The sequence below is a fragment of the Poecile atricapillus genome, chromosome 3 (assembly GCF_030490865.1).
Source record: "Poecile atricapillus isolate bPoeAtr1 chromosome 3, bPoeAtr1.hap1, whole genome shotgun sequence".
NCBI lineage: Eukaryota > Metazoa > Chordata > Aves > Passeriformes > Paridae > Poecile > Poecile atricapillus.
This window is the reverse complement of record NC_081251.1, coordinates 107,056,988-107,128,100: the sequence shown is the minus strand read 5'-3', so window position 1 is coordinate 107,128,100 and position 71,113 is coordinate 107,056,988. Positions and strand designations below refer to the sequence as shown.

Here is a 71,113-nt window from a genome sequence, read left to right as displayed (position 1 = left end):
GCCATCTGGCCAGCTGTGGATACAGGCATGATGCAGAGATGCTGACCCAGGCACCAAACTCCAGCATGGTAGAAACTCCTGGTAGCAAAGCCTTGGAGCTGGCTGAGGACTGCAGGTACCGAGGCAGTTTCCATAAAATATCCCAAAACCAACCAACCACAAGAGCCCTCACCAGTCCCTTTGAGAGCTGCTGGCTCTCCAAGGCACCACAGCTACCATGGGATTGGGGATTTGCTAGTGATCACACTGAAATGGAGAGCCGTGGTGGTTTTTCCTCTGCTTGGAGACAACCTTGAGGCAGAGTGAATCTGAAGACATGGTGAAAATATCTTTCTGGATCAGATGTTTTCTGGGCTGCTGGGGCTGTGCACCCCCTTCTCACACACAGGCAAGCATGTGGAAATCTGCTCTTGTGCCAAGACTTATTTTGATCGCAGTGAACTTTGCTCCCTCTTGATTTCCTCCGCAGGAAGCAAAGTCCCTCAGGTCAAAAGGTCTCCCTGTTTTACGCAGGGGAAGTCTTATGGCAGCACAGATCTACAGCCTTGCCATGCAGGCTCAACTGTTTTTTTTCTAGGAAAAAATGATTGATATTTAAATTACATCATGTTTTGAATCAGAAGTAGGAGTTTTGCGTTAGCAGCTGAGCCTGCTCTCAAGTTTTTAAGGGCATGACGAATCTCACCAGTCAGTGATGACTGAAGGCAAAGGCTGCTCATCCCTTTAGGTTGGGCGTTTTCTGCATCTGCTCATGGAGATGCCTATTTGAAGCCAGGTAACTGCAGAAGTGTCTGTCATGTTACAAAACAGCAAAAGACACACTTGATTTTTCTTTCAGACTGGACTAATTGGTTTCTGCATCCCAGAGGGTGACAGGAATCTGCTGAGATGGCAATAAGTGCATTTTGAGGAAGTTGGAAAGCAGCATTTTCTCATTTTCCTAGTTGACAAAACTTTGATATGTACTGGGTATATGACCTTACCTCTGCTCCTCATCCCAAGCTGCCCCCCCACACCTGGGGCAGGTTTATGGGGTGCCACCACAGCAGCCTTTCCCCAGCCTCTGTCTTGGTCAGTCTTTCCACCACATTAAATAGGCTTCTCTCAACATTTTCCTTGATTTTAGGCAGAATTGCAAAGGCAGCAGGTTTCACCCCATTCCTAGGCTTCATCCCCCAGAACCTCCTGTGGCAGACGGGACTCCCGTGCAAGCCTTTCAGGAGAGGTTAGGCTGGAACGTGATGGTCAAAGAAGAGTTTAGGACTCTTTAGACTGACTCATTTCTTTTATCTTCCCCTTCATGAATCAGTTTTGCTTCTTTTTGCTGCGGTGCCTGAAGCTGCTGTGGGCTGAGCTTGGTGCAGAGAGCTGAGCACGCGAGCACTTGTCCTGGAACTGGGGGGAGCTCGGTGCCTCCCTGGGTGGCTGCCTCCTGCACGGCACCTTGGGCCACACCAGTGGTGCTGTTTTGTGTCATCTAATTTTAACACACCACCAAGAGACTCTTCTGGCTGTGTGCAGTGGAGACTGGAGGCAAAGGCAGGCTGGGTTATGCCAGAGGAGTGTTGCTTCCCACAGGGGCAGGTCAGTGCAAGGCTCTGGTGCAGCCTCGAGGTGCCAGAGCACCATGGCTTAGCAGTCTCCCCTCAATTACTGCACTGCTTCAGGGAGAGGAGCCTGCCCCTTCACCTCTTTTGCCTGTAATCCTCCTTTTGTGAACATCTATGGAGTCTAGACAGGGCTGGGACCCACACAGAGAACTTCCCCTCTTTTTTAGCTGTCTGGGTGAAAGTCGTGAGTGCTCCATGACTTACCCTGCTCCCTTGCACAAGGAGGAAACTTTCCTTTATTGCTTCCCTCTGTGATAACTTCATGTAAAAGAAGTCCTGCTGGAATGTACCAAATCCCTGTTCCCGGAGATTTGCTGCGTGGTGCATCTTGCAAACACCCCTTTTCCTTTTTTTTGTTCCTGTTGCATCTGCACAGCATCTCTGTTCCACAGGAATACCTGGAGGACATGCAGTGGTTCCAGTGTGGCTGGAGTTTGGTTTGCATCTGAAAGAGAAGTCGGCTGTGGGAGTAACAATGAAGAAGAAGATGAAGAAAAAGGAGGAGGAGAAGAACAGCAACAAAAATGAGAAGGAGAAGAACACAAGAGAAGGACCTGGAGTGAAACAGTGAAGGAACACGGCACACTTGGGTGAAGTTGTGTTTTAACCCCTCTCTATTTATCCTCCATAATTTTAATTACTCATCTTGGAAAGAAAACAGAGGAGAAGTGTGAATCTGGATTTGAGATGCTTTACAGGAGTGACCTGCTCAGTGTACCTGAAAGCCTGGTTTTCATCACCTCTCTCATGTGGATTCTCTGATGTCTGATATGGGATGGGGTAACCCACAGCCAGAGCCATCAGCAGGGTTATTTTTTAATTTTGTAACCACTCACCATTCTTTGTGAAAAAACTGTGGATGCAGTGTCTTGCTGATATCAGGCAAGAAGTGTCCCTAGTCAATGCAGGACTGTGCCAGATGGTACACACCAATAAACAAATCTTAGAAATGTCACAGTCCTTCTTAGGAAAAGTAGAATAAAAGAGTTCAAAACTTTAGGGGTTTTGGGGCAGAAGTGGTTTCAGCAGCATGCTGAAATATTCATTACAACTTTAAATCAGTGCTTTAAAAATAGGTCCTGTGATGATGAAACATGCTGTCAGGAAATGTCACTCACCTTGTGACGTGGCAGATGGAGATTTATACGGTAACACCTAATGATTTTAATGGGTTCTGCCTAAAATGGGACTTGGAGCTAAAAATCAAATTGTACAAGGTTACAGCCTGTGCTGGGCTACTGCTGGCAGAGCCTTGCAAATAGAGGAAATTCTGTGGTGAGCACTTGGCGACAGCACTGAGACATTGCAGCAGTAAAACCTCAAAGCACATCTCCAAAATGCAGTGTGGGACTATGCATGAAAGACTTCAGGGCTGTCCTGGGCAGGACAAGCCTGTGGCACCCTGAGGGTCTGGCATGAGGACACGTATGGATCCCATTCCTCGAGTGATGTTGCAAAGAAAGGATTAAGAAAAGACTTATTTTGGTTGCAGACAAACCACTAGCAACTGAAAATAAACAGGCAAGACATCAGCTCCAACCGAGCTTTGAATAAAATACAGGATTTGAAAAGAATAGCTGTTTGTTTCAAGCACAACTTCAAGGAAGGCAGAAAAACCTTTGATCTCCTGAGCCCCTCTACAGTGCAGCTTTCAGTTTTAGATGTGTGTCTTGTTGGGTGCAGATCTTAATATATATATCATTATCTCATATGCTTGATGAAAAAAAAATAAGCTTGCTGGTCATGGCTTTGGTGCAAGACATCTGGGTGGCAGAGAGCTTGGGACAATGACTGATGGAGACAATGGCCCAGCAGCACCCAGGAAGTTTTCCTCTGTGGCATCTTGCTTCACCCCTACCTACCCTCTCTGCTGTTCCCAATGCCTTGGGAAGCTGGATCCTCCAAGGAAAGGGAGCCCTGCTACGCCCAAAGACTGATTTTCAGAGGAGGGACAAGAGGGATGGAATTTTTTGTTTTTTTCAAAAAAACTTTTGGTTCAAAACGATGCCACTGAGCAATGGAGTGATTTTGAGCTCAGTTTTCTCTGCCTCCTCCTGATCCTCTGATTCCAAAGCCTTTGTTTTTCCCTTTAAACAGACATAGATTGCTTTAAAGACAGAGCAGTGTTCTCCTGCTTGGCTAATTAAAGCCCCCAAATTTGTGTTCGTGCAATGGGCCTGTCTGGTCCTCAGTGAGCACAGAGATAACTCTGTTGTAGCACTTTGATCGTGCCTGGACACGACTGCACCTGCTCCTGCTGCCCTGGCACCACTCCAGGCATGGAGAGAAGGCACCCAGGGAGGGAGAGAACCTCTGGCACATTAAAGGGATCCCACCTTGGATAAAAGGTGTGGGGAGTGCAATTCCTGCATGATTGGTTGGTGGTAACCAGCTCTGGGTGAATAAAAGGGAGCTGGGGGAAAGCTCTGCTTTGGTGGATGGAGGAGCAGATGATCCCAGCTGGAATGCCACCGGTCCAAGGCTGCACCACTTCTATTCCCCTTCACTTCCTACCATATCATCTGTGCATGATTCCTGCAATTTCTACTCTCAAACATGCCTCCTGTCTCTCTAACTTGTGATTTTTTGGGGGTGACACCCTTGGGAAAAGGGTTCAGGGTGTGTAGGAATACCACAGCACCCATATGCTGAGAGCACGCTGTTCTTTACCCAGCAGGGTAGGAGACTTCAGCAGATCTGTCTTAGCTGAAGGGATAATTCCTTCGGCCACAAAGAAGTTGTGCATGCCCAAGGGGACGTGGGATCTGTGGGACCTCAGGCACAGCTCATAACCATAAGTAGGAGGAGGAGATGTGGATGTAATGGGAGCAAGGAAGAGGGAGGGCAGCAGTGACAAGTTTTAGGGACCTGGGTGGTTGATGCTGCAGGTAGAGTGAGCTCTGTTCAGGTATTGATCCTGTATCAGTCCTGTGTTTGGGTTGATGTCACAAGCACCATTCATCAGACAGCCACCTGCAGTGTGAGACCATGGCACCAGGGCTTTTTGGACAGGAGGTTTTACTGGGAAAAAGAGGAACATGTAAGAGGAAGAAGGAGAGTAAAAAAATGTTGCATGAAAAGAAACGAATGGCGATAAATTCAATATGACCTGCAGAAATCACTGGAAACATTGTCTGTGGGAGGTTTGAGGGTGGAAGGAGAGAACCCATCACTGCTAAAGGCAGTGCTCCAGAGGAGCTGGCAGCACTTGGGGGAAGCAAGACTTTGGCTTAGCTCTCTGCAAAATCACATTGCACCAGGACTGGCCCTGACTGGCTGTGCAGAGGCTCCTGGTGTCCAGAGAGCTGCCTGGATCAACAGGACAAGCAAGGTCCATGGACACCTCTCTTTTCCTGCTGCTCCTTGTGCCCACAGCATTGTCCCAGTTTCCAGCCCCCAGTGGTCCATTCATGAGCCTCTGGTGGGTAATTCATTTGTCAGCCCTCAAGGCTTCTCCCCTGCCTGAGCCCACCTCAGTGGCAGCAAGCAGAGCACAGCTCCACATCACCTCCTCCAGCTTTTCCTGCTCCAACCCAATCTGGTTTGCATTGATGCAAGAAAAGAGTTGCACGAAGTTGCTCAGAAACAGGCCCCTCCGGTTATTTCCAGCTACTCCAAAACTCTTTGAAACCCAACACCAAGACCTCCCAGTGCTGCTGTTTCCTATTGCTCCTATTCTTTTGTCCTTGCCTCCACCTCGGTGGCTGAGGTTTCCCCAGCACACAGCCACACACCCAGAGCTGCTGGAAGGAGGCAGCAACCACTGCAGCCCCAAATTCCCACCCAGTACCCTCTCAGCCAGGCTGCAGCACAGGAAGCCAAACCCTGTAGCAGTAGTGGCAGCAGGGAGGCAGCAGCAGCAGCAGCAGCTGTACCTTCAAGAAAAATCAGCAAATTCTCTGCTGAAATGGAGAATTAGCTCCTTAGCTCCCCCTTCTTGAATGCTTCTGTCAGCTATAATAATAACAACATATTATTAATATTTATGATTACTATTAAGCCCAAGAATGATGCCACTTCATCTCACTACCTGTTGCTTCACAGCATCTTGGTGTTGTAGGCACCTCTCACCCCTCTCCTGTGGAGCACATCTGCCACAGCTGATGGATCCTGGGAGCTGTTTTTGGGGTGTCTAAGCTAAGAGCTGGCAGTGCTATGAGCAGGGCTTGCTGGGCATGGCTGCTGCTGTGGAGGACAAGCTGCTGCCTCCAGGGTCCCCATGGAGTGATGTATGTGCATTTGGGCTGGGGTTGAAGATGCTCCAGTGACCCCAGCATCAGCAAGGCTTCCAGAAGAACGCTTCACCACTGGTTTTGGATTTGCCTCTGGATGTCTTTCACCTCCCATCCTGCCACTGGGTCTGAAAACTCAGCTAAGATAGTTGTAGTTGTCCACTAGTGCTTGTGACTCAGTGCTTGGCAAATTTGGGCACTGGTCAAACAGTGCCAAGGGACCTGCTTGTCTTTTGAGGGGTCCCAGAACCTCTGAGTGGGGAAATCTGTAATCCCATGTACTAAGGGGTCTCCTTGCCTCATTGAACAGTAGGAAAACACTCATAAAAAACATATATCTGATATAGGCATAAATTGTACAGATGCTTTGTGCTCCCTCTTTCTCAAGCCCCTTTATTCTGGAGGTTAAGAAATACTGTGTTTTTATCTTCTCTGCTGTCTTTTCTCCCTCCCTCTTGGCCTCAAGCCTCAGACCAGTAGCCTGCTCTAATAAATAATGTAACATCTGTCCGGGCAGTTTGTGGTCTGATCTTATCTGATGGATGGTGTCAGTGGAAGGGCTGAGCCAAACCTGCTCCACTCTCATCCACATAGGAGATCTATTCCAGTGTCCTCTGGGAGAGGTTCTCTGTTCAGGTATTGATCCTGTACCACAGCTATCAGCAGGCTGAAGCCACGTTTTCCCTCTCTGCGCACGAGCATCCCGGCTCGGCATGCGGAGAAAGCCAACGCGGCTCAAGGGAATAAAACCTCAGGGATTTAAGTATAGGCCTAAGGTTTTACAAGTGCCTGAGTGTGTTTCTGAGCTGGGGCCTGAGGGAGAGGTGTTATTGTTTTACCCAGCCTTTATGGGATTGCCATGGTCTGGTGGGAGCAGCCAGGCAACCGTGGAGATTTCCTGGGGCACTGGGCACACGGCCCGTCTGAATTCCCTTCAGTATTCGTTGGGTTGGGTTGGTCTCTCAGGACAAAGAAAGCACAAGGAAGCCTGCACTGGAGATGTTTTCATTGCCAAAACTGTATTGCATGAGTCAAAATCTTGCCTTTTTTCCCAATGCTCCATGGTCTGGGGGAAAGGGACTCGCACCTGCATCAGAGCAACAAAAAGCATCTTTTTGGGGCTGTGTGTGAGGAGATGCAAAGCTGACCCTCTGGCAAAGGTGTATTTTCATACATGTGGGACTCCTTCAACAGGAATCTTTATGTACAAATTCCCTGTGAATGCTGAGACCTCCCCCTAATCCCAGCCAAAAGGACATCAGGGCCAGGTCATAGGATTCAGTCCTAAATTTCAGAAATGCTTGCTACAAATACATCTTTCTCACCATGAGGAAGCAGTGAAGTGATGTACCACGTCCACATGGGCACATACCCCCTGTAGGAGAGGAAAAAGCCATCTGGGATCAGTGGGCTGGAGGAGCAGGGGAAACCCCACACTGAGCAGGCCCCTCTTGCGCAGGACTCCCCAAAACCTCTGCATTCCTCATCCTGTCATTGGTGCCACACAGGCACAGCAGCCTTCTTTCCAATGCTACATAACTTATACTGATAATTTCCATAATAAAATGATTTTGGGAAAAAAAACAACCCCAAATTATCAAAATAAAAACATTTCTAAACAGTTGAAACATGAAAAAATATTTCTAAATAACTTTGCTTTTGAAACTATCTTTGCTTTTAAAAATTACTTCAGTCCTAAGTGAAAGTTGATTTTCAGGAGTTAAATGACTTGGAAGCAGAGTGAAATAACTTTGCTTTGAGTTGTCAGGCACACAACTGCCTGAGCTGAAACAAAAAAAAAATAAAAACGGAGGGGGAAGGGATTGCATCCTAAAAATGAAAATCAGCCTGAGATGGGAGCTGTGAGTTCTTTTCCTGCAGCACCAGAGGAAGAGGAGGAAGAAGAGGCTCTGAGCACCCTGAGTTTTTCTGCAGACAGGGAGTTTTCACCCAGCCACAGGTGGCTGCTTTCCAGTGCAATAAACTACAGTGGCTGCAAACTCAACTCCAATCGCCTTTTAAGTGTTTTATCTGTTGTCTTGACATGCATCTTTTATTGCCAGAGCTCTTGTAAAAGTGTTTTGAAGCCTATCCTGCTGAGCAGATCCCCAGCTGAGTGGGTCTGCAGTTGTGGCAAGGGGGAACACATGCTCATGAGCCCTCTTAAGTCTGTAAGGAATGGCAGCCTTTCCTCTGGAAGTGCTCTTTTGGAACGGTTTCAGTCTTCAACAAAGGCAGGAGGAATGGGAGAGTTGCACATATGGACATCTCATGGTTGGACAGATCTATTTAAAGTCTGTTAAGATCTAAGAGCAAGAACAAAGTTCATCTTGATCCTGTCCCTTCCTAAAGGAAAGGATGAAAGTCGATCATGCCCCATCCATGGTGAGCTGATGGATAGTGTTTGTGATAACTTTTCTTGTGAAAGTCATTTGAAGCACCTCTTCTTTTATTGCAGCTGAGATCAGTCCAATGGCTTGAGCTCTAAACATGGCTCTGGATCAGCAGCAAGGCCCTCTCAGGACCCACCAACCTGCACAGGGACCATCTTCCAGGGACCACAGACAATTTTTTAAGTCTCATCTATTATTACACAGCTCTTCAATCCCTCCTCAGAGGACATGTTTGCCTCAGACTACTCAAGTTTTCCTCCTCCTGATGAATTATTTTGACATTCACAGCCCTATTACCTGTTAGAGTTTGGTGGCCTCTGAGTAAGAACCCACCACCACTGCTTTGCAAGTCCTTTCATGGTCTTTACACATATCAGGCTTTCTTGTGCAGGCAGTATTGCTGGGCCTGCCTGGTCTCCAGATGCTTATGTATATTAATGTGTATGGAGATGTCTCCTTGCTTGGAGAAGAAAGTGCAGCAAGAAATACCTGTTCTGGCAACCTCTGAGTCCTTCCAGCGGAGCTGTTTGAAGAGATGCCACATGATGCAGCACAGACTCTTCTTCTGCTCCTTGTTGGGATTCTCTGTGGCTTTGTCAAGCAGGAAATATTTCAGAAGCATATGAAAATGGCTCCTGAAACTTCAGTGCACACTTGGAACATGTGATTTTTCCTACCAAATACTTTCCCCAGCCACCTCCTCTTGAAATGCCAGCTAATCCTGTCTTCAGGCAAAGCAACCACCTCCTGCTGCCTTTTGCAATGGGAGGCAGATCCCTGCCTGCCCTCAGACTTCCCTTTATTACCATAACTCCTTCTCTTCCCCTTAAAGCTGTTTTCTTCAAATACAGTGAAAAAAGCCCTCTGTTTTTGGCTCAAACATCCCCCATGGTCAGTTTTCCCCAAGTGCCCATTCCCATCTAGTTGGAGACTCTTCCATGCAGGGCATGGTGGCCGTGGGCAAGGGATGTGCTGTGTCCTGCCATGGTGCACCAGGTGGTCCCCAAGGCTTGTCTGAGGCTCTGTGACTTCCCTCAGGTGCTTTCAGAAACTGCCCAGAGAAATACGTGGGTTTGGGGACAAGGAGCTGGAGGCACCAGGCAGGAGCACACTGGCATGCTCTGCCTGCAGGTTTTGTAGGTGTAGAGATAAATACAGGCAGCCTGTTGAGCAATTCACATGTAGAGGAATTCCTCCCTGGGCGTTCACACAGAGGAATCCTGCCATGAGGTGTCGTTGTGTATGTGGTGCATTTATGGCTTCTGTAAACCATTTTCAGAGCCTTAGAAGAAATCATTTTGGGATGCTTCGAGCTGAAGTCTACTTCTCCATGGTGATAATTTCACATTCCTGCTGTGCTCAGTGATCCTGCCTTCAAAATTATTCCAGTTTCCAGACTGAGGCTCCCTGTGTTTCTATCTGTGATGGGGTGGGTTGAGTGTCTCCTGATGGTGCCGTCACCTGAGGAGGGAATTTAGAAGCTGTGTTCTGTGCCCAGCTGCGATGCCAGCTGAATGCTGCCCCTTGAGTAAGGTCTTAGCTCCTGCTCAGCTCAGAGGGATTGAGAGTATCAGTGCTGTGTTGCATTGCTCCCTGAGAACAGTGTCTTGGGCACCTTGCACACTTCATGAGAAGATGCAGACCAAGCCTTGAGGAGGTTCCACTCTGCAGCCCCAACTTTGCTTGGCATCAGCAGCTTCCTGCCATAATTTGGCTCACTTGTCCTGCTGAGAGGACACTGGGCTTTTTCAAGTCTCCAGGACCCTCAAACCTCAGCCAGGCAGATCTGCACTAGAGATATCTCCACGTAAGCAGGATGATTCCTCACCTTTGAAGCCCAGCTTGTACTGGGTGTCTCAACCCCAACACTTCTGCTCTTGGGGAGCTGACCACAGGGGAGCCACCAAAGATAGGTGTCCCCATGTCACACTGACAGAGGCTCACATGTCAAACCTCTTAGTGGGGGTGGTGGCTGAGGTGGACAGGAGGACAAGCTCCAGAAAGGAGCTGTGTGTGAGTGGTGTGACTTGGATAATTCCAGCTCCTGCCCTCTTCCAGCCTCTTGGAGCTGCATTAGCATGCCTGGATTTCCATGTCGTGACTCTGCAAGCATCTGCAGTGACAGCTGCCAAGCAAGGTGCTAACTAACATGACTAAAGGAATTCACAGCTGGCCCTGGGATTGCCAAATCTCTGCCTTTGACTAGAGACATGTAGTGTTTTTCACCAGTGTCATGTGCCCATGGAAAATATCACCAACAATCAGATACCTCTATCCCTTCTTGCCCCTCCCTCACCTGCCTGTGAGAATTTCAGGAGCTTTAGGACTCAGAAGCAGCTGATGAAACCCCAGGAGCATGACCTAAAGCACAGGCTGTGGGATGCTGGGGCTGTGCTTGCAGATGCAGAGCTGTGGGGAGGGGGAAGGAGAAGCCAAACAGCCCAAAGTCAGAGCTCACCCACTGCTGATGTGGCTCTGCCCTGCAGCCCCTGCTCAGCTGTGTGCAGAGAAGTCTCCTGCCCCCATGAAAAAGCATCCTATTCCCTTATGCATAAGCATCCAGTGAGCCCCTGCTTTCACATCCAAAACAATTTGCACCTGAGTTCTCAATTCACTTACACATGAGCAGCTGAACAACCTACAAGTAAGCATAAAAAGTCATTAACAAGTGTTTTGTGCAGGAGGTGGGCAACCATCACTTCCTAGTACTGAGCTGGAGCAGGAAAAACAAAGTTGGTGACTTGGGAGAGCAGAGCTCTGAGGACACAGATGGAAAAAGTGTTGCATTTGATCTGCCCTAATGGTTTTTTCTTGCAGGCACAAGGCCTGACATTTGTAAACGGTGCAATAGCTGGGGTTTGCAATGGCTATTTGTTCAGACTGCTGTGGCCTTCCTGGCTAAATGTTTTACAGGTATGAGTGTTTGCAATAAATATTGCATCCAGGTTTTTGCAACATTAATTCCTCCATCCTGGTCCTCCGGGACAATGGGTGAAGTCATGACAAGTACGTACATTTGGACTTTGATAATGCTGACCCTGGTATTCTAGTCCATGGTGTAAAGGGTGGAGTTCATAACAGACAAAAAATTGGGGTTGTAATGCTGATAACTCCCAGGCTCTCTGGTCCCTGGGGTCAAGGAGTGAAATTTAGTGCATATGCACACATTGTTTCAGTATTAACCCCTCTGTCTGGTGTGCAGGAAGCTAGAGAGAAGCTTGAAATCATTATGTATTAGGATTATGATGATGTTGAAGGTAAAGTTGATCATGGATTTGTGTTCAAACGGCTTTTAAGGATGATCTTCAAGGAGAGGAGTGAGCAGGGCATGAACTGCAGGGGTTACTGCATTCACCCACGAGTTCCAGTGACCTCACACAGGGGCACCCAAAAGGTTCCCGCCTGAGCAGCTGGTGTGTGCCTGCATGAGCACCCTATTAATTCATGCATGAGTCCCCAGACAACGCCTGCCCAGATCATCCATGCCTGGGCAGCACATCCATGTCCCCATGACTGCCTGACCAATTCACACATGAGAGCCCTTTCTGTCCATGCACGAGCACCCGAGTGAGTCACGCGCCAGTGTCTGGCTTGCTCACGCATGGGCACCCAATTAATCCGTGGAGCAGCGCCAAGTTAATTTATGCATTGTCACCCAACTGGTTCATGCCTGAACACCCAAACAGCTCAGGAAAGGGCGATGGGAAGGTGGTGTTAACTGGTAGGAACAGAAATGAAGCCAGAACTCTCCAGGCTGAGACTGTTTTACCTGCAGTGCTGCTGAGTTCCTGATCATGCAGCAGCAGGGTCACTTAGGACCAGACTCTAGGTCGTGGAAGGGAGCTGGAAAGAGGGAGGCAGGGGCGGGTTTTGTCCTGATGGTGGTGCTGGGATCATTGCCTGGCTTGCTGTGTAAAGGGACTCCTACAGCACCGCAGATGGGACAGGACCTTTGGGAGCATCCCTTTCTACGTGCTTTATTTTTACCACTCTAAGCAGCTCCCTAGATGAGTTTTGTGGCACATTTTGTGGTCTGAAAAGCTTTGCCAGCCTCCTGTGCCTGGACTTCTGGGGGAGTAGAAAATCCAGCTGCAGGCAATTATGTTCTTTAGACAAAAAGCCGTGGGTTTTTTTGACTGCCGACTTTTAATTGCTTTGCAGTGAGCACATCAATAGGGGTAACCTGTCACCACCCAGCCACTCCGAAACTGGCCACTGGGCTAAGATCTGAAATTTAAATACTGTGGTTTCTACCTCACAGGGGCCAGAGCATCATGACTGAGACTGTCTCTGCTGCACAAGCATCTTATGGGGGTTGGGTGTTTCACCTGGGGCTTTCTGCACAGCACAAGAGAGCACAGGATCCTCCACCAAGGTAGGGGTTGGGTCAGATGGCCACTTTCTTGTTCTCTGCAGGCACACGGAGGTGAAACTGCTGTCTCAGGCAAATGGCCACCCACAGCCAACCATTGCCTCTGTTCAGCTGTTTGGGTGTTACTGCAGATGCTATTTATTTGGTTGTCTTTTTGTTCTGCACTGCATGACCCAGCAAACACAAATAATTGACCGTTGCAGGGTTGAATGACAAATAATAATCAGGTAAGCACAGGCATATTTGCACAAGAAAGAGACAAAGTAGGTGGTGCTGAGGTTGAAGGCATTAAATCAGTTTAAGAACAAACTCAGCAGAAATCCCCACTTATTTCCTTTATTTCCATGTGGACCTGATTTCCACTGATCTCAGGTAACTCGGGGAAACCCAGCTTAACCTTAGAAAAGCTCACACAGAGCTTTACAGGACAATTTTCAAAGCTCACACCTCCTGAACCACGGAGTGCTCATTGCAGACATAGACCCTGGAGGCCAAATCCTTCCTTGGACTTTGCTTCTGGACAGGGAAAACCAGTTTGGTGTGGTTGAGTCTGTGAGTGCCTCTGCCAGAGTGCCCAGCTGAACACAGCAGAGGGATGGGGTTCATACAGGGAGCAGGAGGCTGGGGGGCTGTGAGTGATGGCCACTCTGAGGTGTCCCCAGCCATCCATCCCTGCCTGGCCATGGATGGAGCTGCCTTGCCTTGGCATGGTTGTTTTGGGAGTGGAACTTCAAGGCAAAGTGCACTTTGCACCTTGCAGATGGAGCTTAACACTGGGAGGATGGGATGGACTCTGTGCTCCTCATTCAGCTCAAATGATACATCCATCTCACATTCAGGGGAGAATTCTTCTCTCACACATCTGCTGCCCACCTGGGATGCTGAAAAAAAACCCACCCTTTTTCTCTGCCCTTTTCTAATTTTTGTCATAGGAGAAAAATTGTGACTTTTTAAAAAAGGGACAGGGAAACCTAACCTTTAGGAATTATTTAAGATTTTTTTTTTTTTTTTTTTTTTAAAAAGAAGTGTTTTCTCTTCCCAAAGCTTAAACCAAAATGCTTTGCTGGGGTTTTTTGGTAGAGGGGTTTTTTTTTCAGTTGGTTTTTCTTTGGGAGGAGGTGAGTGGGGTAGGGTTTTTTTTTTTGTTTTTTTAAAGTTAGGCAGCTGCTCTGTCCCAGACAGACATGAGCTGGCCACAAGGACTGAATAACCTCTCACAGCAACTCCTGAGCCCCAGGATGGAGCATGGGCAGGCAGGAGGCTCTGCTTTGCATGGACACCCTGGAATATGCCAAACACCCCTCCTATGGCTGAGGTTGAGCAGAGCTAGCAAAAAATTTTCTCTTCCTCAATCGAGATTTGCAACTGCTCTGTTCCAGGTTTGCCAAACACCATGGCAGCAAGAGCTGGCAAACCTTTCTCAAAACAAAAGCTCCATGGGGCTGGGTGAAGCTGAGAAGGCTCCTAAATTAATAAACGTAAAAGCAGAAGAAACCCACACCAGGGCAGTTACTTTAATGGAAATAAGCTGCTTGATTTTGCCCTTGAAAGTTTGTGGCGTTTAAAACAATTGTAAACATGTCAGTGTACATGGATACGGTTTCTATAGCAGCACAGCAACAGTTAAGGGCTTGCTCCCAAACATACCCCAAAGGACACTAAAAATAGTGCGTCTGTTGGATCAAAATCTGTATACATATTCGGGAAGACATACAGAAACTAGGAATCTGTGAGCCTCCATCGCGTTTTCCAATTTTTCCCCTTATTTCCTCCCCCTTTTCTGAAGGGGCTGGAAAGAAGGTGCTGAGTTAAGCGGCAGAATGTGGGGAGGGGTGTGCCCGGTGCTGGCACTCCTGTTCCCAATCCTTCCCGCTGCCAAGCCGCTAGGATGCCGTGTCCTCTCCCCACCCTGACACAAGCAGACCTATCAGCCAGGGCTTGAAGAGATTCCTCCTCCTCCTCCTCCTCCTCCTCCTCCTCTGTGTCCTCACGGTTGCCTGGTTGCAAGCACTGCCTGCTCGTTCCTGCCGCATCCCGGGAGCTGCTGCTCTCCCCCGGCAGCCCCGGGCACACGGCAAACTCCGCGTCCCCCTCCCTCCCTGCGCCATCCCAGAGAGGGAGCAGCCCTGCCCATCCCTGCAGCGGGCTGGGAAGGGCCCTGGGTGTGAGCTCTTATGGATTTAGGACTTGGGAAAGTTAACTCCTGCCTTTGAAGCTGCGTTAAAAGCAGCTGGGTGCTCTGCTGAGGCAGAAGTGCCTCCTTCCTCGGCCAGCCTGGCCCAGGCACACGTGTCCATTCCTAGGGTGGCTTTTGCCCACCAGCATCTGCTCTGGCAGCCCAGGGCTGCCTTTGAAGCAGAGGGAGCTTTGCTCGTGTGGTTTGGCAGTGGGAAAAAAGCCTTTCTGGAACGGAGGGTGTGTGCTCCTCGAGAGGAGCGTTCAGAAACACTCCTGTGGCTGCATGGGAAGGGCCTGCAGTGACAACATCCTTGAGTTGAGAGAGCAAAAGTCCATTGTGTTCCTAAGAGACCGTGTGATGCGTGTCACAGCAAAAGCCAAGATGTGCAGCAGAGTAACCAGCCAAAATATACAGCACGACAGAGCCAGCACTGAGAAATCTAGCTTGATGCAAAACAAGGATTTTCAGGGGAAAAGAGAAGCAATCAGGACACGCCATGGGCAATCTGCTTCCCAAAGAACAGGGTCTTAATATTACCCTTTTTTTCCATGCACTTTCACATTCGGGGAAAAGGCCACTTATAAATGCTGAATGAAGGAACACTTAAAATCCCTTGAAGTGAAACTATCTCACATCTTCCTTATTTCATTTTTGTTTTAAAAAGCATCAGTCCTCCCACGACAAAGCACCAAAGATATAATGGCATTTGTTTGACTGCCCCATGGCAGCGGTGCAGTACCCAGTGCATTGTTCATAAATCCAGCATCCCAGCCATGGTTTCAGGAGGGATGCAGGCACAGAGAGCATTGCTCCTGTCTCGTACCTCAAACAGCTCTACTTGTGCTAAAACAATGCTGCTTTTACTATATAAAAGTTTTATGTGTTTTATTTTTTCTGAGTTATGAACAGGTGCCTTCCTGTGTTTTCAACACTTTGCACGCCGCAGCAGTTAATGAGTGACTGGGGGGTCCCTGATAATAAAATCTGCACAAGTGGATTTATTGTGGGCATTAGTTTGCAAAATAATACCTTCATAAAGAAACATTGCAGGGTCAGTATTGAGGAAATTACTTGCTAGCAGGTTAAAATCATCACCCTGTTCAGCTAATTGGGGTCTCTCAGACACAAGTGACAAATTACATTTAGTATTGCTGCAGCATCTTTAAGTACAAAGCATTAGCATCTCACCTTGCTTTCTGTTTTTATTCTGCGGAGCTCAGATTCCTCTGTTTTGACAAATGGCTTCACTGAAAGTTTTGTCTGTGTTCCCTGAGCAGCATTCCTAGTAAAATGAGAATCACAAGCTAGAAACAGCACAACAAACCACAAGGAAGGAAAACCAAAGCAGCTGCATCACAACACCTTTGAGATCTGTCTGGGATTTTGTGATTTTCCTACATTTCATGCTGGTTAAAGGCAAGCAAAGCAAGCTGCCAGCAAGGCAGTGTGGCCACAACAATGGCCTCAGAGCTGTGGGACAGGGTCCAGCTGCTCTCTGGCCATGCAGCCCTGTGCTTTGAAGGATGGCTGTGGCACCACATGTCCTCCTGTCTTTTGCTTTGCCCTTCCAGCAGTCCTATCCCCTGCCTTTAGGATATGACTACCCTCAGTGTGGCCTGAATTGCTGTTTGTTTGGGGACAAGGGGCACTGGGGCAAAAAAACCCTTGGGCTGAAGTCTGGCTATGGCATGAGCTACTTGTTTATGCAACAGAAGATGTACTGACACCATTCCCAAGACAAACGGGGTGATGGAGCCAGGGTCTAGACTTTTTGACTTCACCTAGTCCTTCCTTGCACATCACCCCTGCTCTCCACTTCTATGCTGCCACCGTTCTCAGTGCCAAAGAGGAAAGCTCTCTCCACCCCAAGACATCTAGAGAAAGATCATGCCTATGCTCAGCCAGGGTTAAACTGTAGTTTTGGCTTCAGCCTTGCATTCCCAGCCACCTCCATGCAGGCTAGGCCAGAGGAGAGCCCAGACACACTGTCTCCCAGCTGATTTTACTCATGGGTTATTTAAAGCAGACATTGATAGCTCTGAAGTCGCAGCAGCTGAGCGTGGCCGCCAGTGGCTAATGAAGGTGAATGTCAGGACTCATCATCAAAGTGATTAGTATAATTAAACTGAGCTGTGAAATGCCAGTGCCAGCAGCAGAGAAGTCCCTCTGAGGTTTGCTTCACTGGATTGAAAACTAGGTGCTTCCTCTGAATCCCCTGATGCACTATCTGGTTTTCCTTTGGTTTTCCTTTGCATCAGCTCTCCTGTTCTGAGGCAGCTGCTTGTGCTGTGACTATGGACAAAGTGCTGCTTTTTTTTTTCTTGTGGTCTCACTTCCCAAGCTATAAAGCACAGGTGAAAATACTGAGCTGCCTACCTGACAAGGCTGATGTGCAGATTAATTAATATTTCTCAAGTGCCCTGAAATTTGCCAAGAATTATTGCTACATAACATCTGTTGCTACGTAGTGAAAATTGCCACCACTGGAACCAGGCACAAACACAGCACTTACATTTCCTGGCCTCACAGGGATCAAACCCAGCTTTGCTACGAGTCTGTATCCAACAAAAATCTTCCTTTTCGCCTCTCTGATGTTTTGCTCATGTGGTTTCTGCAGCTTTCATTGTTCCCTTTGGTTTGTTGGACGGTACAAGACAACACCATTGGTTGCCTCTGTGTGCCCCATCCCAGAGCAGCACAAGAGATGGGATCTGTCAAGGCCAGGGGTGGGAACTGTACCCAGGGACAGTGTCAACACCCAGCCCTGAGAAACTGCTTGGCTCCAGCAAAGCAAGGGTGGACCTGCCAAGCTCTCTGATACCACACCTCAGTGTGTCTGAGTGACTCACGAGGCATTCCACAACTGTTTTGTTTCTCTTCCCCTTTTGCAGGGAATTTCCCTTTGGGAAATTAAGGGGGTTTTAAAAACAACATGTTTGCCCCTCCACTTTCTAGTTTTCCTGCTGGCAAAGCCTTGTTTCTGATGGCAGTGAACCTTGGCTTGGTGGGCGTCACATTGGTCACTCCTCCTGAGGAGCACCAGTGTTGTCAGCACTGAGGAAGAGGATGAGCTTGGGTTACTCCAATGGCTTTTGGGCCATCATCAAGCTCCAAAGACAACGCATATATTTATAAATCAAGTGTGACGTGGGTGGCTTCCCAGTCCTGAGTCCAGCTGGGAATGTTCTAGTGGTGTCAAAGCCTGCTGCAGCCCCAGATGAGGTTACCCCATCCAAAGTGCTGCCTCTGAGTGGTCTCCAGCTCCCACCACTTCCTACCCATGCCTGGTCAGTGCTTGAGCCCACCAGCCTGCTCCAAAGTGGTGCTGGAATGGGTTATTCCATTGTCACAGACCCAGCAAATATGTATTAGGAGTCATTCATCACCAAGCCATTAGGGGCCATTTGGTGGTGGGGGGTTCTGGCAAAGACCACCAGGAGTGGGTGGATTGGTGTTGCATCTTCCTCAGGATGATGCTGGACACAGTGGAGCCCCCAGAGTCGTGGCTGGTGGGCAGGCAGAGCTGAGCACTTGCAAGGAAGGTGGGATGCTGGCTCCTGCTAGCGAGCCTGTGCTTTCACAGCTCTGATTCATTCTGGGTTGCAGCAGGCTGCCATACCCCGAGCCTGCAGGCGCCTCCAGAACAAGGCTTTTTCCTCTACAGCACCCCAGTGATTTCCTTCAGGGGAGCCCAAGTAAAACTGAGGGGCTGAAGGAGGGAAGTTTTCCCAGCTGAAAGAACAAGATCATGCCAAATGAAGTTCAGTGACTGTAAATGCAAATTAAAGAGTGTCTCCAGGAAATGTTTTGATCCTTTAGGTGAGAGCAAGGGGATTTGATATCAGTCATATTAGCCCAGGAAAGAAACATGGTTATGAATGGCCAGATATTGACTCCAAAATCCAGCAGTGCCCTAAAAAGCTAAGAGAAACCACAAACCATTTGCTAGGATCCAGATGCAGGCTCCTGAGAAGGGGCAAACACAAAGGGCACTGGCAGGTCTGGAGAAGAAAGATCAAGAGCTGCTTGTAGCCCTTTCCCATAGGAGCCCTCAGCTGAATGGAGAAAATGAGAGATTTTAAATGCTCGGAGTACAACACTGGAAGCTCATTGCCCAACACCTCTGTAGCTGGTAGGAGCCTTTCAGTTCCTCCCCCAAAAATGTTACCCATGTCACCAGTGGTGTCCAAACCTCCCTTTGGGTGCTGCCCAAAAAAGACCTGGTGAGCCCAGCCATAGCCAGACCACTGTGGGACTCGTAGGCATCTCACAACCCTCAAAATGAAGGATTGAAGGTGGCTATGCCAGCCTGGCCTCAGGGGGAATTTCAATCAGGTCCTGGCTGCAAATCTCCCTGGAGCAATGATTAAGCAAGCCTTGTCATGACAGAGCCCATGGTGGCCTCTTTCCCTTTAACTTCTTCCTTGGACTGACAGACTTAAGCCATCCAGAAAACACTGTGTTAATCATATTGTTTGAGGGAGAAAGCCGAAGAAAGAGTATTACTCTGTTACCACGCAGCCAGCTCATGTGGCTTAAATCATAGCTACAACAAGCAGGCCTTCTGGCAGATGAGTTCTCAGGCAGAAAGCAGAGGGGGAGAAAAAAGAGACAAAAAAAACCTCAAAAAGCATAGCATTGGCTGCATATACTGAATGCAAGCAAAAACACACATACGTCTGTGGTTTTGTATGTTTTCAAGGAGTCAAAGTCTGTTTTGTTTCTTCAACCAACTGATAAACTGGACCTATCCTGTGGGTGCTGGGGGCACTCACATGCTGATTATGTCCTGCTTTTCTTACTACTTCACCCTCCAGACTGATACAGCAGCTGTAGCGAGCGACGCGTGGTGTTTTCATTTCGCCTCATTAAAGGCATTTAAACGTGCCTTGCTCAAGTAACACCTGCCTCCTCCATTTTTCGGGTTGTGCTGTGGGTTGGGTGAGGGGGAGACGCTGCCACATCCCTCTCCCTGGGAAAATGCATGTGTTCTTCCACACAGCAGCTTCAGAGATTGTGTTTTAGAGAAGAACAAAAGAAAAAGAAGAGGGGGTGAGGGAGAAAAGACTTTAATTTTGAGACTGGATGTCTGGGAAAGCTGAGATTTGTGTTCACATGGTCCATGGGAGGACAGCTGTGATGTTGAGCAACAGCCAAGCACCATCTCCCACCTGAGCAACCCAAGAGATGCACCTGGGAGCTGCTGCTGGAGCTCTTGCTTACTGCACCAAGTAGAGCACAGTTGGTGGAGAAATCACTGCAAATGCTGAACAAACTTTCCCTCTAGATCCACAATCAAGGCCAAGCAGTGAAATATATCCCAGAACCCATGGGATGCAATCTTGTCCTCAGCAAAGGGACAGTAGGAGGTCTCATGTTCTGCTTAAACTTCCTCTTTCGTGGTTATATTCAAAAGGAGGTCCTCTGAAAGGACTACAATTTTTGTTCCACATAATTAAGCAATTAATGTATGTATGTATGTCAGGGGGATCCACACATGTCCATCCAGGTGGCTGACTCCTGTGACACCCCTGTGGCATCCTGACTAAACACTGTGCTGGTACCGCAGCTCCCTCCCTCCCTCCCTCCCTCCCTCCCTCCCTCCCTCCCTCCCTCCCTCCCTCCCTCCCTCCTCTCTGCCTTTATGAAGTGCCCCTTGATTTTACAGCTCTGCAAATACACTTTGAGAGGGTAGATGTTTGCTTATTAACTTAAAGCAAATTACATTTCTAAGAACTGGTGGAAGAACGTAATTTAATCGGCGAACACGATCAGCCTGATTGATTGTGGATGATTGCACAGCCACCCCTTTACTCTGCCTGAGTGCAGTGCAGGTGCAAGTGCACACCACTAGGCATGGAAAAGGAAGAATCACCTGCCAGGCTTGGGATGCTCCAATTTTTCTACAATGATTTGATGATTAGCCCCTGATGAACCCAAGGCTGAGTTTGTGACAACTCGAAGGAATTAGCACGCTCCTTCGGAAAAGCCCAACACCTGATGATCAGGCCGACATCAGCGCTCAGGGCACAGTGTCATGTCTTGTGTTTGACAAGCTCTGACCTTGTGTCCACCTGAGCTAAATATTAACTTCCTCAACCCTTCCAAGAAGGAATTCAGCATCGACTTGTAATCTTAAATATTTTCACGCGACTGACTAATGACTTAATCACAGCTCGTGGCACTGAGCCACGCTGATTACCCACGCAGGCAGGAATTGCAGCATGTTGTGGCACCAGCAGCTGCCCAGCACCCTGTCATCATGCTCAGTCCCAGCAGCATCAGTCCCCCATGAAATTTGCTTGGGTGTAGGTTTGAATCCCTTGGAATCTTACGGGTTGAATGAGAAAGGTGATGTGAGCTTCAGTTTTGTAACCTAGGGAGGCAGCTGGTTTAGAGAGGCATCAGGACACCCCTGGGGGACACAGGTTCTTCCCCAGGAATGAGGGGCCTCTCCAAGGTTTTGGGGATGACTTGGTGAAGTATCCTGTCAAGTTGAACTTGGCAGCCCAGGTCTGGAAAATGATCTGGGCACGGCCAGGAGATGCTCTGGAGAGTTTTGGACTGGTCATGGTGCTTTAGGGGATGCAGTGTTTAGCAGCGTGGCCCTGAACCCAGCCAAGCCACTCTGGCTGGGGATCATTTCATTTAATAGTATAGAGAGGGGCAGTGAGGTGTGAATGAACTGTTGCTGTTGGGGCCATATGCAGTTAAGAGTAGCACAGAAACCTGGCCAAGAGCCTTCACTGCTTCCTCGTTGCCGCAGTGAGCTCACAGGACGATACGTGCTCCGATGGGAACATTAGAGGGGACCATGTGTCACTTTATTTTGCATCTGACTCAGACAGCCTGCTCAACACGAGCACTGGAACAGCGTGTGGCTGTCAGAAAACAGAAAATAGTTGTTTAAATATCAAAGATTATTTCAGAGCTCCAATTGTCTGAGTCGCAGCTCCAAGTTTCAGTGCTGGGAGGGGAAATCTGTGTAAAATGAGATGGGTCAGCAAAGGTGATGGTCTACCTACCTCCCATTCCTTTTCCAGTGAATTATCCATGGTGCTGGCTCATCTCAGTCCAGCTTGACTCCCCCAAAACACTGAGTATTTTATGTTTCAGCTTCCTGCTGTCTCTCCATGTAGTGGTACAAGCTTGTGGTACAAGGGTACATGGCAAGATCAGAGGAAAAAGCAGCCCCCAGGCTTCCTCTCAGCAAGGAGCTGAGTTCTGAAGCCCAGTTTTTAGCACCAGCTTCTCCAGATCTCTGGGCATGTCGCAGAGGACTTTAAGCTGTCAGTGGTGATTGCCCTTTTTCCATAGCAAGGGACATGTGTTAAATATAAGGAAATACTGAAAAGAGTCACCAAACTCATCTGTTTCCCTTTTTTTTTTAAGTAAGGAGAGAAAAGCTTTCTGAATTTTTTTTCTCCTATGAGAGGAATGTTTTGTAATGCTGATTTGTCTCTTAAGCTTCCTCTGAAACGTCTTTGAGAAAGAAATGAACCCTGAGGCAGGATCGAGATGAAAAGGGAACTGGGAGCAGTGCTAAGCCAGGGGGTTGTGCAAAGGATAAATGCTTGCATGGATATAAGAAGGGATTGGGCCAATTAATGAAACAGAAATCCATCATAAAGGTACTAATTTAGACTTAGATAAAACATGGTCCCTCAGCAATGGGACACAAGCCCTGGTCTGGCTGCAGGTGCTCTCCCAGGACAGGGCCAGGCTCAGCACTGGCATCGCTGGCGCCCAGGATTCCTCCTTGAGGCAGCTGGGACAAGGCTGCAGCAAGGATGCTGGGATATTGGAAATATCTCACCATCATTCCCTCTTCTGCAGGAGGGTGGTATGGCCAGGCAAATGAGGAAAGAGCCTCCCAAGGGGAAAAGTGAGAGACACATCAGATGCTACAGAAGAGCACAGCGTGTGACAGCAACCTGGAGCAGCTCTTGGGACCTGAAGGGAACCCCATTCAACACAGCAAGAGGCACTGTTTGCTGTGGCAGGACACAAATGCTGGGGGCAAGGCTCTGTACTGTGAATGCCAAGCTCATCCTCTCCCCCCAGGCTTTCCTCAGCAGTCCATGTCTGCTTCTGCCAGCTGCACCTAATTCCTGTATAGCTTAGTAAAGTGAGCATGGGAGACCAGCGTGAGGCCTTCTGTAATCTGGTCTCAGGATGCCCCAGGCATAATATTCACCTCTCCACACCCCAGTTTCCTCATGTAAATTGGATAATAATGAGATCTGTTACCACTGTCGCGTTACATCACGTGTGTGGCAAGTGATTCACTACACGCAAAGCTCTGAGCACATCGGGCAGCACGCAGGGGTCAGGCAGCAGCCGCTCATTCCAGCACAGTGCCTGTCCATGATTGCAGCGGTTTCCCACCTATCCCTTGCCTTCTTCCCCATCCCATCTCCTTCAACTTTTGCCCACCATCCCTGGAAAGGCAGCACCTGGTCCCTGTATTGAAACATGACTTGCATGCAGGAGGGACTCAGCAGGTTTTCCATGTCAGAGCTGGAGCCAGGAGCTTCTCCACCCATGTCTCCACACTGCTGCCACCTGCCACCCATCTGCCACGTGCCTGCACGTGTGTTCCTTACTCCCTCGTGCCTGAATCCCATGGGAACCTCCAGCAGCTGTGGGGAGATGTGGGACACGCTCCCACTCAGGGCTGAGGGTCTGACTTGCAGCGTAGCGAAGGATGAGATGATGCTGGTAACGGGAGCTCAGCAAAGAAGGGATTAAAGTGTGCCCTGATCAGAGGGCTGTAAATACCTGGGTTGGAAATGTGGCAGGGAACAGTGAGCTGTGAGCACAGAGAACAAATTTACAGCAATTCCAAAGGCAAACCAATAAACGCTCCGAGAAGAGCTCAGTTTTAACACCAGGCTTTGTTTGCAGCAGCCACCAAAAGCTGGGGTGTGGTGAATTTGCCATCAGGGCTATTTTTATCTCAGGTGTTTTAAAAGAATAATGCCTTTGAGGAAAAAGCTATTTTTGGGATGTGCAGGGTTACACGTTACACCAGAGATCATGAGGGATGATCACCCAGACCCCTTTTGTTCTTATAATCTGGGAGCTTTGAGTTATATCTCTTAATCTCTCCTTAAAAACCCCAGGGCCAGTGAAACTCAAGTTAATGATGGGTAGAGCTTACACAGCCTGGCACCACTAATATTTCTGGCCCTGGATAATTTTTCAGCAGCTCATGGTGTGATGACTACAAAAGCAAATCCATTGACTCACCATGTTTAAGAAAAAAAATTTAAGACCACATCAAGGCTGTGATTTCTCTTAAGCTATGGAAAACATAGAACAAAATCAATTAATATAGTCTTTCTTTATGTGGCTAGAAGGGTCTTTCAGTTGAAAGACATATATATAATTTATATATATGTATATATATACATATATGGGCATATACACATACATACATTTTTCTATACATCCATATGTGTGTATACATACACACACACACGTGCACACATGGAATTGTAGAATTGTAGAATGTTAAGGATTTGGAAAGGACCTTAAAGATCATCTAGTTCCAACAGCCTGCCCTGGCCAGGGACACCTTCCATTAGACCAAGTGGCTCAAGGTCTTGTCCAGCCTGGCTTTGAACACTGCCAGGGTTGGAGCATCCACAAACCTCCCTGGGCAGCCTGTTCCAGAGTCTCACCACTCTCACACTCGAAAAAAATTCTTCCTAATATCCAGCCTCAATCTCCTCTCTTTCAGATTGTACCCATTACTCTTTGTCCTATCGCTACAGCTTCTCTGGCTCCTCTGAAGGTTCCCCTTCAGGTACTGGAAGGCTGCTATGTGCTCTCACACCATCTTCTCCTCTCTGGGCTAAACAGTCCCAACTTTCTCAGTATGTCTTAGTGTGGGAGGAGCTCCAGTCCTCTTATCAGCTTCATGGCCCTTCTCTGGACTTGCTCTAACAGTTCCATGTCCTTCTTACGTTGGGGACACCAGAACCGTATGCACTATTCCAGGTGGGGTCTCACAAGAACAGAATGGGAGGGGGGGTAACCTACTGGCCGTACTCCTTTGGAGGCAGCCCGAGACTCTGCGAGCTTTCAGCGCTGCGCAGCACACGAAGCGCAGGTAAGTGGACTCGCACACACACCTGCACACAGGTACACACCTGCACACAGGTACACACCTGCACACAGGTACACACCTGCACACAGGTGCTTGGGCACACGGGCTGTGCTCAGCGGGGGCGGGGAACGGGACTACAACTCCCGCCATGCCCCGGGGCGGGCAGGGGGCGTGTCCCCGCCAGGCCCCGCCCCGGCGGTGTGGCGCGCGGTGAGGCGGGGCGGGGGGGGCGCGCGCGGCAGTCGGTGTGAGGGCGGCGGAGCCGGCGGCGTCCATCGGCTTCTTCTCTCCAGCCGCTTCCCGGTAGCTGCCGCTGCTGCTCCCTGGCCCGTGGCTCGCAGCACCGGCCCGCCCGAGCCCTGCCGGCCGGAGGTGAACGCTCTGAGCCTTCTTCCCTTGTCGCCCAGTCGGAACTATCGCCCTCCGCGCGGCCGTGAGGAGCCTGAGGCTGCCCCTTCCCCCCGCTCCCGGCCTGCCGGCGTGGGCTGCCTCTTCTGCCCGTTTCCTTCCTCCCCGGGGTGAGTATCGTGCCTGTCGCGACAGAGCCCCATCCCCGCGCTGCTATTGAAGGGATGGGGGGCCTGCCTGGGGCCTGCCCCCTTCTGCCTTCCTCGGGCTCCTTCCTCCCCTCTCGCCGCCCTGCGCGCTTTGTACTGCGCCTCGCAGGGCTCCCTTGTTGTGGTTGTTTTTAAAATAATTCTCCATTCTTATTTTTTTTTTCCGCTGGGGTTTGGGAAGCTTTTTTTGTCTTCTTTTATTTGTCTTTTTTTTCTTCTTCTTCTTCTTTTTGTTTAATCTTTTTTTGCTTCCCACCCACCCGGAGTTGGCCCCGCTCTGGGGCTGGGTGTGCTGGGGAAGCTCTTTGTCATGGAGCGGCTGCCGAGCCGTCTGCCCTCGGGAAAAACATCACTCGAAAAAAAAAAAAAGGAAAAAAACCCCAAAAAATAGTCTCTCAATACTTGAACACCAGGGTTCTGTTGAATTCGGAGGTGGATTTTTTTTTTTGGCGGTGGTTTATTTTTTGGGGTTAAGAACGAGTTTTCCCCCCCCCCCCGCCAAGTCCATTGATCGCAGCCTCCCGTGCCGGAGTGCGGAATGGGAGCAGCACGCAGGCGGGTGACAACAAAACAAAGGGGGATTTTGTTTGGCTGTTGTTAACCTGAAAAATCTTGGTGGGAAAGCTTGCTTTTTTTTTTTTTTTAATAATTTTTTTTTTTAATCCCTATCTCTTCCAAATTTGATGCTGTTTTACTCTGGAAAAATCCAGCTGGGCGGTGGGTAAGTTGTGTTTTTAATTTTAAGCCTTTTGGAGGAATTGCAGGGTTTCTCTCCCATCTCCTCAGCCCTGGCTCTTTTGTGAGCAGCCCGCCGTCCAGCGCAACTTGTGTCCGGTTTTTCTTTTCACTCTTGTTTTCACCTAGTTGAATAATGCGTTTTCAGGAGGATCTAGTACGAGGAGGACATTTCTGCCTGCAACGGCTGTAGGGAAGATATTCAAAAGGCAGGAGAGAGAAGGAGCAGTTGTGTTTACAGCCGAATAATTTTCGTCTGGTGAAGGGTATATTTTAAAGCAGTTATGTTTTTATACAGGAAGCATTTTACTTCCCCCCCCCGCCCCTTTGTTTTTGTTTTAACTTGCATCTCAAAAATTGCAGCTACTTCACCTTTGCAAAATGCAGCTTCTGAAATACATGCAAGAAAAAAGCAGTCTGGCTGTAATGTTGGTGTTTCTGGTCTTAAAGGCCACCCCTTTTTTTTTTTTTTTCTTTTTTTCTCCCCCCCCCCCCCCCCCTCCCCGGGACTCCTCTGCCTTGAAAAAACACTACTTGGCAAGAAAAATTACAAAGCCTTTCAGCTATATAGAAGCTGGCGCTTCTGCATCTGAAGGACGATAGGTTTATTATTTTTTAATTTTTTTTTTCCATTTTGAACGCAAATGGGGGGCGGGGGGAGACCCGGGGGAAAAAAAGGCCGTTTCCGGTTTCTGTTCAGCAGCGTTTCGCATTTTTTTTTTTTTTCCCACAAAGAAGCAGGCTGATGACCTGTTGATGATACATCTTCAGTTGCTTTTTGTTCCAGAAGGCGCCGGTAGGTTAGTGGAGGTGAACAGGCTGCCCAGATCTTCGTTTGCATGTGTTGTTGTGTGGTCTGTGTGGCTTTGTAATGTTTTAGGCCGACAATCGTGGAGTGAGTAATGTAGAGCCAAAGTTCAGACGTCTGCCCGGAACACCTCCCCCTTTCCTCTCCACCACTGTCCCCCCAGAAAAAGCATGGTTTGCTTTTTTGGTATTGCTGAGCATTGGTAGTGGGAAAATTAGACACTCTTGGTGCAAGAGAAGTGTCCTAACTCTTTGAAGTCGTGTGAATGGCCTGGCAGGAAGCTTTAGGAATGCATTTTGGTTGTATGTAGGTTGCTACTGGGTACCTTAAGCTTCAACATATCCTATTTCAAATGAATTAAACATGTAGGAGCACCTACTGTTACACCGAGTAAAGTCGTGTAATGTGTGCCTCATGAATGTTTCCGTTCTTACTAAACACTGGAATGTATTTCTCAACACAGCAAGTCACACTGCTAGTGTTCATCTTAGAAATTAACATTTTGAGTAACTACTAGTATTTCAGTTAAAGAAGAACTTAATTTACTACCTCTGCTACAACCATTTTGTATTTTGGTAGTGATATTGGTTTCTGTTAGGAAACCAGGCACAGACAACAGGATCCTTTCACTTCAGCATTCACAGCTAGTGACTGTGTTTGTAGGTACAAAATAGAGGATCATGTGCTTGGAGCCAGTGGTATTTAAAACTCCTATTCATTTGTAAGGAGCTAATTACAAGTGTTTTTTGATATAAAATGTCTTTTCAGACATTCAGAACCCTGGAATACAGGAAAGCGGAAAACCCAGAGCTGTTTGTAGACGCTAATCCATGCCCTGAGCTAAAAAAGGGAGAATGAGGCTGTTTCATGAGAAATCAGTCGCCTTTAAGTGCATACTTGTAGGCAAAATTACACAGTTGATTAGCAATTCCTGCTGGATGCCAGTAATTGGGGATACTTGTTGCTGGCTGGTCACTGTGTGCCTTGCTGGTTAGATTGTAAGTTTTGACTGAACATTGGGATGAAAAAGTCCGGCTCTTTTGCCTCCTAGACATTCATTCCTTAATCTCCAGATTCACAAGCGTGCTGACAAACTGTCAAAGGAAGTGACAGCAAAGACACGGGATAGGAAGTAGGTCGAGTGCTGCTGAATGCTGCTGAGTTTCAGTGGAAAAAAAGTGAGCATGTTTCCATCTGATCTTGTTTCTGTTTCTTTTCAATCCACCGGTTAGCAGGATGCACCAGGAAGTGTCACACTCCTACTGTAGTTCCCCAGTCCTGCTGAAATTAATATTGCATCTCCAGTCAGGCCCAGTTAGTCTACCTGTGTGAAAAGATTAATGGGGAAGAAGGTAAAATAGCAATTTAATTATGAAAAATCATGTCAGTTGGGTAAAACTCAAGTGTCTCTGTGCCTCTCAGGAGGTGGTGGGCAGCTCGTGGGATGCATTTGCCTGTCCCTGTGCTGCTGTTGGCTCTCCAGTGGGTGCTTGGGGGTGGGCTGGGACAATAAGGTAGCATCATGGCATATTTTTTGTGGCCTTAATGTTTTGTGATGGATGTGGCAATTAGTAGTTACAAGTGGTTGTGTTTCTTGTTTAAAATGTTTGAATGTATGTATTCAAAAGCCTGCCTTTCAAGTTACAAAAGATGGAAGCTCTTTGTCCTGCTAGAAATCCTCCTGAAACTTAAAAAAATGCAAGCTCTACCTTGGTTCTGCCTTATGCTAAAAGCAGTAAAAGCTCTTTGACAGTGACTTGATTTGCAGAAAAATGACAGTCTGTCACACTGTGAGTATGTTCTTTTACAAGTATCCTGTATTTATATTGGTTTATAAAGAAACTTTTTCTTCAGGTAGGCAGAGGTTCTTAGGTGCTTTGCATGAGTGAGTGCACAGCATTTGGGCTACCTAGGTGAGCCCTATGCCATGACCTTCTTTTGCTGACCCATGTGACATGATTTGGAGCACCAAATGTTCCCAGCTGCTCAAAGTGACCTTTCTGGAATAACCCTGTAGTGATGAGTGATTGTGAAATAGTCGACTGGAAACTACAGGCTTTTGCAGGAAAGCTGTTGTCCTCTGCTGGCACCCTGTGCTGGAGGTAGGTGCTCATCAATACCAGTCCTGCTCCAGCAGTGTCTCCTGGCTGGCATGTGAGGTGGCATTTGGGGACGTGGGCTCAAGTGTGAAGGAGTCAGCAGCTTGTTTGGTTGAGGCTGAATGCAGTGCCTGGGTGGGAGTGTTTGGTTAAGGATTGATGGTATCCTCTGTGGCCTGCCATGCAGGAGCACGGCTCAGTTCATGAACAGGTAATAAAAGTTAATCTGCTGACCTTGGTTTTAATCCAGGCTGCTGGATTTAATCACAGGGACTTGAATGCCACCCATGGTACTTATGTAAATGCTGAGTTTTGGGCTTGAATCCTACTTGAGAGCAGAGAGGCCTAAACCTTGCAGTGAATTTCTGGCTGTGGTTTGGGAGTATCCTATAATTTTACTCTTCTAAGTAAAGCTATATTGCAGTTTTTAGATTAGGAACGTTCAAAACCTCTTACTCTGTTCCAGTAATTATATTCCTGTCAGGAAGAGGATTTGTTCAATTCACACTCACTTTCCTTGTTCACCTGTATATGTTGTAGAAGGCTTGTGACATGTGTCAATGTTGGCTCAAAATGCTCTTGGTCTGCCTTGATGTTGGCTAGACAGCTATGCCAACCAGGTGTTTTTCTGTGCCAGCCTTGTCTGTAGAAGTTAATTGCACAAATGTGTTTTTAGAAGGGAGAAAAGCATTCCTTGTGAGAAGTATTTTTTAATAGTACAGAGATATTTGGGGCAGGGAGGTGCTGCTACATCTGGGTGTGTAAATCTGCGTGAACACAAGGAATGCAAGGAGGGTATTGAAAGGCTATAGCTAAAAAGGCCTAAACCAGAAATGATCTCTGGAATATTTTTTTTTGTTGTTATTATTAAGGGTAGTTGATAATATGAATAGCTGCTAGATAATGATACTGTGTAGATTGATTGAGGTTTTGACTGAATGGGATATATAAATGTGTAGGTACTTGCAGGTTATGTATTTTGGAGTAAGTTAGTCAAATAGGATTCTCTGGGGGATAGTTTGTTGGAGCTAGGACTTGAAGATACAAAACAGCAAACAAAACCCAGAAAAATAATAGAACACAAATCCCTGCCCAGCCAGAATTTTCTTTAAAGTAGACCACTATAGATGTTTTTTTTCTTCCATTGCCAATTGATTCATCTGTCTGGATGTACATAGCTGCTTGTATTTCAAGTTTGTAATGTTTCTGTAACTATATAACTCTTTGGGTTTTATTACAAATGCTTAAAAAGACTCTTTTCTGAGTATCTGGGGTACCTATTTTCCTTACTTTATGGACAAGGTAGGGAAAAGTGTATTTGAGGGCACTGATTTTGTTTTTGTTGAGAAGGCTGTCAAGATTTGACTTTGGTGGAGCTCAGGGCCTGCAAGAATTTCTGAAGGCATAGTGAGAAGAAATTTGGTGGTGTGATTTGTACATCTCACACCGTCCTGCTTGTCTCTTCAGTGTTTCTGCTTAATTATCTGAACCATGTAGTGAGCAACTGGAAAGTTGCAGCTGTTGGGTTAGTTTGTCCCTGCCAGCTTATCCCCATGGAGGGTAACCCCTTAATCTGGGCCAAAAACACTAATGGCTTCATTGTTCTTGGGGTCAGGGCAGTCATACCGGCATCTCTGGGTCAGATCTAACTTAAAATGTTTCACCCAGCTGGTCATCTTTGCCCAGGAATTGATCAGTGAACACTTGAATTGTCTGGAACAGCTTGCAAGGCACCCACGTAGAGCTCTGGGCTTTAGGAATGGGAGCCTGTGTGCCTGTGCAGCCTGCACATAGGGCCCCCTTAAACATCACATCCTATGGGATGCTGTAAGACAAGGTTTAACTAGTCACAAAGTTAGGCTTAGGGGGGTTCGATATGTTTGTAGTTCCTTTCCCTGTGTCAAGTTCATGCCTTTTTGGCAGTTGCAAGTCTGCCCTAAAGTGCCCACTTTCTCTCTTCCCAGGTCCTTCTGCTTTTAATAGTCTAGCAGTGTTAAACAATAAGGACTTGATTTTTAAAATCATACAGTCTTGAGTACTGAATCTGTATTTTCTTTGTCCTAAGACAGATTGTTCATGTTAAATGATAAAAGTGGTCCCTGAAGAATTTTCTCTAAGAAATCTCAAGGCTCCTCTTCTCTTTAAGTGTTAATATGTATACTGAGATTTTTGTCTCATGCTGCCTTGATATCCTTTCCATTTACCTGAAGCAGCTGTAGTTCCATACAATATTTTTACAAGAGTAATTATTGTCTTAATCATCATTTAACACAAGTTTCAACAGGGAAAATAAGCAATGTTTCTTAGGTCAGATGATGGAGCTGAATTGTTTAATTGGTATGATGTTAGGGGTAAAAATGCACAATTTATCGTATATGAGGGCTTACTATGAGTAATTTACTTATTTTTAAAGAACTTGTTGCTCATTTTGCTTTTTTAATGCACCTCTTGGTATAAACTGCTATATTCTAAAAATGTCAGTTCTGTCATTTCCCGCTAATCTTTTTTTCTCTGTTTGGCTTGGTTTACTTTTTTCCTGAGCCACTTCAAATACTCTGAGTGCTCACCGTGGAAGAAAATAAATGCAGGTAGACACAAGCTTCTGTGTTTAGAATGCTGCTGTACTTTAAAGTTAGCAGAAGATGACTTTGAACTTCTGCGCCACAGTACAAGAATAAAGTGGTTTCAACCCTTACTAATATTGGAGGTAGGGTATGTGCCCTGTCTTGGATTTGGATCAGACTCCTTTTTGCTGGGCAACTGCCATGTTTTGAATTTAGGAACATGCTACAAAATCTTCTGATAGAAACTGGGAGTTCCTCCTGTGTAGGAAACCAGGGTAGTTGACGTAATATTTGAGAAGCCAGAGTTACGGACTGTTCAGTCCATACTGCTATTTTCATCTTCATGATCAAGCTTTCCTGGTAATTTGGTTTCAGTTTTGGGATGCTGCTTTCAGAAGTCCACAAAAAAAATGTATCATGCCCACAAGGGGCATGAGCACATTGTCTGTGCAGTTAAATAGTTACAAGGGGAGAAGATAATAGTCCAGCTGTAAAACAAGTCATTGTGGTAACACCTAATTTCAGCACCCGCTAGTTGTGAGGGTATTTTTTTAATGTACTTTCAATAAATGGAGAACCAGCTGGAATGGCCTGAAACTTAGAACAGTTAAAAACTGCTTTTCAACAGGGCAAAGGTGTAACAGTTCTTCAGTACGTAGTGCAGAGAACCAGAAGGCCCAAGAGCAGACACTTAATTTGTTCTTCTTCTCATGTGATGATGTTGAGGCAAATTTGTGATGGTAGTGCTGACGCTTGAGGTAGACTTCTTCCTGCTCTAATCTACTGTCCTTGTGCCTCTTAAAGTTAAAAGATTGTGTTTTAATATACATACATACATATATATAGATATATGTATATACATATCATATATATTTATAACTGCACTTTGTACCCTGGGATTAGCAGACCAAGCCTTAGACAAATTACATTGTAATGCATATTAGTCTGAAGACAGGTGATCACCCCTTTGTGCTCAGATGACTTTCATGGCCAAGTCATCATCTCTTGATTCCTGCGGTAGGTGGATCCATCATACTGGTTCTTTGTTCTTTTTTTTTTTTTTTTAATAATAAGGTAATTGCTATGCTGCTGGTAGCCCACATCAATTGTTTTAGTATTTATTAGGTGCTGCATTTGGTGGATGTGAAATATCATTCCAGTTCAGCTTTTCCTTTTGGTGCAGCATGAGCTGTTGCCTGTTGGATGAGGTTTCTGTGTGCTGCTCAAGGTTGTTCCTGAGGGCTGGGAGTGTACCATGGTGAGGGTAACAGAGGTTTTTCTCTTGTCTTTTTTAAAAGTGATGTATTACTGTATTAAGGCTGTCAGCCACCTGCTGAAGTTGAGGAATTCAGCTTGATCATGCAGGCAAATAAATGCACAAATAGCTTTTATTTTTATCCATTTTTTTCTTGCACATGTGCATATTTATACGGTCAGTACTGTGGCCTGTATTTTAAGCTTTGTCTGAGGGTTTCTGAGCAGCAGATGTGAGCAAAGAGTAGGTTCTTGTACCTCTTTCTGCTGGCTGAGAAAGGTCAGGGTGCTCTAGTAGAAAATGTGGGCTTATAAGCCATTTGTGACTTAGATACAGCAACTACTTTTGAATTCCTGTGCTGATATATATAGGCTATTTAATTTTTTCCTTACTGAAATAAGCATTCATATATCACTCTTCTCACATGTGCACAGACAGCAAGAGGAACCTCTGCCTCAAGAGGGGAAATGTTAAAAGAATTTTTGCTGCCTTTCCCTTACCCCCCAACTTTGGGGAGGGGCTTGTTCAAGTTGCCAGTGTATAAACAGGAGCAGGGAGAGGAACCTGATCCAAAAGGTGAGGGAAGAGTTAATGCTTACTTTAAAACCAAGAGACCAGTCATAGGGAGAAGTGAACATTACCATGTTAATAATCACGTGACCAATCGGGCTGTCTTTTGGTCTCTTGAGTCCACAATAGCAAGTATTGTAGACATTCTGCTATTTTTTTACAGCTGTTAATGAGGAGGAGTAACAGTCAGATTTATCAGGCTGCATTATATATTTCAAAATATCAACCACCAAGAAATAATAGCTTTAAAGATTCAGGTAGTGCTTGGCTGACATATAGCTGAGATAGCATGAGAAGTTTCTTGCCTCACTTTGGGCTGATGTCAAGTGTAGCATTGCCTGTTTTCTCTTGCTGCTCCAGTTTCCCAAGGCAGGGCTGCGGCTGAGACATAACAAAGCTGGAATTGTGTTCGACTCTCCTGTTCAAGAGTGAAAGAGTGCAGGATATAGGAGATGGCAGGGAGAGGAACCTGTGTGCTGAGATGGTGCATGATGTCTCCAAAGCCCCAGAGGGATGTCAGGCTTGTCTCTTGTTTTTTGTCCTTATTTCAAGAAAGGTAAGGAACTCACAGGTGTGTTGATGCTTAATTTGTTAATGTTTGGAGGCTGCTACAGAAATGCAAATAAGTATTCTGTTACTAATCAAACCTTGCTCTGCTTTGAGGCATGTAAACTAATGAGGTAGCAACAAATGTGAAGGTAGGTGAAAAAAATGATAGTGCAGCATGAGTTCCCTGAGTTCAGGCTTCCCATTTTTCTTCTGCTTTCACTGTGTCAGATGTTTGGAAGTGTCAGCATGACTGAGGTCCACATAGAGAGCTTACGTGAGGCACAAACCTGATGCTGAGCAGGAAAGCACAGTGTTCTGGAACGTGGTGAGGTCTAACATCTGTTTTTAACCTTTTGTCACAAGTGGAAGGGATTATAGGATGACAAATAGTGATTCTTTGCTAATGGGCATGGGTTCCATTCAGCATTGTACAATGCATGCCAATTAGATTTAATACAAATGTTCCCCCAGAAAGATCACCTTGATTTAACTTTTTTTTAGATGCATAAAGTAGAAATGAACTGAGGTGCTCTGTTTGTTCTTTAAAGACTAAGTACTATATTTCTAGCTCTTGGCAGACATTGTCCACAAGTACTTCATGTTCCATTGGGCTTGTGCCAAATTTAATGTACCATGTGTACTGAAAGCATCAAAAACAGACTTACTTTAATTTTAGATTTTACAGTTACTGTTATTGATTTTTCTTAGAGCTGTTCCATCCAATCGGCTATCGTCTTCATTTTTTTCCCTGCAGGAATTTGGGGAAGAGCCATGACAGTCTTATTTGTGTGGCTAGGGGCTGTTCATGTCAGTGAGAGCTGTAGATCAGATGTCTCTGCAGTGGCCAGACTCTCCATTTGTAGAAGCTAAATCAGCAGACTGCATTATTTGTGAACTCCTTTCTTCAGTACTGACTGAGATGTTGTGACTGAGGACTGTTAAAAGCAGAGTCTGTCAACTGTCTTTCAAGAAACTTGATTTCTTTAAAATCCTGAGACGAGAAACTGAATGTACCCAAAATTGTGAACTTTGATTTTTCAGCACTTCCATGCTGTATGAATAGAAAGAAGCCTGACAGAAAGACCTTGGACTCCAAAGAGACATTAAATGGAAGAGATAGGGGAGAGAAGCAGAGGACAAGTAGGAATTATGGTAGGTAGACAAAGAGAGGAAGGAAATAACTGAGGGAAAGAATAGGGTATAGTGCAAAACTGCCAACCAGTATGGGCTGGAGTGTTTGTAATGCTACAGTCAGTCCTCAGGTCTGCTGATCCCTGCCTGACAGCTGTGTCTGCTGGCCTCAGATTTTGGCTGTTCATCTTGTATTTTCAACCCTCAAAGCCAAGTAGCTGTGCATAAGCATGGCTTCTGGCCAGATGGCTCATAGCACTCAGAGTGGAACAGGATTCCCCTCCATTGTGTTGATGTGGAGCAGCATGGCATTCGGTGAAGCCTGGGTTTTCCCTTTCACTCCTTCTGCTGAGGCTGCTTTTGTTAAATGGCAGTCTGTTCTGGTTTCTGCTTTGCAACTTTAACAACTCTAGCAGAAGGTAAAGTTGCTCAGTGTTTCAGAGACCTACATCTAAGTGGGGGAGTCTCTCTTGAGTTGAATAAAATCCCAGGGAGTTCTACATTCCCTATTAATAATGATCATTGTAGTTAAAATATGTGGGAATTCCAAATTAGTCTGTATTGGAAGCTTAACCATGGCAGTTGGTGTTTTTTCTTTGGCTCACTCTTATGCTGAGGTACTAAGCATGGTTTTAAGTCAGGTGTCTGTTTCACCCTTTACTCCATCTCAGAGATGTTGATTAGTCTTTGGGAATGTTACTTAAACTTTGACAATCTTCAGATACTATCTCACTATCTTCAGAGACTGTATTTTGTGTCCTACACCTGTCTTCTCATTCCACTCCATGTACTGGAGTCTCTTTTGGAGCCTGTTCAGTTTCTGCAGGTTATCTTTGCCCAGGCAGTGTCAGAAGATGCATTTCCAGCATGCAACCAAATGACCAGTTCAGAAGAACTGCTGGTGGAAGAGTTTTCTAATTGGACCATAACCTATGTTACTGTTGGTGTACCCCAGGTTTTATTGTAGCAACTGATTATGGAGGTACCTCACATTAATGGGAGCAGACAAAATACTGTTTTGTGAAGAAATGTACAGGAAATGACTAAGCCTTGGTGAAGACAGATCTATAGGTTTTTCCAAGTGTGTTTTTTTTTTTAACTGAGACAGAATTTTAATGTTTTCATTCATGGCTGTTACTGTACTTGTTTTCAAGCTTAATTTTACAGCATCTTTCATATAAGCTTAGTTTTAACTCCATATGTTTGCTAATAAGATTATTGCTGTACTAAGCAGTCTTTTACTGATGAATACAGCTTCTGTTACCTAAAAGAACAAAATAAGTTGAATAGAAGAGTGAGAAAACAAAATTAGCTGTAGTTAAAAATGGGAGTAAATTTCCTTGTTTTTCAAGATTCAACATAGCTTTTAAGTACTGCTGAGAAATAAATTCTTATTTCCTGTTATCTCACTACTCATTGATCGATGCGTTTAAAAATACATAATTTTACTATTTTTCTGGAGATGAACACAGTCATATGGAAGGTAGTCCCAGCTCTTTGTTCCTGTTGTCTGTTCAGGTGCACTCAGCACTGAGTAAATTCAGTTTAGAAGCAGTTTGGAGTGTGAGTCTGTGGAAATCATGGGTGTGCAGAACCTTGTGTCATGTAGCTGCTGGGCCACAGGCAGGCCTGCTGCTTTTTCAGGCAGCAGTGCTTTATGCCACCTTAAAATTGTTCAACTGCAGAATGTATTTCTGCTATGCCTTAACAACTAAGTTCAGGCATTCCTGCAGTCATGCAAATAGGTGATAAATAATAGCTCTGTGATGCAGGGCTTCTGTCTTTGCATGCAAAGGTCATGCCTCTGTGGTAGTGGCCAGGTTTGTCAATGAAGAGAAGAATTTGGAAGGGAACTCTGGAGTTCATCTGGTCCAACTCCCCTTACTCCAAGTAGTTTGAAGTTAGAGCCAGCCCTTTCATCTCTTTATTTTGCATGGTTTTGAATAACACACAGCCAGGGTGTCTGCTGACAGTGCTTGTCTAATGCTTACCTGCAACTGGCAGTCTTCTGTAAATGTAAAACTATGACTTATCCAGTATAATTCCAGAACATTTTCTTAAATTTCAGTAAGCCCTGAGCACACCAACTGGCAACTGAATTCCCTCAATAATGTTGAAGAACTGAGCGTTTGAATTGCTTTGCACTAGGAGTACCGACTGGAGAGAAGGGTGTATGCTGTGTTCAAAGACACATTTATTCCAGGAGACACTGAGCCAACCTCTGTGAAACCATTCTTTACAGTGGCTGTGAGTGACAGGTAGATCTCCTACCTGTGCCTCTGCCAGCTGACAGTTCTCAATTGCTGATGTGGATGGGGCTTAACCATATGGTCTCACTCTGGCTTTCTCTCACAGTGTTGAAAATCGGTGTCCTGTCTGCACTAGCAGCTAACTGATCTCAGCTCATTGTTGACAGCCACCATCAGCAACAGGTCCCTTTCTCTCTGCGCGTGAGACTTTTGATTATGTATCGTAAATCCAAGTGGAAGCGCGGTTACAATCTCGAGGGGCTTGGACACGGTGAGTTTGCATCTGCACAGTTGTTCTACAAGAACAAACTTTCTTATTTGCACATGAACTTCTTGCCAAAATTTTCATCTAGAGAATTTGGTAGCTACTTCCAGAGTTCCTTTCAAATAGAGCTTTTATTTAGTTCTGGAAGATTTTGATTGGGATAAGCAGCTAAAAGTACAAGTGTAGAACAATACAAACTACTTCTATTGTCTTGCTGTAACTATCTGTAAAGATATTTGTTCTCTAATCACTATTTTTTTTAAATAAGTGAAAGAATGCTTTAAGTAGTTCATTGGATAGTATCTCTCTACAGCAACCACAGCTTTTATAAAATGTGGGTTATTATATTTGTGACATGCCTTCTAAACTGTGCCAAATTTACTTTCTCATGCCCTAATGTTGGATTTCTACCCAAGGTTGTTTCCAGAGGTTCTGCTACAACATTTACTGCCTGATGAGAGTGATGCCTTCTCTATCTCATCTCCCTGGACTGTGCACACACATAGCTCCCCCTCCCCAGATCTGAGCTATGCAGTCCTTGGCCTGTCTTTATTCCAGACCTGCTGACCAGGGTTTTTCCATGAGCTTTCTCACTAACTCAAGAGAAACAAATTAATTGTGGGAGTTTCCTAAGAGGTTCAGGGAGCTGTGCCTTAAGTTTTGTTATTAGACTGACTGTGTGTCCTTCTGATGTGGTAGACTTAAAATTCTTGCATTGCTTTCTGTAGCTTTGTTTGTGAATGTATCTGTGGCTTGGTCTTTTTCCTTAGCCTTCTGGTTTGAGGACAGCAGCTGCTGCCTCCTCTCAGTATTGCTTGAACCAAAGTAGTAATGTGGTGTTGTGAGAACATCAACTTTACCTTGCTTAGACAAGTTTTATTTTACATCTTAGGGAATTGGAGCAAATAGGTATGAGATGCTAATCATGATAATGTTTTTCATGATCAAAGCTATCAGTTCTTCAATGGCTGCTATTTCTGTTTCAACTGCCAAAGTCTTGAAACTAGTTATGAGCAGTCAGTATTGGTGGTTAACAGCTTGAAACATTGTAGGTATGGGAAACACCAGTTCATTATTCAGCATGAGTTTGCCGACTTGAATTCATACTGCATATTTATTTTAGTTTCTGATCAGCCCTGTATTTCACTGTGCCTCTTGATTTGCTGTCAAGTTTCTATCATGAGTGAATTTTTATTCCAAAATTCCTTAATTCAGCAAGTGTGTTTCAAGGGGAAGCTCTAGAGGTAGTGCAGTATGGTCTAGACCTTTGAAAGTGATCTAGATGTTACAGATTTGTTTTATAAACTTGAGAGTCTTGCTAGAAAATGCATTAGGAAGAAGTTGCTATCTAATGAAACATGGTGGGCAGAGAAGACTTGCTGTGTTCAAGTACTTGTACATAGGCCAAAACTCTTGGAAAAACTCTAGGAAGAGCTGTGAAGCTGTGTTGAAGCTGGTGGCTTGAAAAGCTGGAGTGTATCTGGCATTTAAGTGCTTCATCTCTTCAGAGAAACAGTATGCAACTTAAATATTCCACCTGACAGTGAACATTGTCTCTGACAGTAGTGTAATTATTTTCGAGGTCTGGGGCTTATCCAGGATCAGAGTGGTGAATTAAATTACATGTCCAGCCAAGATTTGTTCTAGTACAGTCTTGCATAGGTAGGCTGATAGTGATCTTGCTTATGCTGCTGAATTCAGTTGCCTTCAGTGCAGCTGAATCCTTACTTACACCTGCATAGTAGGGTTCAAGCATCAGGTTTGGTGAAATGACCTTGTAGATGATGAAAAACAGAATATGGGCTTCAATTTCTTAATTTCTTTCCCTGACTTAGCACACGCTTCTTTTTTTTTTTAACAGTATGCTTAGAAACAAAGTCAGTCCTGCTTTTCAGTACAATTGATCATCTGCTAACAAGATGAGCTACTAGTCTCAGTATTATTTTTGTGAAATATTGGGAAGGTTTAATAAAGTAATGAAAAGAGAGAGGGAGAACTAAGTCTGCTGCTTTGTTACCGTGCCAGGAAATAATCCTTCCTTGCTGACCAGTACCTTAGCTGTTCCAGCCATGGCATGATGTAGTTTTATTTTTTTAACAATGGCTTTATTTAGATTATCCTTTTAACTAATGGTTTTGGCATGCTTTAAAAAGACACTTAAGGAAGAGTATCTTGTTGCAGAATTCCAATCTGGGCTAAACTTACAGGCTGCAAGTATTTTAACTTTTTAAAATTTAATTAGAGAATCTTCATTTATGACACTAAAAACCATCTTTGGAGCATGTTGAGTTTGTAAGCAGTTACCTGAAAGGCTAAAGTTCTGTCAAGGGATTCAGTCTTCTGTACACTGGAGCTGGTTTAGGTTACTCTGTGCATTCGTGGTCAAAAAGAGATTTCATATTGCTTTCAATTAACAAGAAAGCTTTTCTTATGATCTTTGATTTCAGTTGGCTGCCACTTCACTGGGAGTTTCGACTGTAATATTTCAATGCCCCTTTGTGTTAGGCCTTCTGTTATCTTTGCTTAACTTTTGTATTCTGGACCTTATTTTTTTGCCAGTAAAGATAAATCTTGCTGCTGCAGTGTATACAATCATAGAGGTATTGTTTTGGGGGTGAGACTTGCTGCCTTTTTCTTATACAATTTTTATGGTTTAGATATGGACTTCTTTATTCAAACTTAAGGAATAAGCTCCATGCTATGTCTTTGGAAAACAAAGACATTTATATAAATGTATTAATAAAATAATTAGTAAGTAACCTGTAAGGATTTTCATATTGCCAGATGAGGGAGGATGACTAGAAGAAACAGGACTAGCTATGAAAAGAAATCGAGTAATTCCTAAACTTGCACCCCTTCATGTTAGTCTCAGTCCTGTTTTTAAAAAGAAGGACCTGGAACAAGTAAAACATATAGTTAGTCCTGCAGCTGGACTTTGGCAAATCCCAGTACAGCAAATGTGAGGATGCTTAGTTGCCGGTTTTAATGCCAGAAGCAGTAAAATACAGGTCTCTGTCACAAAACTGGGAATGTGCAGTTGTTCCCAAAAGTGGTGCTTTGCTCCAGAGGCACTGAGCTCTAGCTCTCAGTTCTTGTTGGGCAAGTTTTGGGGCTGAAACTTTGTGTCAACAGTTACATCTCTGCATTTTGCCTACAATATTTACATCAGTCTTTAGAGTAAATGAAAGGTGTATCTTGTTCCTGATATGAGAGAGCTACTCTGTTAGATTTTAGGTAAAACTAAAGTTAAATAACTTTATATCTAAAGTTACAGGTTCTTTCACACCAGAATATTAAACTGTACTTTCAAAACAAAGAGCTTAGGCCTCAAATTTGTTTTAAAGTGAAGACTTTTATAGAAAACTGGTTTTTTGCACTTACCTGGTTTTATTGTTGGGTTTTTTTAAAAAATTTTTCTGCAATTTAAATGAGGTGCCTCCTTTCTAACAACGAAAAATGCCTCATCTTGGAAGTGGCTACTAAAAGAAAAATGCTTCACCTCAAGAAACTAATAAAATTATTGGAGCTGATATACTCCTCATGTTGGTTTTGTAACATTTGTATAGTGTTGATAACATTTCAGAGTGGCTGACCTTGCATTTTTTTGTTAGCAGTCATATTTGCACACAAGGAATACCCATTATAAATTTGAGGAGAGCAAGCTTCTGACAGTGCTTTATTTATTTGTATGGTTCAAGGTTTATTTTGAGGGTGTGTAATCCACACATTTCCATCAGTGAAGTGCTAAAAGTACAGAATGACTTCAGTGTTTTAAAAAGTTTAGGTACAACAGTGGCTGCTGAGCCAGAGGAGGAAGTGTTTTCTTTATGTTTAGAGAATATCTGTTCTACAGCTGGGGTTGATGTGGTTGGAGTGAGACTGAGCATGCTTGAAAATTTGTTCTGCCACTAAGTTGCATTGAGGCAACACACAGTGAGTGCTAAAGGCAGCTCTGATCAGCCTGACAAACTTGCAGTTTTCATCAAAACTCACCTGTCACTTCATAAAGTCATGCTGGGTGCCAAGTGTCAAATTGGCTCCAATGACTTTGCCGTATTTGAAGTTCTTTAGGTTTATTTAGTAAGTCTATGAATAGTGAATTACATAGATGGTATTCCTTAAATGTTTTAGGGGTTTTTTGGTTGTTTTGTTTTACTTTGAGTTTGCATTGGTCCAGAAGCTCGAATGTATCAGACATCTCTGCGGAATCTGGGTAGTGACTTCTTGAGTTAAGGTTGCCTACGATAGTTCATTACCTCAGAGCCTTCTGCTCTACAGAGGGATGGCAGGAGGCATCACTAAGCATAAGAGTAACTGATGACAATGAGTAAATTGAATGTGAGCAGGGTTTCTACAGACCTCTGTCAATAGGTGTGAACGAGGCACCGCTGAGCTGTGAGTAGCTATTAGCAATTTGAAACAATGTTCACAAACAGTATCACTCCAGAGAAGTCCAATCTACCCGGAAAATCTTGGGAAGATCATTTCTGAAGAGCCAGATTTCTTGGGAGGAATGGGTCTGTGCTGAAAGGCTGACTGAAAAAGGGGCAAGTGAAATGGCTCTTCCAGATGAGATTGTTACTGTGAACTTCTCAGTATGAGATAAACAGGGCCTAAGGTTTCTGTGGAAGATACCCAAACATAGCCTGTGAGTGTATCTGGAGGGCACACCATGGGTTAAAGTGAAGGCTTCTCTTAATCTCTTTCCCAAGGTTCAGAAAGGAAGAAATCTGTACTATATTAACCAGTCAATGTGGTTAATAAATAAGTGATGCTGTAAATCATGTGAAATTTATTTCCAAACTCAATGAAGTACTACTGTGTTCTGAATCATCTGGTACTGTTCAAAAACCACTTGGCTGTGGTGCTGTCAAAACTGCTGGGTTTTGTGGCTGTGGGCTCTTTTCGGTGTATTTGCCCAACAGTGTTTCCTATTTCCTGAACGGAAAAATTCTTCCTTGAGAGAAAACAAGTAATTCTTTGCACAAAACCTGCCTCTCAAGGCGTACAGGTACAAAGTGCAGAGCAGAGGTCATTCCTAGAAGTGAGTTGGCAAGTGTGAAGATACTTTTGCATGGCAGAAAAATGCCAGAATAAGAAAGAAATGTGGATTTTGTTTCATGCTTGTGATCATTCAAATCTAGCTCCATCTTTAACTGTTCAACTTTTTTTTTGCTTTGGTGGCTTCTCCAGGTAGCTTTGAAATATGAGCTGGTAAGTACAGAGAGCCGGATAGAGCTTTAAACATGGGCTTTTGTTTAGTGTTTTAGGGGTTTTTTGGATTTTCTTTCAGAAGAAATTGTTGAGCTGTTTTGCTTGAACATTTTATGTCAGGTAAATAAAGTAGCATTAGTTGGTGGGAAACATGCTGAACTTGTGCTCTCAAACCTCAATTTTAAGAGACTTAGTTTCTAGGCCAAATTTTGAAGTTTTTTTAAATTCCACTTGAAGGTGTTATTACATTAGAGTTTGTAACGTGACGTAGCATCATTGAAAATGCTGGGGTGGTCTATGAAAATACAGCTGAACTTTTTAACACTGCCTCACAATGGGTGCATCACTTTGGCAGTTGCTAGAAAAATGTTCTGCCACAGTGCCTGTCACTACTGCTGTACTCAACCAATCTAAAATTACTTTTGTCTTCATCTGCTAAATTTTGTCTGACATATGCTGAATAGACAAGAAGCAATACAGATTTCAAATGCTTGGCTCTTTTGAAAGCAAACAGGCCACTCTCCTAGTACCAAAATGTCTTTCCTTATCTTTTATGACCCACACTCTTGGGAATATTTCTTCTTTTGGTTGTAACTGAAGCCTGTACTAACTTAAAGTTGACATATTAAGCTAGATAGCTTCTCTTATTTGAAGGTAACATTTTTCTTTGGACATAAAAAATTGAAAATTTGAAACTAGTGATGACCTTGAAAACCTGCAACTGTAAGTCAAATGTGAAATACAATTATTTCCTTAGCTCTTAATTAAAACCTGACCATGTGGTCCCTTGGGTCCCCATAGAAATAGTACAGCTCCATCTCCATGGGTCAAATATTCTGTCCTGGGCTTTTTTAGCTGGGAATATATTTGGCAAAATAATACCAAGCATTGCATGTGACAAGACCCAAGAGTAGCTACCAGTTCTCCCTTGTACCTCTAAAGAAGCAACCATTTCTGTCTCAGCCAAGGAACAGAAGTTAGGGATGGCATCTCTAGCACTGAACTGCTACTATTTGGGAATGACTTTTTTTTGTTGGGTGTTAGTGCCTGCGTAGAGGTAAAGTGCAACTGCCTGTTTATTTTTATAAGCAGTAAACCTCTTACCCAAATTGGATTAGAAGTGTAGGAAGTAAAGTATTGTGCTTGTATATGCCAAATCATACATTGCCTATGAGATTAGAAAGGAAAGAAAAAGATTTGAACAACTGGCATGGAATTTTTTTATGAGTAGTAACAAAATGTGAGCAGGCAGGTGATCCAACACGAGAATGTAATGGAACTGTCTTGTTTGAATTGCTGGCTGCAGGAGGTGATGCACATGGGAACTAAAGTGTGCAAAAAGTTAGTTTTGTGTTTATGTATAAATGCAAGTTGTATTAGCATAAAAGTTGGTTTACCTTAGTTTTTAAGGGGCAGCTTTTAGTGTATCTGGATATATTTCAGTATACCTCTTTTAGAAGAGGCAAATCTATTGCATGTGACAAGTAATCAGTTCTTGTTCTCTTGGGTTACTGCCTAAAGTAACATCTGTTCCGTACCTGAGCTCATAAAACAGTACTTAAAGTATTCCTAAATGGTCAGAAGTACAGGAGACAGAGGTGCTGAATCCTGTGTGTCTGTGCAGAGCTCTGACATCTCCTAGCAGGCCACTGTGCAAACCTGACCCTTGGCTTGCCAGAGAGGAGGCAGCCCTCTGACAGCTCTCCAGAGAAATACAGGTCATATGTTTTATGTGTAAATGCTGGAGGTGATATGTCTAGAAAGGAGCAAGTTTTCTACCTGGTGTAAAGACTGTCTAAAGCTTGAAATGAGGAAGAATATAGTAAGATTGTCATGTTTAATAGCAGTGATTTGCAAAATATTCAGGTATGAACTATGGACTTGGGATACTGACGTGCAGAAGTGAGTGGAGCTGTTTTGAGGTTATGCAGCACTTTTTTTACTGGAATCACAGAGGGACTACAGTCAAAATGGTGAGTGTCAAGAGTCTAGGAAGTGTGGTTAGGAATTTAGGATAAAACAGAGGGCTGTTGGATAGACTTTTACTTTTTGCTTCATGATCTCTTTGTGGGAAAATATATTTGCCTTCTTGTAAGAAATCCGTTTGTGTGATGTGGGAGTTGATTAGAAATGGAACTGAATAGTTTTTAAACTTTGTCCCTCTTAGCATATTTTTTCCCTAGAATGTGTGGGGAGACAGCCAGTTATAGCTAAATTTCTATAACTGAATTATTTTCCTATCTTTTTTTTTTCTAATCTGAATGAATAATCTAACCTAAAATGTTTTTCATCACCGAGATAAAGATATTTTTCAGAACTGAAAGTGTTATTACTTCTAGCATCTGTCTTAGGATTCTCTCTACAGGTCCATGGTCAAATGATCTGGCTTTGTAGGAATGAAAAATTTCAGGTAATGCAGGTTCAGTTAGTTCTGCTATAACCTTAAAGGTTTTGCAAGTACAAAAATTGTGTCTTGGAAATTAATTCAAATTTGGGCTCCCTTTCTTTATTTAGGGGGAACCATAATACCTAAAGCTCAGTGAATCTGGGTTCTGATGCTGAAAGATTGCTGAACAATATTTAAAAAATTCTTTAAGGAAGTGCTTGTGCATAGCCAAGATTAATTGAACCAGAAATGATCCTGGAGAATTTAAAAAGTAATCTTTTACAATAGCTTTTTCCAGGTACCTTGGAAATGAAAGTTTACTGTGTTGGAAAGAAGCCTGGTGCAACTACATCTGTATGGCTCTGACTTGGCAGATGACTTGCATCAGTTTGACCTTTTTGGAAACAAATGTGCTTTCTTCAGAATGAAGCTTTGCCTGTCATTCTTTTGGTCTTGAATTTTTAGGAATTCAGCACACCTGATGCTTCAGGTGATATTTGAAGCCAGGTGAAGAATCATCTGTCCTAGTTTCAGCTGGGATAGAGTTAATTCTTGAAGCAGCTGCTACAGTGCTGTGTTTTGTGTTTAGGATGATGGTAGTGTTAATGCACTGATGTTTTGCTGAGCAGTGCTTACTTTGAATCAATGACTTTACAGGGTCCCATGTTCTGCCAGCCAGGAGCCGCACAAGAAGCTGGGAGGGAGCATAGCCAGGACAGGTGGCCCAAATTGGCCAAAGGGATTTCCATACCAGACAACGTCATGGCCAGTATTATAAATTGGGGGGAATTGGCTGGGAGGGGCAGGCTGCTGCTCATGGATGCTCTGAGCATCAGTCAGTGGGGTGATGAGAAATTGTGCATCACTTTCTTGGTTTTCCTTTATTTCTCCTTTTATGTTTTTTTCCTTTTCCGTATTACTCTTTGTTTTAGTTTGTTTCGATTACTTAATTGTTGTTATTTGAACTTGAGGGTTTTACCTTTTTCCCCCTGATTCTTCTGCCTTTCTCAGGGGCCAGGGGAGGTGTGAGCAGGCTGCATGGTACATGGTGACTGGCTGGGGTTGGTTAAACCACAGCATTGTTTTAAGAGCAGCTTAATTCCCAAATGCCTTACTTGGGCAACAGTTGCTGTGTTGAATTGCTCATTGGGCCCCATTTCTCCTGTGAAGGACTTCCCTGGTGGGCTGAGGAACCGGCACACAAAGATGTAAGGGTGGAACAGGACTTGGTAAGAAATGCTCATTAGGTTTGTCTGATGGCACAGTGTGACTCCTGTGACGGGAAATGCCTCTGTGCAGTGTGATGACTTGTTGTCACTCTGTAACTAGGCTGCTTTGGTGACAGATTACTCCACAGTTGCTTAAGGATCACCATGGCTGAATGAACAACATTTTAGAGTTGGCCAATCTGTTTGAAGGACCATTTGTTGTGCCTTAACAACTCCAGATTCTATTTAGATCTTTTACTCAGCTGTCCGGCAAATCTAATTAACCTCTCCTACCCCTTCCAGAAGTGGTCAGTGTAGAAGAGTTCGTAAAGTACCATCTACCCTACATGTCACAGAAACTTAAGATGCAGAAAAGGGTTCTTATCTGGAAGCAATAGCACTAACAATGGACCTTTGTTTTCTCAGCCCTAGTAAGAACTTTCTTACTTCTTGCCATAAGCCACCACACAGTAGTGCAGGGGATTAGGTCATTTCCTTCCCTTCTCCTCTTCCTGCAGATTATTTGATTAGCATTTCTATTGTATACTCTAAATAGCATGTTCTTTGCTTCAGGCTGGTTCCCCCCCTATAATCTCTTTAAAACACTGTAGTATGACTTTTTACTAGCAGCGTGACATGGGAACTTCTTGCACAGAGATTACATGTGACGTAACACAATAAAAAATTAATAGGGCTGGTAAGTCAGTAATCTTCCCTTCTTTCTCCTTCCCTCATGCACCTGATATTAGGCTTCTGGGAACCCCCTAACAGTGTTAATGCCTTACAATACATGAAATATTTTTCTTATTTGGATATCATTGGCTTTGATCAGAGTTCAGCCCCTGACTTCATGGGAAACGGAGTTCAGGTTGTGTATAGTGTATATTCAACATTCAGTGTACAAGTACACCTCCCCTGTGGGATCATTACACATCTTGGTCTTCCACCAGGTGTTTCTCTCCCTTTTCTCAGTCTTCCCTTTCCTTCAGTCTCTGTTTCTATATACCCTGTGTGCAGCAATTTCAAGCTCTTATCTTGTGTGGGGTTTTTATTCCACTCCTTGCCTGCTTTGTTGAATAAAATTATCAACAGGTGTTTAGAATGCCAGTCTTGAAATGTAACAGTAATATACTGATCAGGTTAACTCCAGCATGAAGAGTTTGCCTTTCAGGATTCTTGCCAGTCTGGGCACTATAGACATAGTGTTGCCTGTTGCCCCTGTCTGTAATTACGGCTGTCTTTTTAGCTGGAACAGCCAGAAATGCATTCCTCTTCAGAGCTCATGTTGAATGTCATGTGAAATCACGTAATTGTATCAAACTGTACAGCATCTGTTTGTGAGTCAGATAGAAGAACATGACGATACAGCCCTTTATTTCTTTAACAACTTCAAGGAAAGAACCTCCCCTGCAGTTCAGCATCACTTCATGAAATTAGCAGTGATATTTTGGGCTACAGATTGCATTGTTTTAGTCTGGCATGGTATCTGTACTCCAGGAGAATTCAGATAACTCACCTAGCGACAGCGTGCTGGAGGCATTTGCCTCCAGTCCTCAAGGTATGGCATAGTTCTTGTGATTCCATGAAAAACATTAAACCCTCCTCATCGTCAAAGTGGGGGGCAATATTGACACAAGAACAGCTGAGTAGAGCATGGCTGCGAGTAAACACAGGCAGGGAGACAAGGTTGTCCAAACTTTGGTTGGATGAGATTTAGAGGCAGCCACGTAGAAGTGTGCCCAGGAGCAAAATAAACCCTCAAAAAGCCTGGATTAAGATGGGGCATGATTAGCTATAAAAAGGACATTATGTGGTGTTGCCTGATAGCTCCAGAGGGTCACTAATATGGAAGCAGGTAAGTATTGTTACCTGCAGGAGGCTGGGTGGGGTGGCAGAAAGCAAATCCACCTGCAGCTGCTTCTTAGGTGGCTGCAGCATAAAGTAATCTAGAAGTTTATTAACCTGAACAGCTGTGTCTGTAAAATGAGAATAAAGGAGTTCTAGAAGCAAATTACTCTTCAAGTTCTGCTTTTCAGGATGTTTTGAAACAGTACAACTCAAGTTTTACAACTTGTGTGAGAAAAGTAATGCAACCTGAAAGTGGTCATAGCAATGTAACTAATCACTGCAGTTAAATACCTGAGTACAGAGCACCTTTTGTACTCTTGGTGCCATATCTGTGTGTTAAGTGATACTAATGCAGTCCTGATGTGGTTTCCTTTTTCTTTTTCAACAAAATCACAAAAGCAACCCTTAACCCTGATTAAAACACCATTTGAGCTGCCAACTTTGTATAGGCTGGGATGAAACAGAAAATACTTGAAAGTTACGAGAGAGGTGGGGTGGTGTGACTCCTCTACCCCAGTAAAAATTGCCATTTTAATGATCTGCATGTTACCAGTGGAAAAGCTGGGTTTGTGTGCCAGCAGCGTGAGGCTGTTGATTTTTGGCAGGGAGAAAGATTCAACCTAAATCTCAAGACTGGGCTTCGTAAGTCTCTGGTGTTTCTGTTGAGATTGATGCAGAAGGTCCCTATCCCCTCATTTGCATTGGTATAATGGGATAATAAATACACAAACAGGCAAAATTATTTGGGTTGAAATAGTTGGAGATTTGTGTGTGGTTTTGGTTTTTTTTCCTTAGACCCTTGCCAGATTAGTAATCTGATAATTGTGATGATGACCATACCTTTTCAGAGCAGTGTTCAGTTCTGTGGGTTTTTTTGGTGACCAGAAGAGTGGAAACAAGGGGGTACCTGTCCATCAGTGTTTCTCCAGACACTTTCCAGTGTTCCGCAGCTGTGGCTCAACCACTTCTGTGAAGAAAAGTGGCATCTATGGTAGGAGAAAAAGAAGTGTCTTTGAGCCTATGTATACTATTATCCAGAATAACCTATGACAAGGTGTTTTGCAGCTCAATTTTCTGTGTAGGTGACAAGATCCTGTAACAGGACAGCTATATTATATTACTTAGGGGAGAGTTTGCTGTGGAGTACAGGTTGAGAAGAAAGAAAATACAGATGCATTCACTTTGTTCTCAGCAGTGAAGCTGACTTCTGTGGAGCTGCAAATTATGCTGTGTTATGCTGCAAATTATGCTGTGTTATGGCATTATGAACAGAAAAGCTGTTTTGACAGTTCTTAAGTTTGAGTGTTACCCAGTGGCTATACTGTGAGGTGAACTGGGGAAAAGATCCAGGTGAAAAATAACAGAGCAGATAAACCAAGTTTTTAAAATGTTTGCAGATCAGTCCATAAAATTGTGTTTTAAAGATTGAGGTGGCAAGCCAAGGAGGGAGCAGCAGAAACTGGATCAACAGTTACATGTACAACACAGATGTGAAATGTCAGACTGTATCTACATTGCTTGAGCCAGGGTAACCAGGTACCCCTTCTTCACCCACTACAGCTGTGATGTATAACTTGATGTAAAGGTTAAGCTGCTGTGTCACATCGTGACTGCAGCAGCCTCACAGAATTTGCATGATCAATTCCACGAGGTAACTTGGAAGCTGTGGTAACTTGATCACCACTTTATGGCTCAGACATTTAAATTATCCCACCCACTGGCTTGATGCAGTGATTTCAATGTTGGTGGAATGAGAAATGAGCTCATAACCTGGTCTGGCACATGCAGATTTGCCTTTCTAAACGTTCATCCTACAGGACTGAGCTGTTGTGGAATCATTGGCTGTGACAATTGGTCCAGTACACACTGGTGGAATCTGCAGGTGTGTCATGTGTCCAGTCCTACAGTATTAGTGAAAATGGAGATAGCAATGCCTGAAGAGTTTCTGCTGGTATAATTCTCCGTGTATTAAGAAATTACTCTTTGTGTGGGAGGTGAGGAAAGCTAGCTGGGCTAATAAATTATGGTTTAAAAAAAAAGAAGAAAAGGTATAGCATGCATGGGTACAGTTATGTAAGAGAAGGAAATAAATCAGTGTTTCTCTGAGAACCTCATCTGCAGAGCTGCCAGGCAATTGGGCTGCAGTATTGTTCTCAACACACCCTCTGCTTCCTTTTTTCCTTTTTGGGACCAGGGATGGATGAATTGATGGAGTAGGAGCAGGATGCTCGTTCTGCCTCCAGCCAATGCTGTGTGGTGCCGTGGTGTTTACCCAGCTTACGCAAGGCAGAGCCGGCCCCTCTTGAGGCAGGAGGCGCTTCCCACGGCTCAAGTAAAAGCACACAGAGCAGTCACTCAGTCTGGCAGTTGCTGGGGGTTTAAAGGAGTTGGTGGATTTCAGCTGATTTTTAACAAGATCGAAGGGTTGGGTTTTTTCTTCTCTACTGTGTAGGAATACTGCAAGGACACAAATATCCTGGTAAGTGCTCTGCATGCTGTCGCTTCTCCCTTTTAGCGTGGTATCGTTTCAGTCTCTCTTCTAAAAGTCTCCTCAGTTGCAGTGGTTTTCAATGATGCGGTGGAAAAGAAATCTGAGAGCGGGCAGTGTGTCTCTGCAGGCTCCCCTTCCACCAGAGGCAGAGACATTCAAAGTGCTCAGCCTAGTAAGTGCTCTTTGATCATAAGAAGTGTCAGTCACTTCTCATTTTTAGGGTGCAAAGCAAGGTGCCTTGACACTGTCATTACCTAACAAAATCATACCAAGGGGAATTTCTCATGGAGCTGTTGAATATTTCTGTTGTCTAAACTGAGAAAAAGGATTTAAATATGACCGTAACTCCTGTTTTTGTAAGATACTATAGTATGCTGTGTGAAAAGACTTTAGTGTCATACAAACAGCTACTTGGCAGATACTTTGGTACATGAACTGCCTTATCAGGAAGTCCGAGACTCATAAAAAGCAAAACTGTAACGTTCAGGCATGTAGAACAAGAAGTCATTGTGGTCTTTTCAAGCCCAGTCTCCTCAGCCATATATTCCATTACAGGTGCATCAGGCAGTAGATTTTCCTGGACTTGAAAAGCTCCATTGCTTTGTGTAAGAATAAGAAGCCTCTGCTTTGGTCTTAACTCCTAGGAAGTTTTACTCTTGTGGCTGACTCTGAGTGAAAGTTGAGACTGCCATTTGGTTTTTTTTTAAGGTAATAATGTGTAATTTGTCTGAAGCAGGGGAGAGGATAATGTTAAAGGTTTCTAACTGTAGAGTTCTCTACAGCAGAACTATACTTCTGTACTCGTATTGTACAGAGGATTTTTCTTTTCTTTTTGTACTTTTGCAAGGCACTCTCTAAAGATACAAATAGGTATGCTGTGACAGAGGAACACCTGATGTTCTCCTAGCATGCCTCTATGTAGTATTATTTTATGGCTTTTTCATACAGGTTACAGGTTACAAATAAACTTCATTTGATAATCTGAATGAAATGAAAATGAAATCAAAACTATTTTTTTCAGCATAGTTCATACTAGGAGGCAAAGTGCAAGTGTAGCCAGAACTTCATGGAGAAAGCTGCAAATTAATCTTCTGAAGTAGCTTGGTGAGTAACACTGACAGGTAGCTCAGGTGATGGAGCAAGGACAAGCTGTGGTGTTCAGCCCTCGCGCCGGAGGGGCTGAGCCCTGTGCGAGGCTCCACGTGTTGTCACCGCTATATCCGAAAGGTGACGTGGAGGAGATGGGGGGCAAGGGGGTTCAGGCTGTGTGTAAATGGAGCAGGTTAACTGGTGAAGAACTTTCTCAGCTAATTAAGGATACAGATAATATTGCAGTGACAGCTTTAAAATAGACACCTTGTGCTAAAAGACAAATGTTTTTGGCTTCCCACACGCAGTCTGAATTACATCATTTATAACCCGTAGGAGGTTATCGTGGTTTCCTCAGAGGAGGATCAGCTGCTACTTTTCATAACTGAAAAAAATTCTGGATTATTTCTTTTTCCAAGGGAATATTTTCAGAATTGATTTTTGTCGGTCTGTTGGAGTGGATCATTATTGATTACATAAATCTTCCAGGTTTAATACACCCAACCACATTCACATGTCATCAGTAGCAGTTCAGAATAAGAGAACTGAAGTTAGCAGAGGTCTGATTGAAATCAGGCCCCTGTGCTTAGATAGTTTGGGTTTTTAGTCTTCTGAAGAGGAATGCTGTTTTTGAGTACTATCATAAAGCACAGATTTTCATATAGGTGTCTATAATAGAAGTCCTGTTCTAAAACACTACCCTTGCTCATTGAGCAAGGTTCCTTGTCCTCAAGGCACTGTTCCTGTCTTTCCTGAGATTACTGAGAACTTCTCAGACTTGCTTCTGAGGCTGGAACAGAACTTGAAGCAGAATGCTAGATGCCAATTCAATCAAAACTGCTGTTTCTTAGATTCAACAAAATTAGCTGTGGCCTTAGAGCAAAACAGTAGATTTTCTCTTGTCTGTCAAGTTAATGCCCCTTTCAAAGTGTCTACAGACAATGGTTTTTTGTGTGTGTATGTGCTCTGACTCTTGCATGACTTGTTTCTAGGATGACTAGCCCACTCATGGCAGGTGTCCATGGTAAAAAGATGCTTTCTTTCTGTTTATGACAATGAAAAACTTCTCTATTGAGATTTTACAGATGTTCTCAAGGCATAGTAGTAGATAGCTGTTGCATTGGTTTATGCTTGGTGTCCTGTGCAGGATTAGCTCCCTGCTCATTTCAGAGCTTGGCCTCATTGTCTTGTTTTTGATGTCTTGTTTTTGTCTTGCTTTCCTATCATAAGACACTTGTGTGTGTATAGTGGATGACTAAGCTTATTCTGAGTTACAAAGGAAAAGGTGTACAGTACGGACTAAGGAAATAATAAACCATACTGAGGCAAAAGACTGGACTGATACTGCACACTCCCAAGGCTTATTCTTAGGGATTTTTCATGCTGAAAAAATCCCTTTTCTATGAATAAGAAAACAAATTTTCCTTCCTTAGAAAGGTAGTGTATGGCTATTGATTTAAAGTGATAGGCATTTAAGTTGCACTATATATGCATCACTATACCCTCCTGTGCATCTGTAGTGAAGGATGCAAGCTGTATACAGGATGTAGCTAATCTCAAAAGTGGAGTCTAAAACCTGCTGATGTTAAAATGGTGCAGGTGTGTGTGGGAAGGAAACGTGAGCTTGTTTTTAACTGGAAACTGGGAGAAGTGTTAAAACCATGGTTGATAAACATGTTCTTTTTACCCAGTGATCACTTCAGTAAAAACTATTTAAATACATGCTTACAAAACAATTCATAGGAAAAACAGTTAAAGGAGAAAAATTTTCCAGTGGTGAAAGTTACTTCATTCATCACTTAGAAGAAATTGATTTTTCAACCTTTGTCTCGGCTTTCAGAAACATGGTGATGAGAGGAGCTGACTCCTTGTTGCTTGCACCAGTGTTGATCAGTAACATTATTGATATTTTTTGTGAAACCTGGCAACCTGGGCTTGGTGGGAACACATACTCAAACATGTAGTCAGTCTATTGGGAATTACTGTGGGGCTTTGGGTTGTTTTTTTCATCTTTCTTTCTTACTTTTTTTTTTCCTTCTCTCTTTACTTATTGCCGCCTTCTCCTTCCATGCTTGCAAATATCTTCATCTTGAGAGACTAGTATTCTGTACAGCTTGTTAGTGTCTCACAGTGACTTTAACTTTAGTATTCTGGTTGTTTAAATCTGAAAATCAAGATTTTTCCTTTGAAGTGGTGAGATGTAACCATAGAAGAGAATATGCAGTGCTGAAATACTGTATGTATATTCAGAGAATGTTGGTTTCTGATCTTGCAGTCGCAGGAGACTTACCTAGTGGGAACTGGAGTGATAAAGAGCTTAAATGTGTAGGTGGATGTTGGCAAACTTGGGTCCTACTTGTGTATTGTCAGGTATTGTCACACTATTCAATGTGAATTGTTTGTTTGCAGCATGGAGTTTTAAATCCAAGTAAAGCTGTAGACACTAACCTGTAAATCCTGAGGGATAAGGATAAAATCTTGTTTCAGTGGTAATGGAGTTACTTATAATTTCTGTCTAACTGGTCAAAAGTGCACCTAAAGTGCATATTCTAGTTGCTTGATAGAATTGTGTCATCTTCCTTAAATTAATTGTATTCCTGGAATAATTTAGACTGGAAGGTTGTCTGGTTCAGTCCCTGGACTCAGAATGGGACTGGACTGCCTTTGATCAAGCTGTTCAGGGCCACATGCAGCTGATCTCCAAGGATGGAGATCTCATAGCCTCTGTGGATTGAGGGTTTTTCCCTCCCATATTAGCTAATCAGGATTTTCTGTGTTGTGTCTTGTTTGTTGCCTCTTGTTCTGTCCCTGTTACTTCTCAAAAGGACTAGATTCCATTTTGTCCCTATTCCCTGTGGTATAGCACAGAATTTCTGAGGGAAGAGCTGGATGTGAGAATTGCAAGGATAGTCAGTGCAGAACTGCAAATAGTGAAAAAAAAATAAAAACACTGACAGATAAAATGTCTTGTGCTTTATTTCTAAAAGAAAAAAAAAATCCAAACATTAAAATATGTTGATATAGAACATAAATATAATATAAAAAGGGAGGGGAAAATTCCCATTTTTTGCGTCTGAATCAGCATATTTTTATTTTAATATATCCACTGACAGAGGACTTCTTTCTATACTATGAAAGTGGTTTTCTATGCAGTATTTTAGAAAAGGGCTAGTCTGGCACTAGCTACAGTTGCTAGCAGCCTATAATGCTGGCTCTGTGTTTAGAAAATGACGGTAATTTATTACAAAGAGACTTTTATTCTAGTATTTTTAGCTTGCAGCCGAGTGTTTAATGAATCTCTGCTTGGGCTCATTGAATTTATGTTCTCCCCTCCCCCACCCCAATTTAACCATTAAGATACTGCTGTTCTTGCTGCAATTCCAGAAGCTGTGCTTGGTCTACAAAATAGCAAACTTAATTCACAAGGTGTTGTGCCTTACTCAAACAAAATCTGAAGACTTGCTGAAGCAAGTAAAGACTAGTTGTGAGTCTCATGACCAGGAGAGGCAGCTGAATGGTTGCAGGTGACTGGTTAAGCTAGAGCTGATATTTCAAAACCAACTGAAATTAATCTGTCTCTGTCGCCCATGGAAAATGATGTGCTCAATGAAAGTTAGCTCTTAACCTCACATACTCTGAAGTGCTGTATGGGAGGTCTTCCCAGGGGATAGTCTGGATGCAGGGACCAGTGTTTGCATGAGACAGGAGAGACTGTGATAGGACTTTTCCTTCTACTGGAATGGAGTCAGAAATCTGTGGCTTGTTTTCTCAGCTATAGCAGTCTTCTTTGAAATACTCACTAAGTGAAGTACACACTTCAGTGAGTACTAGAGAGCAGGAAGGTCTGTAAGAAACCAGACTTACTTTCCTCAAACAAATTTTAAATACTTTTCTCAGCTCAGTTGTCACTTTGCAGTCCTTCAAAACAGTTGCATGTGAGCATTGAGCTTTCTGCTGCCCCCAGAGGAACCAGTGTTAAGAATAAAAAGGTATTACCTGTTGATGAGTTCTTCCTGTTCCAGTTTCCTATTTTTGATACTGAAGGATTTTAACTGCTACCCATTGTGGTCTGGGGCTAACCACAAACAGTTGTGCCTGCCTTTAGCCATGGGAGTTGTTTTACTCTCAAAATCTTTTCAAATCCATAATACAGGACTGTGCAAAGGTAAGCATTTTCAGGCTTCAGTCTCTTCTCTTTGGCAGAAGCAGAGATCTTGACGTGAAATGTTTGCTGCTGCCACTTCTATGATTTTTGGAAGAACATTAGATGAGATGAGATCTTGTAATTGACATCTTATTCCTTATGAGTACTTGAAGGTACTTGGAGGAGTTTAGAAGAGTCGTGTTCAGAGCTTGCTCCATTGAAGCCTGTTCCACTGATGTCTGGAAACACTGCTGCAAAAAGCAGCAGAAATGTAATTTGCTTGTTTTGTTCAAACTGTTGGTTCCTTAGCTATATACTGGCCCTTCAGAGCCAAGCTGTCTTTTCAATTAGCCTTTTTGAAGAAAACTAGTACTCGTTTTGAAGAAAACTAGTACTTCAGGAATAAAAAACTGGTTAGGTTATACTACAAGAGAAGGCCCATTATATATTTTGGTGGATCCTTTTCTTCTACTCTGCGGTGTTCCTTCAAGTAAGTTCTTCACTCAGCTTTAAATGATCCATAAGCCTGCTTTGTTTCAGGAGTGGAGATGTTATCCCATGGAAGATTAGGCTCATCTTCACTGGGACAACACTTGAGTTTTATTTGGAGACATGAAATTTCCCTTGGGCTGATCTTCAGGACCTCACTGGAAGGATATAATTGATCTTTGTTATTTCTGGGAGCAAAAATATTTTCCTTTTGGGTACAGTGCAGCAGGCCAATCACACTGGAAGAGAAGTAGTGTGTATGTTGGACTGATTATTTTTTTAGGAGTGCTGAACTTGTATGTGCTTGAGTTAAGATAACCTGGGGGTGTAGCAGTTGTGAAAGTGGTGTGTGAAGCTCATAAAGGTTCTGAGATGCATTAGAAAAAAAATTAAGTTCAAATATTCTAGACAGACTTTTCAAAGTCTGATGATGAGTAGGGTGTGTTATTAATGATGGCTCTAGATGTCTAATGCTCAAGTCTTCCTGAAGTCTAGTAAGAAGTGGATTTCTGTCATGTGCAAAATAAACTTGAATGGATTTCTTTAAATGTAAAGCAAGAGAAAATGTTTTAAAGAGGAACTGAGCAATAGATGTGGGACATCTTTCCTTATACTCAGATTTTCTGTATAACTCCTGGTATTGCTGAAGTCTGTCCCTGGGAACTGCTGACCCCTTTTATCACTTCTGCACAGTTCTCTGGTCACTTGTGCAGGTAAAACATTAGAGTCTCCTTTCACTGTTCAGGTGTTATTTTCATGAGCCTTTGAAGTTGACTCAGACAGAGACATGTATTCTTATAGTTTTCCATTAAAAATGTTCACTTGGATAAATGGAGGAAGAGGAGAAGCTGCACCAAACCTGTTGTTGTACTAATGGCTAAAGTTATTTAAAATGTTTGCCTTCCCACTTTCTCTGAGTGAAAGGATTAGCTCTTTAACACAGTAATATAGGGTTATATTGTTCAAATCTTTGTTTACCGTGTCGTGGTGTTTCCTAGTCCTGTGCTGATTCATTACAGACACTGCTGTAGTTTCATGGCAGTATTTCTTGTGAGTTGTTAAATGTGAAGGCAGAGGACAACCATTGGCCAAGATTAAATTAGTTGTCTCTGAAGAAGATTGAATTGCAGGGAAGGGGCTGTTAAGGAGATTAGTATGCAAGCAGAAAATAAGTTATCCATGTGGGGAGGACATGAGAAGATGAGCTCTTCCAGAAGACATTTGTGCAAGCAAATAAAATGCAAGATCTTAAAATAAAACAAGAAATGCTGAAGTTGATTGTAAAAATAATTCATAGAAAATATATCCTTATTTTTATATACAGAGAAATCATGAAGATTTATACTCCATAAGTAGAAATACTTCAGAAGGGAAATGAGTCTAAAGAACTAAGCACTATGAAACACTAGGATCCATATAGTTCAGTATTAATGTCAGTAAAACTGCCCTGAGGTGTGTTCACAGGCACAGTTTCACGTGTGGTGCTCCGAAGCAGGGGGTGGTGCCAGGAGGCAAGGAGGGTCCTGGAATGAAAATTATGAACACAGTTAATGTTGTGGGGCTCTCTTTATCAAATGGGGCATTCTTCACTTCAATGTGTTGTGACTACTGCCATCATTCAAGGTCACATTTTCATGTGATAAGTTTGCTTTAGTGTCTTCATTTTAGAATTCTAAAGGCAAAACCTACAACAATGAGTAAGTTGACAATCCCAGGGGAGTTACTGCTACACTTGGGTCAGCAATCCAGAAATGCTTTGGAGCATCCTTGACTCTCTCCTGTGCCAATGCCACTGTTCCTGTGTGACAGGGTGAGACTGTTGGATCAGTAAAATTCACTTTCAGCACCAGCTGAGTGATGGGTACCCTAAGGCTTGAACCAGGACAGCTGCTGAGTGAAAGTGCTTGCTGCTTCCCAGGCAGCAGAAATAGCTTGGTGTCACTGTTCTGGAGATGGGACACAGGCATGTCACAGCAGTGTCTTTAAATGTATTAAAGGCTTATTGCAATGTGCTTATCTCTCAGTGGGTCAGGGTACTGTTGTAATATTGTGTGTGCTAGCCACTAAGACAAGCTGCAGTTAACTTGTTTCAAGCACTATGAAATCTACAGTACTCAGACTTGAAAAAAAGAGATTTGGAAAATAATGAGAAATGAAAGGAGAAATTGAAAGATTTCTATTTATTTTCCTGGTTGTGTTCTGCAGGCATCATAGCAAATGCTTTGGGGACAATGTGATGTCTTTGCCTGTATTAATGAGAAGCCCTCCCAAATATGTGGAATAGCATGAAGGAGCAAAGTGGCGATTTTAGAGAGCACTGTGAGCTGATTGCAGATGGCAATCAACATATGCATGCTGAATAAGAGCTTGTAGATTTGAGAAAACATGTTGAAGGCCAAGCTTCTCTGTGGAGGAGCAAAGACTGGGAGAGGGTGTAGAGATAAGGTCAGTAAAGGGATATTTGCATCAGCTTCTGAACAAATGTGAACAGGCTGTCAAGCACTGCCACATCCTTTTCTTTGTTCTTACAACATAACATGGGGATAGATAAAATCTGCATGATGACATCTCTTCTGCTAATAATCACGGTCTAGTCAAGGTGGAAGAAAGTGGAGATACAGCACTGTAGTTGTGATCAAAGTTGATGACAGGATTCAAAAAGTGCTGTGTGGGTCAAAAAGTGCATTTGCACAGAAGGCAGAATGTTAACCATCAGTACCAAAAAAGGTTAGCAGCTCTTGGAGTTGGTATGAAAACTCACCTGAAAGGACCAAGGGAATGTTCTTATTTCTGTTAAAGAAAGCCTCAAACAGGCTCTCATTAGCTTTATTCTTTATCAAGCACTTTATCAAGTGCTCTGCTGGATAGGCTTTCTCTAGAGAAAGGTCAGACATGAGCTGCATGGGTCAAAAGTGTCTGGAAATGCTACTAATGAGAAGCTGTAAAAAATATAATATGAACTGTTCCTCAAAGCGAAAGTCTGAGTGAAAAATGCACTTCAGGACTGTTTTCATTAGGGGTTACATGGAATTCCCTCAGGAAATCTCTTTAAAACAGATGTTTATATCTCTTCTGTCTCTGGCTAAACATGAGAGATCACATTGCACACCCTAAACTTTTATGGTAGGCTCAATATCTAATTGTCATACAACTTCCTTCCATATGCAAATCCAGAAACTTCTTGGAAAGCTCTGAATTAGACACTTCTGAAAACTTCTGCCTCTGCAGCTAATGGGCTGGTCTTGATTTGTGTTTTTTTTTCTTTAAATTTAATGCCTATCTGGCTTTATTTTTCAACAGCTGAATGAAATATAATAAATGAAGCTATGTGTCATTTATTGTAAAAACTAGCATGGAGGAAAACAAGTGTGGATGTTTTAAGGCCATAGTGCAATTTTCTAAACTAATTTTTTGGTGATCTGTCAGTTCTTCAAGGCAATTCAGTCTTAATTTGTGTGGTTTTATATATATATATGTTTTTAAAAATTATTTCAGGCAAAACCAAAATGAAACGTTGTACCTAAGGTATCAGATTGGTGTGCAAGTTTGTGTAATTGGAGTAGAGTATTTTCTCTTACACTTAATTTTGGTTTTATTTTTACAGGAAATAATGAAAAAAGTGTGCCACAACTCTTGATCAGAGACCTGACGTTTGAGAAGAAGTCATTAGCTAAGCTCATGTTTTCTCCTGATCAAGAAAATCATCCATCAAAAGCACCAGTCAAATATGGTGAATTGATTGTATTGGGGTAAGTGTTTGTGTGTAAGAGTCTGATGGTTTTCTGCACTGCAATCCTTTGGGCATGTTTCAATATTGTGTTAATCAATTCTTGGATTTAAATGTGATTAATTGAAAATCTGTAATTAGTAACACTATACTAATTGAGAATACCTGGTGCTTGGAATGAAAGTTCTTGTGGGTCTGTGTCTCATGAGAAACTAGGTAATACACAAATGATTGATTTTGTTCTTTTTCTGTGCTTTTTGATAGGTACAATGGGTCTCTCCCAAATGGAGATAGAGGAAGAAGAAAAAGTAGGTTTGCTTTATTTAAAAGGCCCAAGGCAAATGGGGTGAAACCCAGCACTGTGCACATTGCCTGTACCCCTCAAGCAGCAAAGGTAGGCTCCATTTCTCCCTTCAAGTATGTCTGATTTCTCCTTGTGCCATATAAAGAACTGTTAGGAAATGGTTTAAACAGCATAAATATCTGACTAGGAAAGGAATGGTTTGTGTTTATCCAAAGTTTTTTAGTACCTGTCAGGGTTAGCGAAAAAACAATTCAGCAAAGAAGACTGGGGGTGCATAGTCCTTGCCATGGCCAGGGGAAAAAAAAATAGTTTTGAAGCATGAATGCTCTGGGCACAGGCTAGTTATATAAAAAACTTCGTATTCTGTTTTCCTTCCAAACTTAGTACAGATATCTGTTCTCGACTTTGTGGTTTTGCACTCACTCTGCTTCAGGACTAACTTTGTTTGGTGTGCAGCTGACTTTTAAATGATCTTTTGCCAAAGCTCCACATGCACTTGGTGCTCCATCCAGTGGGTAGGAATTCCACAGGGATCAGGACAGGTGGGTTTTGCAGGGCATGTTTCAGAGGGCTTGTAATCAGAGTTCCCATTAAGAAGCAGAAAAGGAAGGGCTTAGGCCCTGAAGTTGAACTGTATTTCATGTCAAAACTTAACACATCATAGTTAAGGTATTACTGTGAAATATTGTGGCTATTCAAGTGTGTGTGCAATTGTGTTCAATAACTAATGGAGCATTTCTACTAAAACAATGGAATTTCAGGATGCTTAGTGGTTGTTTAGAAACTTCAGTGACAAGATCAGGTCTTTAAACAAATCTGGTAGTGTTAAGTGTTTGACTCCCAGAATACCTTGACACCTAAGGATCTTGATTCTAAATTCAGGGAACGCTATCAAGTATTCTGAAATCAGAAGCATTTTTCTACTGAAATTCTTGTAATAGAGCTACATTTGTAGCTCTGTGAAAATAATTATGTATTTTTGCAAATTTTTTATGGTCTGGTAAGTGCTGTTTAGCAGCACTTTTAGAAGTGTTTTTTAGTTCTTAGAAGGTAATTGCAGAATGAACATCTAGACTAACAAACCTTTGCTACAACTTCTGCAACCTATGTTGAGTTTCCATTTTTTAATCTATGTATCTTAAACCAGTCATTACTGATTTTAGTATTAACTCAAATCCTGTTTTTAGAATGCGGTCCCTAAGTTTTTGTCCTCATTTTGCTGTTAGCCAGGTTCACACTGAGATGGCCATGAAGGTGTTACATTCAGTTTTAGCCTTTGCATTTGGTTGTTTTGTCCTTTTGTGTTCAGGCCAATGTTGCTTTAACGCAAAATATGACTAATAATATGCCCTGGTAATGTTTATTTAGTTGCAGCATGTGGTGAAGAGACCAGTTTGGTCTGTTGCTGAATCAATCCTGCAGCTTTTTTTTAGTGGCCAGGACTGGGGTTTGTGGAGTTGAACTGCAGGTGTGTCATTAACAACCATCTGCCTTAATGCATTAAGTAGCACAAGAGGCTGGTGTGTATATATATATCTCTATCTATATTTAGGCTGCTTTGCTGCTGTACACTGTAGAATTATTGTGCACTGGTTCAATAATATTTGGTATTTTTCTATAGGCAATAAGTAATAAGGACCAACACAGCATATCTTACACTTTGTCTCGGGCCCAGACAGTAGTAGTTGAATATACTCATGACAGCAACACAGATATGTTCCAGGTACGTGAAGTAAATGTGTGTATTCTCATTTTTGGTAGTTTCAAACAAGGCATCATCTCAGCAGGCTTTTTCCTTCAGACCCAGAAGTTTGTGTGTGTCAGTTTCTGCACTCACTATTGAGAGCAATTTAATTCTGTTCATTCCAAAGGCTATCCTGTGAACAAGTGTGTGTGTCTATACATCTCTTTTAGTCTTGGGCAAAGGTGAAAGTTGGGGGGGTTTTGTGACTAATGCACAAGATTATGGTTTTGCCCTTGATTGCTGGTCTGCAAGTCACATAATCTGTCTCCTAGTCCCTCCTTGCAAAATGAAGAATAAAGGGCACCATTCTCTTTAAGCACTTGTAAATGCCAGAAGCAAAGTTCCAAAGGGATTTGGGATCAGCCAGTTGGAGACAGGGTAGAAGTACAGTGTGGAAACACAGGAAAGCTTTTGGCACAACTAATATGAAAAATACTCTGAACTTCATTAAGTAAACCCAGAAATGTCTAAAGCACTAGATAATGTGAAGAGAGGAGCCTCAGTGCTGATGATGGCAGTTCACAACTTTGCTGCAGTTCCTGTGTGTATGAGAAGGGACCACAAACACATCTGCAGCTGTGGTGTGCCCTCATATCTTATAATTGTTTCCTGTTTTTCTCAAAAGGAAGGGGTTTGTTTTGGGGTTCTTTTTAATGTGTGCTTTGTTCTCTCTGATTCCCAGACTCTGATCTTGGCGTAGCTTTTTTTTCCCCCTAGTTGTTGCCACTAGTTTATGGCAAGGAGTTTTGCTGTCACAGCATTTAGCTGTGACGCCACTGCAGGATCTAAGGAGGTGGCAGGTGTTGGGAAGTGGTGGAGGAAGCTGCTTTGCAACTGCAAATACTTACAACAGAGCAAAAGGACTGTAATGAAATCACTGCAGCATAAGCTGATGTCTGTGTGAGCGTTCTCTCTTCAGGCATGCTCTGGCATGTGCGCTGCTCTGAAATCGCCTCTGGCAGTCCCCGTGTACTCACGGGTTATCCTACCTAAGAAGCAGTAGAAAAATAAATTCTGACAAAGCAGTTTTACTCTCATGAAAGCTCCCCTGCCCTCACCAAAAAAACACCTCAAGCTTTTGGGTCTCTTGCTCAGCAGTTAATCAGTCTTAATATAGCCACCTTTTTTCAAAGACCGAGAGCTCTGGAAGTGAGAGTAGTAGTGTGTAAGGGGCCTTTAAACCGAACTATGTGAATGTTTGGGAAAGGATTATTAGTTTTCTTCTTTGCAAGGAAAAGTACAAGATGAGTTGACTGGAAAAGCAGGGATGCCTGTGCAGTTCTATCAAACTCAGTACAGTTGTGTGGGACTGCAAAACTCATAGTTCCCTGCAGCCAGAAAAGGAGGTACAGCTACCAGGAAAAGCTGATTGTACGCAGATGTTACATTCTTGTGTTCTGAATGTGTAAATGTAGCCCCTCTCCACCACAACCACCTGGTACCTGGCCTTTCACAAAAGCTTTGCTGCTTCTCAGTGCCTGCCAGAGCTGAAGAGACAGCTCATGTAATCTGATTTTCAAACATCTATACATTGACTTAGTCTGGCACCATTCAGAATGTTCTGGGCAATAAAAAGTGACTGCATGTCAGTGTTCTTCCCTCTAACTGCTGTTCCCTGGCTGTTTTGGTGCCCCTGCAGCTGGTCTGCCTGACCTGAGTGTAACCTCTCTGATGAAAAGGCCTTCAATGGGAAATCATCTCAGAACTGACTTAATTACATCATTTTATTTCTCCTTCCTTCATTTGGCTGTACCCAGCTTTCAGAGTAACTTTGATCTTTTGGAGGCAGAAAAATTCATCAATTCAGATGAAGCTTTAGAAACCTAAATTAATAGACTGGTGGACAGGAATGCTTTAAACTGTAATGTTTTTTGTATCATTGCTTTTAATTGCTTTGAATTTGAATAGTCCTAGACCCAAAGACAAACCTCTGACCAGTTTTTTGTTTTTTTAAATGCTTTTCCAGATTGGTCGGTCAACGGAGAGTCCAATAGACTTTGTAGTAACAGATACAGTTCCTGGGAGTCAGAGTAATTCGGATACACAATCTGTGCAGAGCACAATATCAAGGTTTGCCTGCAGAATCATATGTGAACGTAACCCTCCCTTTACAGCAAGAATATATGCTGCAGGATTTGACTCCTCAAAAAACATTTTTCTTGGGGTAAGGGAATTTTTTTCTTTTTTACACTGAAAGCTAAGTGCAGGTTTATTTTTTAAACTAATTCAAAACTCCACTTCAGCCAAATTAAAGGTTCTCATTGATGTGATTTCTTTTAGGAGAAAGCTGCAAAATGGAAGACATCAGATGGGCAAATGGATGGACTAACAACAAATGGAGTTCTTGTTATGCACCCTCGTAATGGATTCACAGAAGACTCCAAGCCAGGGGTGTGGAGAGAGATTTCTGTGTGTGGGAATGTGTTCAGCCTCCGTGAAACCAGATCAGCTCAACAGAGGGGAAAAATGGTGAGAGGAGTGACCAGTATTTTATGCAACCTGTTTAAAATGGTGCTGCCATAAGAGCTACAGTTTGGGCACAGAGCTGGAATCTGCTGGAATTCCATGCAGTTGTCACCTCTGCAGTTAGTTGCACTGCTTTTTATGTGTCTGTGTGCACAAAAGTGTCTTGCTCAACGTTAATAACTGACTGAGTTTATCTGCAAACTAGTACTTCATTGCACATCTAGGCTGCTCTCCTAAATAGAGCTCCCAATCTACTCTGTATTTCTGCAAACTCTCCTAGGCCGCTGCACGTTCTACAAGTATTTTCCTGTTTCTCCCTTGTGAGTTTATGCTTTTAGGTTTTCCCACTTTTCCTTTTTTATAGAATAATGAAGAATAGTTATAATTTTATTGGTATTCATTTCCATGTTGGCATTCTGAGTTTTCTCTCTTCCTCTTGTTTCCAAAGCTTTGGGGACATTTCCTGGAGATATTTGGGTTTGGTGTGACTTGGGATGTTTCATCAAAAAGAAATGCTACATTGCACAATTTAACTGGCATATTTAGCTAGAAGTGCTAATGGGATGAGGGGAAAGCCATATGTAAAGGGGTGTTTTAAGAAAACAGTCTAAAATATGATGGAGAACTAAAACAGTCTTGTGATACTCCTTGAGGAATTTCAAGTAACATAGTTGGGAGCGCTATAGGGATGGAATAGGGAGCTGTTGCGATGGGAGAGGAGCTTTTCTTGACTCACTGTGGTCTATTTTAATGCACACATTAATCTCTTAAGGTGTTGGGATGGGGTTTTTCCAAAAAATAAAAAAAAATAGGCAGAGAGAAGCTGATACTGGGCTCTCTGTGGGTGTCTTGTGGAGACAGTCAGAAGCTGCTTGAAAGTTTGATGGCTCTTCCAGGCAGATCTGTATTGTGGAAGTGCACGTTGTTACTCTTCAGAGACCCTTGGGTGACGGCTGTCTGTGTCTGTGTCCATGTGAAGGTTGAGAACGAGACGAACCAGCTGCAGGACGGCTCCCTGATCGACCTGTGCGGGGCGACGCTGCTGTGGCGCACGGCCGAGGGGCTCTCGCGCACGCCGACCGTCAAGCACCTGGAGGCTCTGAGGCAGGAGATCAACGCAGCCAGGCCCCAGTGCCCCGTGGGCTTCAACACCCTGGCCTTCCCCAGCATGAAGAGAAAAGATGTCGTAGATGAAAAGCAGCCGTGGGTGTACCTGAACTGCGGCCACGTGCACGGCTACCACAACTGGGGGAACAAAGAGGAGAGGGACGGCAAGGACCGCGAGTGCCCCATGTGCCGCTCCGTTGGCCCCTACGTGCCTCTGTGGCTCGGGTGTGAAGCGGGATTTTATGTGGATGCCGGACCTCCAACTCATGCATTCAGCCCGTGTGGACACGTGTGCTCAGAAAAGACAACTGCATATTGGTCCCAAATTCCTCTTCCTCATGGTACTCACACTTTTCACGCAGCCTGTCCCTTCTGTGCGCATCAGCTGGCTGGTGAGCAGGGTTACATCAGGCTCATTTTCCAAGGGCCTCTCGACTAACACAGGTGTTCCCAAGGACTGCAGTAAACTGATAAGCTAAGCGATTCTCATTTTTAAACCAACTGTTTTTCGTATTCTCTGGGCTTTGCTGGTTTGCATTAAGATGAAGAATTTTTTGGTTTTTTTAAATCCCTCTTTATTGAGAAAAGTCTGGAAATAGAAGAAATGGGGGGAGAAGGGGGAGACATCCTGCTTTTTTTAGTTAATAACTACTTCTGAAGAGGTGAAGAAAGTGTTGTAGAGTGAACTTCAATGCCTTCGGTTTAATGTTTTTTGAATCACATGCCCACAGTGTTTGAAAGGTGTTTCATTCTTTTTGTATATGGAGGGTAAATAGTTCAAAGAACATTAGTTTACAGCTTGGATGCAAACATTGTAAAATATAACATGTATATTAACTCTTTTCTATTTATCTTTATTACTGAAAATATTTAGAATGTTTAGAGAGTAGCATGGTCATAGTGTGTTACATCCAGCAATTGGATGTGTAGAGTAGTTCTGGATGGAGAAGAACGTGGGATGAAAACGGTAGAAAAATCTTTTAATCTAAAATACTGAGTTCTTAGAATAGTTAAAATGCTTTTTAAACAAAGCTAATGCAAATTATGATGGTATAAAGTTGTGCTTTAACCGTGTTGAAAGGTAGCTAAGAAGGACTTCTTAAAATGTCTTTTTGGTAGGACTGTACTTAAGATCTGGTTATGAGGAGAATATTTACCAGACTCTTCGAATATGCAACTTAGTCTAGATTAAGGATTTTTTTCTCCCTTCACGCTAACACTTCTCTTTATTTAGCATTAGTGACATTTGTGAGGGTTTTTCCAGTGTTAAACATGAACAGACCAGAGAGATGAGGCTTGTTCTGTTCCTTGCTGTTTAGGGGTGGGGGAGGGACAAGGGGAGAGGTGGATGCCCGTGTGTGGGGAGCAGTTTGTGACTTGGCCACAGTCCCAGCGTGAGAGGGCTTTGTCAGCTGGATGCTGACAGGTGGGGGGAGCTCAGGCCTGGCCTTTGCCCCTTTGCCAGGTGCAGATGCTCATCTGGGCCACATGTGGAACAGAGGTGGAGCCTGGTAGCCAGGGGATGTGTACCCATGTCCCTGCATCCTCGGGCAGCTGGGCACAGCTGGCAGTCTGTTGGGAGAGCTGGGGCTGGGCTGGGCTCACACCCTCAGCGTCAGATGCTGCCGTGGGCTCTGGTTTCTGATCTCTCTGTGCTCTCCCCTTCCTCCTCCTCCTCCTTCCCCTCTGTATCTACCAGAAAAGACCAGTGCACTACATGCAGCTCTGCTGCCAGCCCACTGTGCTTCATGGCAACCTGACGATTTTAGGATTGATTTGAACTTTTTCGGCCAGCTTCGTACTTTTTTTTTTTTTAAATATGTACTGTATAATTGACAGTAACAAATTTCTGTACTTTATAGCAAAGCTTTCATTTTTCTTTTGAAGCTGTTCTAAAATTTTCTTTGTTTAAAGAGACCTGTGTTGCTTAGATGTCATGAATTACTTACTTTGACTGTCAATTCTTTCTCCATTTTTAAAAAGAAATTATATATATTGTTTGGTTCACTCAGGAAATGCATGTGTCAGGAAACCTGTACTATAAGTTGAGTTAGCTGTCATGGACAAGTAACTGCTGTTACTCCCTTTCCATAGAAATATAACTGATTTTTGACATTTTCCAGATTATATGCATTAAGTAATGAAACTTATGCAGCAAGAAATCCCTGTATTGTAGTTGTTCTAATCATCTTATTCAAACTATAGTATACTGTAGTTTTAATTTTTATTTGCAAATTAATTTATTTAAACTACGTGAGTAAACACTTTTCAAAAACAGAAATTCTGGGACTCTGGCTTTGTTTCCAAGAGATGGGAAAGGTGGCTGGGGGTGGCCCTTCAGTTGTCACCTCAGGTGTCTCTCTGTTCTGCACATGTGGATTAAGAGCACAGAGAAGCAGCAGCTGTAAAGACTTTGGATGTTTTCCCTGGTCATGGCTTTGAATGGCTCCTTTCAGATGTGTCCTCTCAATGTGTTTTATATTTAACCCTGTGTTAAAGGTGAGTTTGTTGTTTAAAAGACACAGTTAAATGAGTAAGTTACAAATACTCATATGTAAGCAAAAACTGAACTAAATGTATGGGCTCTTTGAAAATGACAAGAGCTCTTGATTCTATCTTCCACAAAGTCTAACTGACACTTCTCTGGTCCTGATCTTGTTGACTATAGGAACATGACTAAAGGACACGATGGCAGCTACAAAGCAGTATGAGTAACACAGAGCTGAACTGTGAGCACAGATGGAGCACAGGATGGTAGGAGGAATATGGGAAGTGGTGTTGGAGGCCCAGCTGGAGGCTGGTGTGGAGCCAGGGGTGCAGTTGGGTATATTTGGAACTACAGAGGGGAAGAAGAGGGTCATGCCCAACATGCAGCCCTTGTTAAGGCTCATCCCCATTTAAGATGATACATTATGCTTACACTGTACTTCTCTACCCCACTCCTTATCCCCCAAAAAAAGACATCCCAGACAAAGGTGTCTGAGCAGAACTGGCTGTGTCTCTGGGGAGTGTTAGGCTAAGGTCACTCTTCAGTCTGCCCCACATTCTGCTGTTTTGTACTTTTCTTCACCCAAGTTGCGCTTGTTAATCCCCTTTTTAGAAGGGCAGAACATGGACACTCAAACACTTGAGACAGGGAAATCCTACTGTCAAAGGCAGCATAGCAATGGTTGAGTAGTTTGAGGAGCAAGTTCCAACACCAACAACAGCACCTCTGACTCTGGTACCCTGTTTGAGTTTCCCCAGGCTTCTGTTCTTTGATAAACAATTGCAATAGTCCTCTGTAAATGGTAAAGTGATTAAAAGTACTCAAACAGATGACTGAAGCACTCTGAACTCTAAGGAAAATCCTTTTGAACAAATTTTGGTGCTGCAAGAGGTGGTACCTTGCTGGCTTCAAGACAATCACAGCTCCACTTGTGACAGCGTAAAGCAGCCCCTTGCAGCTGCAAAGACCAGCCCCAGGTGAACTCTGTGGCTTCCACCTGCTTTTAAAGGTTTGCTGGGCTGGCAAGAAGCATTGGTGGTGCAAGCAACAGATGGGACAGGACTATTCCCTGGGAGACCACTGCAGGTATAAGGAACTAATAAGGGAATAAATGGGAAAATGACATTAAGTGTAGGTACTTTTCTTAAAGTTCAGTGAAGCCCTGCAGAAGTGCCTCTGGAAATGAGCAGCCAGTCTTCTGGTTTGTGTGTGGCTGCCCTGTTCTGTGCAGTGCAATGTGTAAAGCAGGTGATTTAATGAACTAATTTGCCTTTCAGCTGTAGGAAATTGCATGGATTTAACACTGCTGGAAGGCAGCAGCTGGCTAATAAAGCCCTTTTGTTTTTTTCCCCAAAGCAGAAGTGGGGCAGCACAGGGTGCTGGCAGGAGCATGGACAGGAAGGTTGCTGTGACTTTCCTTGGGGAGAGCAGAGTGCTCTGGTTCTGTTGCTGACTCAGCCACTGGGTTGGAGCAGGAGTGCCTGGTGTGGCCCTGAGCAGTGTGGTGGTGTGGGCTGAGGATGAGGCCTTCCCATCCCAGCTGTGCTGGGCTTGCTGCACCTGCAGGAATGAGCCTGGCCTTCTGGAAGGTTTAACATGAAGTCACCTCAGGAGACTCCTGTGTTGGAAGGTGCTCTGCAAATCCCATAACGATCCTTCCATGGCAAGCTTGATCTCCTTCTGAAGCGACACTTTCCAGGCTCAATTCTAAAAATACATTTCCAGTTTGCAATATAAATCTACCCTGATGACTACAGCTACTTGCATGCTGTCTTTCAGCCTGGATTAGGCCTGGTTGCTGTTGAATTAGACCAGATTTTGTGGTCCTTGTCTTGGCTCATCCCTTTCTGTAAAAACACTGGCAGAGCTCGTCTATTTTTAATTGTAGCACTCGGCTTTAACATAAGGGCTGTGATCATCCTAGAAATGCAGTTTCTAAGGCTCTTCTGTGACTGTAGCAGATCTCTTGTACCCGCACTGTTGTGCATACTGTAAAGAAGATCTGGGAAAGCATCTCTGCAGGAGCTATGATGGTTCCTGTGGCTTGGATCAGGGACTCCTGGCAAGTGCAGGGGCAGCAGCAGTCCTGTCCCTTCCCAGGTGCTGCTTCCAGGGCAGCAGCAGGAGCTCAGGTGCCTGTTTTCTCCCGGAGAACAGCTCTACATCACTGTGCTGTTGGGAGGCAGTATCCCATGGTAACGTGGATGGTGCCACAAGCTGAGCTGGGGAAACACTGATGGGTGCTACTGCAGCAGGAGCAGCCAGCTCCTTCAGTTCTGCTGCTTCTCTGGCCTGAAAGCAAAAGGGGGCAGATTTAAAGAGCAGAAAAAATGGGCTTTTATCCCCTCAAGCCTAAGGTGCTGCCTCTGTGAGAGCAGCCATGCCAAACCCAGCCTTGGGGAACCGCAGCAGGACCAGTGGCCTCGGACATGCCTGAGGCTGGGATCGGGTGCAGCATTAGGGAATGGCATTAGCTGTAAACCCCAGTGCCTGAATCTTTCTGTTCCTGCCTTGGGCTCCCCTGAGCTGCTGCTGCCCATCCTCCCTGTGCCTTCCAGCCCTGGCAATGCAGCCCATTCTGCAGTCACAGTGAGCAGGTGCTGGCAGAAGCAGGTCCTGTTTGCCTTGCCCAGCACAAGCCCTTGTGGGATCAGGTAAGGCATCGCCTGGGGCTGCAGTCCTTGAGGCTAAGCTCCAGGGAAGATGAGTAACCAGAGGCAGAGTGC

The 71,113-nt window shown here is 43.8% G+C and overlaps 1 protein-coding gene across 3 annotated transcripts; it reads left to right on the top strand.

Annotated features, from left to right (window-relative positions):
- The first annotated feature begins 25,122 nt into the window (after positions 1-25,122).
- On the top strand, positions 25,123-68,180 carry PELI1 (pellino E3 ubiquitin protein ligase 1). 3 transcript variants are annotated; one of them, XM_058835294.1, is made up of 8 exons: positions 25,123-25,418; positions 37,524-37,688; positions 60,156-60,300; positions 60,543-60,672; positions 62,204-62,305; positions 64,293-64,490; positions 64,607-64,795; positions 65,772-68,180. In XM_058835294.1, exons 2-8 carry the CDS (start codon positions 37,634-37,636, stop codon positions 66,336-66,338), a joined length of 1,386 nt encoding a protein of 461 aa, XP_058691277.1. In that variant the 5' UTR covers positions 25,123-25,418; positions 37,524-37,633; the 3' UTR covers positions 66,339-68,180. The 3 variants fall into 3 exon arrangements, with proteins under 3 accessions (XP_058691277.1, XP_058691278.1, XP_058691279.1); XM_058835295.1 differs by lacking the exon at positions 37,524-37,688; XM_058835296.1 differs by lacking the exons at positions 25,123-25,418; positions 37,524-37,688 and adding an exon at positions 50,686-50,817.
- Positions 68,181-71,113: the final 2,933 nt, after the last annotated feature.

Bases quoted from the DNA above. Each gene is read 5' to 3' on its own strand.
- PELI1 (XM_058835294.1), top strand. From the start codon at position 37,634: ATGTATCGTAAATCCAAGTGGAAGCGCGGTTACAATCTCGAGGGGCTT. The intron at 60,673-62,203 runs GTAGGCTCCATT...ATTTTTCTATAG, and splicing joins GTACCCCTCAAGCAGCAAAG to GCAATAAGTAATAAGGACCA. The intron at 62,306-64,292 runs GTACGTGAAGTA...ATGCTTTTCCAG, and splicing joins GCAACACAGATATGTTCCAG to ATTGGTCGGTCAACGGAGAG.